The sequence below is a fragment of the Acinonyx jubatus genome, chromosome D1 (genome assembly GCF_027475565.1).
Source record: "Acinonyx jubatus isolate Ajub_Pintada_27869175 chromosome D1, VMU_Ajub_asm_v1.0, whole genome shotgun sequence".
In the NCBI taxonomy this organism is placed as follows: Eukaryota; Metazoa; Chordata; class Mammalia; order Carnivora; family Felidae; genus Acinonyx; species Acinonyx jubatus.
Window position 1 is genome coordinate 37,040,430 of NC_069390.1, and position 72,089 is coordinate 37,112,518.

The window sequence follows — 72,089 nt, forward strand, 5'->3', positions numbered from 1 at the left end:
AAATATGGTCCAACCAGCTCCATATATCAATGTAGACCACTATTCTGAAGAGTTCCTTTACTCACTCAAGACTTTCAAACTCATCCAATCCACTCATGAGCTTTTTAATCAATAAAGGCAATTTCAACATTGCTATATCTAATAAACTGTAAATACTACACAGTCTGGATTTAATTTAAAATTTTCTTCCTTTCCCACTACTATTAGTTCTGGTCCTATCTGATTCTTTCTCTTCTTTAATTGCTCAGGACCTTTCTATGTGTCGTGTCTAATGTGAGTTAACTGCTAGTACCCATTCTTCCCCTCCTTTTTAAGAGAAATTTTAGCTATATACCTGGTTACCCAGATAAAGACTACATTTTCCAGCCCTCCTTGCAGACATGCATGGCCATGTGATTAGGTTTGGGCCAATGGAATTTGATCAGAGCAATGTGTTTAACATCTGTATCATGCCTCTTCCTATACATTGACATATAAAAGTAGAGGAGGGCCATCCACGAACATGTCGTAAAGGCAGCATTCTCAGGTTTAAGAGCAATAAAATGAACAGACCTTGCCCTTCTGTACTGTCAAGTCACCCCACCAGTCTTAGACTCCTTTCTCAGGGATGAGAGAGAAATAACGTTGAACTTGTTTAAACCATTGAAGCCACTATGTTTTAGAGTCTTCTGATTACAGTAAGCAAGCCCACATTCTAACTACTGTACTCTACTCATGTTCCACCCCGTTTTTCACTTCTTGGTCGCTCCGTACACCAGGATGTCTACTATTGACTAGAGGCCTTGGTTTGTAATTGTCTGAAGTATGGGTTTTGGAATTGCCATCAGCCAAATTTAAACAAGATTTTCTTCATTCCAATGCACCCACTGTAATCTGCTATGTACACAGGAAGTCATATTTCTTTGTTTTCATAGCCCTACAGAAGAGCACCTTGTAGGTATCAAAGTTTCCTGAGTGCGCAGATGGAGATTCTCCAGGAAATATTTGTCTGGACCCCCCCTGACCTTTAAACTCTATCACCCTGTTCTTGCTCCATAACCTGTATAGCACACAAAGTCAAACCAATAAGGAAGAACAAAAAACTTTAACACTTTCCCAACATCCTTCCCATTTAGCTTGTCTTAAAACTTTGTTTACAGTAATAACATTAGTTTGTTTGTATTTTAGAAAATTGTGTTGATGCTTGGAAAAGATAATTTAAAATTGTCAATAAGCCCAGCACCCAGAGTTTACCATTCCACTGACATTTAGTATTTGGTTGATATTGCCCTATTTTATTTCTGTTATTTTTAAAAATAAGTCTCACATTTAAAAACTAACTGAATTTAAATTTCACATTTAAATTTTCACATTTAGGGGCACCTGAGTGGCTCAGTCGGTTAAGCGTCCAGCTTTGGCTCGGGTCATGATCTTGTGGGTTCGTGAGTTCAAGCCCCACATCAGGCTCTGTTGACACCTCAGAGCCTGGAGCCTGCTTCAGATTCAGTCTCCCTCTCTCGTTGCCCCCTCCTCCACTCATGCTCTGTATGTGTGTCTCTCTCTCTCAAAAATAAATGAACATTTAAAAAAAAAAAACTAACTGAACTCTACATTATATGTATTAGAGTATGCCAATTGCTATAACAACTCCAGTTGCAGTGCTTAACATAACAAAGGTGTATCTCTCACTTAAATATTAGCTGAATATGGTTCATCTGGAACATTTACTCCATTTAATCATGCAGAGACCCAAGCTTTTCCCTCTAGTGGCTATGCCATCTTTGGGTCTTCAAAGTCCTGTACTGCATTCTCTGGATCTGGCAAAGAGATAAGAGTTAGCATGGAGGCATGGAGGAGCTCATGGAAGATTTCAGGCCTTAGGCTTCTGCTTACATTCTATTAACCGAAAATCAGACATTTAAGAACATTTAAATAAAGAGACTGGGAAGTGCAATTTAGCTGTGAGCTGAGGAAGGAAAGGTCACTCTTGATGAGCATCCACTTTATCTATACAACATAGTATTTTCTCATGTGAATAAATATTCTTGGAAAATTAACTAAATGATTGCATAGATAGCTCCTGCCTACTGTAAATAGTCATATCCCTGGTTCTCAAATTGCTAACTATATACTCCAGTTTTCACTTCTGTTTGTGGAAGTATCTCATTAAAATTCCATTTTCTCTTTCTATCCATTTCTTGGTCCTGTTCTCTCTTCTTTTAACATCTCACAATGATGTTAGTGAGAAATTTTCCACTATAAATCTGAGGTCGCAGGAACCGATTAGCTCCAAAAGCTGATATGCATTTGGAAGAACAGGAAGCAAAAGGGATATTTGGAACCTATCAACTACTCACTTTTTGGGGGGCTGTTAATAGTTCCCTATTTTCTTCAGGAAATCATCCCCTCTACTGCTCTCAAATCATATACTTTAAACGAAACTGACTCCAGCCAGGAGTCAGGGATTAAACCTGTGTCTGCTTAATTAAAACATCTTATTTGCCTCTCCAAACAGTTATTTCAAGCAAAGGAAAGTCTGTGTGAGAGTGGCTGAAACTTAGGAGAAAGCAAAGCAGAAGAAATTCAAAACAATTTGGATTAGGCTTCTGTCTCTTTTGACAGAGTCCTGCCTACTAATAAATATAGAAACAAGCAGGGAGTAATTCAGTTTCATCAATTCAAGGAGACACTGCTCCAGAAAAAGAAAACAAAGCAGAATCTAGGAAACAGAACATATCAAAAATGAACAAATTTTTTTTAACGTTTATTTATTTTTGAGACAGAGACAGAGAGAGATGAACAGGGGAGGGGCAGAGAGAGAGAGGGAGACACAGAATCTAAAGCAGGCTCCAGGCTCCAAGCCATCAGCCCAGAGCCCAAAGCGGGGCTCGAACCCACAAACCACGAGATCGTGACCTGAGCTGAAGTCGGATGCTCAACCGACTGAGCCACCCAGGCGCCCCAAAAATGAACAAATTTTTATAAATAAAAGCATACTAATTGAGTAACTCAGTAAACTGAAAGAGTAAATCAAAAGAGGAAGAGTACTGGAACAAGTCTGTTGTAGAGAAGATAGTTCCAAACTTGTTCAGTAGTTAATTCCAAGATGATTATCTGCTATGGTATCCTTGTAAGTACAGCCAGGTAAGCTTCACCAGTTAAAACACAGATATATTCCTAAAGTACCAACATAGCCACTTATATTTTTGTAGACAGATTAGGTTTTCTGTCTCAGGTTACAAAAAAATCTTTAATAGAATGTTCCAGCTCAACCTGAGCAGAGGTTTAGTGTGGACTTGGCAAGAAGATCAGTTACCAATAGCCCAGGTGAAAAGCAGTGATTCCCCAGAGAAATATGTGGAAAGGCAAAATGGATTCTCCATTGCCATCAACTTACTTCTTAGATACATTCTTGGGTCATGGGCTTAGAAAGGGTTTTCTTCTTACATGGATTACCAGATGAAGGGGAACAGGTGATAGCTTACTTAAAATCTCGCTAATATTAGCCCTTAGATTGTTTAAACCTTGATAGAGAAATTGTCATATTACTTTCTGATGATACAAGAAATGGGAATTTATACTTTTGTGGTAGAACATTTCTTGGTTCTTGGAAAAATATACCAATGGGTCATGTACTTATGCAAGTGCTTTGAGGAAATTTTGTTTAATGTTTATTTATTTATTTTGAGAGAGAGAGAAAGTGCACATGAGCAGGGGCGGGGCAGAGAAAGTGGAGAGAGAGAGATCCCAAGTGGGTTCCACACTGTCAGTGCGGGCCTGACACAGGGCTTGATCTCACCAATCATGAGATCATCACCTGAGCCCAAATCAGCTCAACCAACTGAGCAACCCAGGTGCCCTATGTGGGCTTTACAGAAATTACAATCAGATATAGAGGTGTCTCAGAAGTTGTGGGATTAAGGTGCTAAACTGCCTGATGTGCTAACATGAATGTTTGTTAATGACAGGCATAGTTACATCTCTGAATGTGATGTTTCCTTAGAGACGATCTAATTTTCAAGTATGGATTTAGAAGGATGTGTTTTCAAAATATCTCATGGCATCATACATTCTTCCTTTGGACTATGGTGTCACAAGAGAACAACATTTGTCAACATCACCAACAATTTCCATGTTGTAAAATCTAAGCGTCAATTTCTGTTTTTCTTTAAATAATTCAACAGCATTTAACACAGTGGTCACTCCTTACTTCCTGAAATACTCTTCTCTTCTGAATTCTGCATCAACTAGAAGGCCTTATATTGCATTACTCAACGTTACAAAATCTGGCTTAAAAATGAAGAGGGATTGATTGGTTTATACAAATGTGAAAAGTTCAGAGGTAGCACAGGGTGGTTTCAGGTAGAGTTTAGTCCAGGTTCTGGCTCCATTTATATATAGTTCTTTCAGCTCCGCCCTTCTCCAAGAGTCAGCTTCATCCATAGCTGTGCTCTTTATGTTTATACGACAGCTTCTGGCCACATCTAGGGTTAATAGCTTCCCATTTATACCCAGGAAGAATGGATAGCTTTGCTTTAACTATGGAAAAATAAAAACCCATGTTTCATATTGATTGGAACAGACTAGAATGGAATCTTATAGTCAAAATAATGTCATGCGCTACTTGACTTAAGCCACAGCAACTAACCCAATTACTGAGTCAAGGGGAGTGAGATTATCCTGACAGATCATTACTAACTGGGGCACTTTCTACAGGTGGGGAGACACTCCCACCCAAATTCTACAACTACAGCACCATGAAAAAAGGGTGAAATTGATGACGGTTAATCAGATACAAGGTTACTCAAATACAATTTTGGTGAGATAGCCTCCTGTTGTTTCACACAAATCTATCTTAGTGTTCATTCCTGGCTCCCTTCCCCTATCCAAGCTGTAAATATTGGATGCTCCAGAACTTGACCCTGGACCTTATTCTCTTCTCTATACCCTCTCCCTGGCTGATGTCTCTTTCTCTCATAATTTTAAATATTATCTATTGGTTAAGGACTCTCAAATTTATGTCTCTAACCCTGACTGCACCTTAAACTTTAGTTTCATTTTCCCAACTATTTTATACAACACCTGCACTTGAATGTCAAATAAGTATTCATATTTAGCATATCCAAAATAGAATTATTCATTTCTCCACTTTAAACTTTTTCCATCTTCTGCCTATTCTGTTAACTCAAGGTAGTTAATAGCACTATGACCTACCCCAATGCAAAATATCTCATCCCTGATCCCATAACCTCGTAATCCAATCCATCAGAAAATTTATCAGCTTTGTCTTCAGAATATTTTGCAACTTTGACAGCTTCTCATCATATTCATGGCTACTATCCTAGTCCAAGCCCCACTGTCTATTAACTGGATACTACAGTAACCTAACTGGTCTCTTGCTTCTATTCATGCTTTCCCTATAATTTATCCTCCACAAAGGGACCTCAGACCTTATTCTGAAATTTAAGGCGTATCATGTCACTGCTCACTTAAAAACTTATAATGAGTTTACCACAGCACTTATGAAAAATTCATACGGGTTTTGGTTCCCCATCTACTCCTCCAGCTACATATCATCCATGCTCCACATTTCCCATTAAACCCCAGAAACATTGGCCAAGCTTGTTCCCATGAGCTCTTCCTTCAACCTGAAGTACACTTCCTCCAGATATTTGCATACCTTGCTGCTTCTTACTTCCAGAGCCAAACTCAAATATCGCCCCCGATAGTGAATATGGTTAGTGCTTACCCATAGCCCCATTGTTATGCTGGTGCACCCATCCCTAGCTGTTGGGTGCATTGGTTATTAACAGTTCACAGCTGCCACCTTTTCCAAAGAATTACCTTCAGCCCTGTAGCTTAAGAGGTATGCTCCACTCACAAGGGGAGTAATGGAGACAGTGACTGACTGACAGGGGAGATACAAAAGGCCAGCCCTCTTGCTTGAAGGTGGTACCAATTGTGTGGTGTAACTGATGTTCTAAAGTCCTTGGTGGGACTAGGCTTAAGGGCCCCGCATCTGAGACCACATCCCTGATTTGCTTTCTTTCTCTGGCCTCTTTTTCCCCTAGTTCCCCTCCTCGTAAGAATACACATTCAATAAATTACTAACGAATCCTCATCTCAGCTCTGCTTCTAAGAAATTCTATGTAAGGTTTCGCCTCAGAGAGACTTTCTTGACAACCAGCTGTAAGGTAGAACTATACCCTTCCACATTTGCTATCCCATTAGTCTCTTTTATTTTTCCCTAACACATTCCATTCTGAAATTACTTATTTGTTTACTTTTAAAAATCTGTCTTCTAGACATATCATAAACTACATGACAAACATGCATATGCTTGGAACAGTACCTGCCTGTGCCTGGTCACACAGTCAGTATTGGCGGAATGAATGGAATGCAGGCTTTAATGATTGAGGAGGAAAATGCTTATTTCTGTCTGCACTTACATTTCTTAAGGCGGGTCTCTGAGGGGGGTAGACGATTAGGAGCATAACCACAGGTAAAGGGGGAAAGGTGATATATGCGACTAGGACACAGGCTAAGAGCATGTCAGGGAGTTATTCCTAGATCTTGCCAGGAAGTCAGGTCTGTAATGAGTGTGAGGAATCCTATAAGAGAAGCTTGAGGAATTCCCAAGTCACACAGCCTCTAAAACTGTGGCTCAGTCATTGAGTGACTGACTTTAGCTCAGGTCATGATCTCACAATTCATGAGTTTGAGCTCTGCACTGAGCTCTATGCTGTCAGCACACAGCCCACTTCAGATCCTCTTTCCCTCCTGTTTGCCCTGCACTCCCCCTCCCCATGCGTGCGCTCATGTGCTCTCTCCCTCTGTCTCTCTGTTTCTCTTTCTCTCTCTCTCTCTCTCCCTCTCGCTCTGGCTCTCTCTCTCTCTCTCAAAAATAAAAATAAACATTAAAAAAAAGCAAAAACCTGCCAGCCTGGAGACTTCCAAGTGAAGCCTAAGGGCCAAATTGGCCTGGAGACATTCTGTTTAGTTCACATTGTTTGTTAATTTGACATTATATCTGCCAGTATTTAAAAACAAAATTCCAGGGCACCTGGGTGGCTCTCTTGGTTGAATGTCTGACTTCGGCTCAGATCATGTTCTCAGGGTTCGTGAGTTTGAGCCCCATATGGGGCTCATTGCTGTCAGTGTGGAGCCTGCTTTGGATCCACTGTCCCCTTCTCTCTTTGCCCCTTCCTTGCTTGCACTCTCTCTCAAAAATAAATAAAACATTTAAAGTAAAAAAAAAAAATTCTGTGATGCCACATAAATATCTCCATTTTCTACCTCTTGGAAAAATTCCACCATTTCCACGTGGCCATAACCAACTGGAACTGAGGGGCTGCTGCCCCTTTCTGCTGGGGTGTGAATTTTCTGTGTTACCACATCCCCCACCCCCCCAACTAGCCTTCCTTCCTTTGTGTATTATGCTTGAACCCTGTAGGCTTTTGAATTATGATCCTAAATAGTGACGAGTTGAACATCTTCTATTATTCTGGATCTTTTTTTGGATCAAACTTTGTAGAATCTTCAGCTTGTCTTGAGCTGTTGTAACTAAAGGAAAGACTGGAGTGGTAAAGGGGCAATGGGTCTGGGTGGAAGGAACCACTGAGACTGAAATGCAGCTAGAATTCTGTGCCAACAACGTACCCTGACAACTGAAAGGAAGATGTCCCGTTCAAATCTTCCTCTTTGTAATTCATTGGCAAAGAGCAGGCCACAGGTAGAAGTTATGGCTTGAGAGAGTAATACTCAGGGTAGCATTGTGGTAGCAGGAATAGCCCCAGGAAACTCCAGGTGTAACATTTCAGCAACTCATGGATGGATCAGTTCTCTGGCACCAAATTCAGCAGAAGTCCAGTAAGTGACTCAGATGGATAAGGGCAGCCCAAGGGACGCTTGCCAAAAAGGATAGTTTGACATCAAAGCCAGGAGTGACACTTCAGGTTTAACTGCTGTGTGATCTCATTAGAACCCAGAGCAACCTAAAGGGATTCTGGTTTTATTTGATTTTCAGGCAACTTTTCATTTGCACATACTCTGCAGATCTCGCAGTGAGATATATACAGTTGAATCTTGAATATTTACTCCAAATAACAGCTCTACCTTCTGCAGTGACTGACGTTGACATTGAATTTAATAGATCCACTGAATTTTCTGAGTAATGTTAAGTATTGCCTGAGATGCACTGCCAAGTGGAAAAAAATCAGACTCACGAATGATTTGGGATACCAGTCACACAGCCAAGTACACTTGTTTTATGCCCTTGTCTCCAGTGCTCATTTTATTTCTTGCCCTTTGATCTAAGACTTCTGCCATCTGATTCTTGAGGGGATCGACAACGTGTCTTATCAGACTGACTCCTTGTCAACAGAATGTCCGTGCACTGTCTCTGTGATGTCTTCCTCATTGTCCAGGATGCATGTTTACTCTCCCACTTCTGGTCATGTTAGAAAATCACATTCTTGTACATCTTGGAGAGAATGAAGGCAACCAATGCCCACAATAAGCCAAGTATTGGAATATTTTGTAAGACTTTTATTATCCATACTAAAGGGAAGAAATGGAGAGATTATTAAGAAGAGCTGCTTTGTGGTCCCTAATTGAACAAGCTCTGATAAACTAAGAGACTTTTAGGTTCTCTTAAGCCCAGAGGGATGTTGTTATAGCTTGAATTATATTCCCTCCCATAATTATGTCCCCCACAGGTTAATCCTAACTCTGAGGACTTTATTTGAGATCAGGTCTTTATAGGTATAACTAGTTGAGTCATACTAAACTAGGAAGAGTCCTTAATCCAGTACAACTGGTAGCTTAATAAAAAGAATGCCATGTGAAGAGACAAACAGACTCACAGGGAGAAGAATGTCATGTGAAGATTAAAGTTATTCTGCCATAAACCAAGAAACTAACCAAAACTAGGAGAGAGGCCTGGAACAGATCATTTCCTAGCAACTTTAGCAAGAGCATGGCCTCACTGACACCTTGATTTCACATTTCTGATCTCTAGAACTGTGATACAATAAATTTTTGTTGTTCTAAGCCATCCACCTTGTGATACTTTATCATGACACCCTAGGAAACCAACACGGAGATGTTTTGAGTTTCTCTCCACTCTATTCTGTATTAGGTGAGAGGCATAGCTTGGGGACTGTGGGAAAACATGAAGAGAATAAAACAGGGGTCGTTCCTTCAGTAAGTTTGCTGGGGAAGCACAAATAATAAAACAATAATAATAAAGGTTACCTGAAAATAAAAGTAACTTGTCAGTGAGCAAAACAAAACATGGCATACCAGCCTTCCTTTCCTTTTCTATGCCCCTTTCTCCTCATCCCACACAGGATCTTCATGGGGTCACGTGGCTGCTCCTGCCCACCCCCATCCAAGAATGTCCCTATTGAACCTACTCTGCCTAGAGAGCAGCTCTTCCCAGGATTCACTTTACTTGGACCTATCCCACCCAGAAACGGGTACCATGATATATCTGACTTAGTACTAGTCCTGGGTTCTAGCCCAACATTCAACAAATCAAAGACTACCTCTGAGTCTTAATTTTTTGTTATTTGAAAAACATGAAAAAAATGACCCTTCTCATAGCACTGGAGTGAGAATCAAATTTAGGGAGAATAACTAAAGGCATTTAAAAAAAATTTTTTTTAAATGTTTATTTATTATTGAGAAACAGAGACAGAGCATGAGCAGGGGAGGGGCAGAGAGAAGGGGAGATGCAGAATCTGAAGCAGGCTCCAGGCTCTGAGCTGTCAGCACAAGGCCTGATGCGGGGCTTGAACTCACAAACCACGAGATCATGACCTGAGCTAAAGTCAGATACTTAACCGACTGAGCCACACAGGTGCCCCGACTAAAGGCATTTTGAAAACCTATAATATATCATAAAATATTCAGAGTTGCTAATATGTTTACATGCAGTTAAATACTTCCCTTTTACTGTGAGCCTTTTGCATAGCTGCCACCTTCCCTGAAATGGAGAAACTTGAAATCCTTTCATTTGCTTAGCACTTTATTAAGATTTACAAACTCTACAAATCAAATCATCCGATTAAATTTCTGCCACAATTTGGGGTGCCTGATTGGCTCAGTTGGTTGACTGTCAGACCTTTGGTTTCAACTCAGGGCATGATCTCACGGTTCATGGGTTTGAGCCCCACATTGGGCTCTGTGCTGTTAGCACGGAGTCTTCTTGTGATTCTCTGTCTCCCTCTCTCTCTGTCCCTGACATACTTATGCTCTCTCTCTCTTTCTCTCTCAAAAATAAATAAATAAACATTTTAAAAAATTACCACAATTTAGTGAGCTCTGCATTTTTATGTCCATTTTGAAGATAAGGATACTGAGCTCAGAGAAAGGAAATTGTTTTCTCCTAAGTGGTTGGAAATATGGTGTGAAGCCAACTCAAGCATTGCTTTTGGCAACGTCTAGTAAGGGTGATATTTTGGATCACCCATTCCTTTCTATGTTTTCAAAAATAAATTCTTAAGGCAGGCAACTATAATGTCCACCATTACTGATGAAGAACTAGGATTTTGACCTTAAAAGCCCTCTGGTTACACTTCCAGTTTTTATTTATGTTTCCAGACATATCATAAAAGAACCATGCTCTATCAAGAAAAAAAATTAAGGAATACAATGATAAAAAAGCACCAAAAATGATGGAGTATGGTCAAAGATTAACTGGACTCTACCATTTGGATGAGCCTGTTGCTCCTTGAGTTGAGTGCATTCATTTCCTTGAAAAAAGAGACCAACTTGGGGTTACTTCTGAAACAAACATGCTCCTAGATATGAGAGAGAAGACAAAGCAAAATTGGAGACACTTTGTCTTGTCCTTGTGTATAACCTTGAGATCCAGACAGGATTTTTAAAGGGAAGAAAGAAAAAGAAGTATTATTTCATAAATAATGTGCTTGGTTCTTTCTGTCTAGAGTTGTGAAAGCCAGGGACAAGTGGATCACTCTGCCTTGGACTCATTATGCAAGGTGCAGAAAGCATGAATCATGTATTTGTCGATGTATTTTGATTATCCACATCCTGTTCTTGGGTTGTGAGTGGGTGTATATGCAATGAAGGAAACAAGCTTTTATCTTAACATCTGGAAAGACACTACGATCCCCAGAGCACATCATCTTCCCCCACACCATGTCTGCCTTGGCACTCTTGTACCAGCCCCTCCCCTCTCCTATGCAACATCCTGTAAGACAGAAATGCTCATCTCAGGCTCCACTAAAAATTATTTCAAATATAAAATAGCATTTGAACAATATAGTCTAGCACCAAAGACACTGCACAACCAGCCTAATCATCCTATCTAGTCTCATATCTCTTCCTAAGCACACTTGATATTATATTCTCACCACCTTCTGGCTCTTTCAAACACAACACAGTAGTAACACCTCCGTGATCTGCCAGTGATGGGTCCTCTGCTGCTATGCCTTTCCTCCACTTAGAACGTGGGCAAACATCTATTCTGCTTTCAAAGTCTAGTTCAATATCTTCTCTCTGTCTCAGACTTCCCTTCTGAAAAGAAGAATTGATTTAATGAGGAGGATAATATTCTGCTTGCATTTCAACTATGACCATGCATTCTCCCATTGATTATTTGTTGAGTTCATAATGTGTATGTTAGGCCTTGGATATAGTATGGAGAGCAAAAGATATGCCTCATAGCATTCACAGTTTAGTGGGAAAAATATGTTAATGTTATTGTTATAAACAAACAAATAAATGCCTAATTACAAATTGTGATAAATCATATGTAAAAGTGAAATTATACAGTGGTGTACCTATGTCAGGAATGATCGTAAATATTGACTGATATGCAGAATTTGCTACCCAAATGCAAGAGGTTCTACATACACGAAGTTCTTTCTTTTTTCTTTTTTTCTTTTTTTTTTTTGCTCTGATAACATTCTTTCTACAGTTATTTCTATTTCTATTTGTCTTCTCTTCTAAACCATGAGCTTCTCAAGAGCAGACAATATGCCTAATTCATTTTTCTGTCTCTATAGTTTAGTAATAGGTCTGCACATAGCTTAATAGACGTTGAAGTAATGAATGAGCAAATACTGTAACTCTTGAAAAAATGTTTTAGTATGATAGATTTAAGCTTAGCTGATTAATATTTCTTCCTTTTAAATGTTTAGTTCATTATTTTGAGAGAGAGAGAGAAAGAGAGAGAGCACACACACAAGCAGGGGAGGGGCAGAGAGATAGGAAAAGAGAGGATCCCAAGCAAATTCCACGCTGCCAGCACAGAGCCCAATGTGGGGCTCAAACCCATGAACTGTGAGATCAGGACCTGAGCTGAAGTCAAGAAGAGCTGGACATTTAACTGACTGAGCCATCCAGGTGCCCCACATTTCTATATATTAAATACATCTAACTTGTTCTGTGTGTATACTCGACATTTAGGTAGTTTGAGAAAATTTTCTTCCACCCATAGACTAGGTCAAGTCCTCCATTTGAACTTCTCAAAGCACCTATCCATCTCTTTCATAGTATCTGTCACAACCATAATTGATTTTTCTGTTCATTTCTTTATTATCTGTCACCTCCATGTATTAAGAGTTCCATGAAGGCAGGATCCTTTTAGCTCTTTTCCCCACCATATTTCTAGTACCTGCCACATAATACATTCTCAATAAATATTTATTGCTTGACACACTGCCTAACTTCCTGAGTGAAAGAGTCGTTCTTAATTAGCTCAAAAGCTCTGTTGTGAATCCTAAGATGTAGGCTAACATTACCTTCTGTTAATGACTAGCTTAAATTAAATCCTAAGTTTTGTAAGAGTCAGGAAGAGACTAGCATCACAGAAAGAAGCCCACCAGGATGAAGCGAACCTCCAGTAACCATCAGGATTTTAAAAATGTCAGATAAGAATATAGACAGAAAGATAAACTTTAGTCTTACATGTAATGGGGTTCTGAGAACAATTACACTTCTTTAAGTTGACTTGAAAAACTCAGCTATATGTCAGTGAGAATAAAGTCAGAAAACTTCAGAGCTTCAGAGCCAGGAGGATCTTTGGAAACCATCAAGGCTAACCAATTCCTTTATTTTGGCAGATTTAGGAGTTCAATCCAGATAATTCTCATTTTTATACTATCCCATTGCAACTGGAATTGAGAATTAATATTCCTTTAGATTAATGGTGATATACTAATTTCTACTCTGCATTCAAGGAGGTAGGTACACCCCCAAAGCCCTTTTTTAATCTTTGAGAAGCAGTCCAATAGACTCTGAGGAGATCTGCTAGAAAGAAGGCTTTCATCTGTGACATTTATTCTCATGCACACTTTTGTTGGCTTTGTACCCAAGAACTTCATTTGGATTCATAAACCTATTCACAAATGTGTATAATTCTACCTTTATCTTGACTTTATAAAATAAAATCATTCCCCGAAAGCTGTTGCATTAAATGCTATTTTGAAAGCTGTCAAATGCTCTGGAATATTATGACAATATCTTCACTGGAAGCCCAGAGATTTAAAAACAAACAAACAAACAAACAAACACGTGGAGAGAAATAAGACTTGTGTTCTCTCGGGAAAATATCTTTCCTGGTTTGCTTATTTTGTATTTTACAATGCAGAAAATTTTCTGAAAAATATAATAGAAAGCCATATATAAATTCCCAGAATAAACAAATATTGGAATTTTATTATATTCGCTTCAGATCATCTTTGCAAGTTAAAAAATGACAATTTGAAATTTCTCTTATGTTTTTCCCAAATCTATTCTCCTCCTTCCTTTCCAGGTGTAACCACGATGAATACTTTTATGTGCTTCCTTCCTGTCCATGTCTTTATCCTCTTACTACACAGTATATCATCTGATAACTGTATAATTTACATAAATAGCATCCTACAGTGCCTATTATCTGCACTTGTTTTCTGTCACATAAAATCTATAAGCTAGAAATAGAAAAATAATTTAGGTAATCACCCTGATCCATTTCGTTTTGGTAAAGATAAAAATATCTGAAGATAGTTTCCAAACTGAGGTCATACTTGAAGAATTAACACCTTGCATTTCCTTAGCACAATGGGGAAAGGTGCAAACAAAATGACCCTTGTTAAAAACTAGAGTGCAAGATGCTACACGCTTTATATGGTATTTTATGTCATCACAATCCCAGTTACAAGTTAGGGATTAGAGTGTCATATTATTGGTGAAAAAACAACAACAACTGAGCCTCAGAGAAATTAAGTCACTTCCCCAAATCATACAGCTATTTAGAAGCAATCAACTGTAGCGATCATGAGTACAGGATCTAAAGCCAGATGGCTTGCTCTCATGTTGTTAACTTTACTCCATTAGTTGTATGACCTTGGATAAGTTACTTCACTTCTCTGTGCCTACATCCTCTCATTTACAAAACAGAGTTGACAACAATATCTACCACAAAGGGTTATTTGGAAGATTAAATGAGTTATGTATGCATATATGAAACCCCAAGATAGTGTCTGGAATTTTATAAGCCCCATATAAATGATTCCTAGTATTAATACCATCATCATCATCATCAGATCCCTTACTCACATCCTCCTTTAAAATGTAATCAAAGGTAATAACACCTAAACAAACAATGAAAAACAGAAACTAAATGAAAATGAGGAATGAAGATAAAAACAGCACTGAGTCAAACAGCATGTCTCTAAGCTTCTGGAGAAGGAGACAAAGAAAAGGAGACATGGTGGAGCTCCATGTCTTTTCCTTTTTAATTGCCCACATGCACTAATGCATAGGAAAAGCATTCCTCAAACTCTTGGAAATGCAAGGATCTTCATCTAATGCATATTGAGCAAAGTAATAAAACGTGTCCTCCAATGTGATTTAACAAAACTGGAGAGGTTTCTTCATTTTGTTTGCTCTTGGTGAAATCTGAGGGTTTCATTCAACAAAAGTGGCTGACTTTGGACAAGGGACAGGGTAATAAGTCCAGATTATGCAGCTTTTAGCTGCCTGGCTATATTCATGGGAGAAGCTTGGAGAAGCTTGAGCATTTTAAGGGACTGTATTGCACAGAGCCACCTTCACAAATAAAGTGTTTCTGACAGCAGCTGAATGAAAATTCAGGTTTGAGGTCTTGCATGAGGATGGAGAGCAAAGGATAAAAAAACAACCCTGCTCATTATATCACCACAGTAAGAATGAAATCTCAATCGTCGTTATTTGTCATTAGGACTGACAAGGCAGTATGTGGATACAGGGGGAACAAATGGAAAGAGAAAATGTACAGGTCATTAGAAACCCAGGGGAGGAAAACAAACAGAAAGAAATGTGAAGGAGAACAGGAAAATGAACATAAGAAGTTCAGCCCATCCGTCTCTTCTGCGGAGACTCAGACCCTGGAGATGGTTGATGTGGATCTTCCTGCACAGCCTGGACCCCATGCAGCGTGGAGATCTCTAAGGCTGAGAATAGCTTCCTCACCTGTAACTTAAAAAAAAAAATTGACATGGTGCCAGGGTTGGTGGCTCTGTTGGTTAAGCATCCAACTTTGGCTCAGGTCATGATCTCAGGGTTCACGAGTTCGAGCCCCGTGTCAGACTCTGTGCAGACAGTTTAGAGCCTGGAGCCTGCTGCAGATTCTGTGTCTCCCCCTTGCGCTGCCCCTCCCCTGCTCTCATTCTCTCTCTCTCTCTCTCTCTGTCTCTCTCAAAAATAAATAAACATTTTTTAAAATGTTTAAAAAAATTGTCATGGGGAGCACCTTGAAGGCAGCCCACCTTTGGGAATTTGGGGGATTAAGAAAAATATTTTCTCAGCAAAGTCCTGGTGTGCAAAAGCCTTTCCTCTCACCTCTGTGTGGCCTGTCTGGGCATCCGGGCATGCTGCAGACACTTCAGTGAGGAGATTGGACTTAAGGATCCATGAGAGCAGGGGCTGATTTCTCACCACTCTATGGACAGTGACTTGCACAGTGTAGGTGCTAATAAACCTTTGTTAAATGAATACGTAAATTAGTAAATGAGCCACAGAAAAGCCAATTGTCTGGAGCACTGTCTGTAAACAAACACGGGAATAATAAGCTACAGATAGTAATTTAAATATCCATCACGGTTATAGAGGTTATAAGTGTGTATATGTGACTTTGCATTTCCCCAAATCATCCACACAAGCAGAAAGATAAAGGGAAAAAAGATGTAAAATTAAAATTTTCATAAATAAGATACTGGTTACGTAGACTAAATATGGCTCATGTTATGTAACAGAATATTAGACTCTAGAACTCTGTTGTTCAAATAGGAGACTATGCATGCAATATTGTTCAGTGGAAAAATTGGTTTGCAACGATAGATCAAGTATGACTTCAAATTCGAAAATTGCAAAACCTTTTTGTCCATTTTTCTTATAAAGAATCCAGAAATGTTAACAGTGCTTATCTCTGGATAGTGAGATTATCAGTTATCTTCACTTTCATTGTTTTCAATACTGTCCTTTACCTAATGAAGCTGCCCTCCCTTATACTACATTTATAATCAGAAGAGTAATAAAGTGATTTAAAGATAAAAATAAATCACTCTTTTGCTGTGGCCAAATAGTCTGTATCTCGTTCTAATACTGCCTAGGGAATCTTTAGGAAGTTAATTATGCTGTCTTACACCTGGTTCCCCTACTTGGAAAATACAAATACTAACACTGATATGTGGCCTTTCAATTTTACAAGGCAGATAGATGTGTGGATGAAATGGGGTAACACATAAGAAAGCATTTTGCAAATTACAACATACTTGAAACATAACACTCCACATGGGGATAACCATTGGGATGAGGAGGAAAAGGGGAGAATGAAGAGAAAGGGAAGATAAGAGGTAAAAGCACATGAGGGTGGCCCGTGGTAATATCTGGAGACAATAGAACGCTTCTCTTACAGAACTGTAAACTTTTGTATTACAGAATTGGGGAAATTATAGACTGTTAGGTCCAAGACACTTTCATTCCTGCCAAAGATATGCAAAGATGGCATGTCAGGCTCCATAAAAATTAGTCTGGGTGTCTGGGTGTCTGGCTGTTGTTTCTTTGTGCAGAGGATTTCAGGAAGAGACAATACATTCCTTCACTTCTCCCCGCCCCCCCCCCCACACACACTGAGCTTATGTAAGTCATGGATATGGGGTAGTGGTTGAACTGGTAAATATTCTCCAATTAATTTCTTAAATTAAGTCCTGGCTAAAAAAGAAGATAAAAATAAAAACAAAGCACAGCTTACTGTGCTACTTCTTTCCACACCCACAATATGCTCTGTGTCCCTTGATCCAGTCAGTTTCATGTATTGACCCTCAGTGTCATCATTAGTTAAACAAAGAGTGTTAACTAAATCATCCCAGAAGTCCTGTTGAGTAGTAAAGTTCTATGACTCTAAGATCCCAGTGCTATATAATTATGGTCTTCCCCTTCCACACATCTGTAACATTGGGAATCAGAGCAAAATGATCACTTTTCCAGTAACACAGACATTCCACTGGCCGCTACCTTGATAAATCTCTCTCACCGCTTGCTGGTTTGGCTGACACATTATACCCTATGATGCTGTTACTCTGTTTTACCTTGGGAAACTTATTTAACCTTTACTAGCTTCAGTTTCTTCCTTTGTAATCTGGGAATAAAAAAGAGTAACTACTGTGGGTCATTGTGGAGTTTTGTGAGATACTTTATGTAGAGTGGTTAGGACAGTGTCCAGCACAACCAACAAATGCAATCCAAATTGTATAGTATCCTTGACGTGACAACTTTTGAATTTTTTCCTAAAAATTTTTAAGCTCAGCACACATGTTATGAGAAGTCCATCACTGAAAGATAGAGTTTGACTCAGAGAACTATTCCTTGATGTAAAACTCTGTCTAGGGAACCACCTCCCATACAATCTAAAGAATGCCATGTTTTTCCATTAAATCTCAAGTAGCTAAAAAGATTATTATTCTTGAGCCTAGATTTGGCTTCATTGTAGCACACAAAAGTTAAATTTGCATTAATGTTACAAACTAAATAAGATAAACCCAAATTAATGTATTGTATTTTACAAAAGGATAAATAGAGCATTTTATTAACTTTTTTTTTTTTTTTGCAGCAACAAAATGATAGTCCACATCTTTTCATTCAACACAACAAAAGCCATGATCACATTACATCACTTTGAGACACAAAGCAAAGGATGTTTTTATTTTCTCAAGGTTCAGGGATGGTTTGCATCTTTAAAACAAATGTTATGTTTTCTATTTGCAGTAGCAGGGGTTTCCAGTCACTAGCACAGTACAATGAACCAATGAACAGATCAAATATCCAGAATAGACAATTAAATACACCAATCATATTTTGCATTGAATTGGGAAATGTGTTATTATCATTTAGAACATTATAAAGAGGTCTGATGTCAACTTTTTGAAAGAAAAAAAATCATTCCAACCACCCAGACAGCTACCACAAGCAAAATGAAGATAATATACAGACAGGAAATTGTATGCATTGCACTTATTGCTTGGAACACAAATGTTGCAATTCCTGTTGAGTTATATTAAGAAATGACAAGCAAAATGCCTCTGCCCCCATCTAAAATTCTATGACTCTATGAAAGTAGAAATTGCAGTCCCCTAACCCAACATGAGGTGTATGCTATTTTTGGTTTTTTGTGAAGATTGTTTATTATGTTTTTGTGTATGGATATGTATAAGATATACAGATATATATATAGATATAATTTTTAATATAATTTATTGTCCTATATATTTAAGACAAAGATCTTTTAAATGGGACTTTAAATAATAAAATTGTCTACTTACAGTACTCTATTAAGTTTATCTTTTCATATTATATATAGCTCTGTGGCACAAGGTTAATATAGTATTTCATTATTAAGGAAGAAGAATATCTAAACAATTTTCTATTTCTTTTGTTGTTAATATTGCATTTTAAGGGATATATCTCCGTAGTAAATTTCTTATTAGATTCTTTATGGCATGTGTATCTTTTTTTTTCTAATGCAAGTTACAACCAGTACAAAGTTGTAATAAAAAATACATTAAAGTCTATTTACTTTTTATATTTTTTTGCAAAAAAGTTATGTGATATGCTACATGAAACGTCAGATTTTGTTGAAGTGTGAAGTGTTTTATACTGTTAGGTAAATGAATGGAAGAACATGAAGCATACCCCCCACTTTACAAGTTCTCTTTCACAGATATAAGTATATGTGCACAAGCATTTCATATAAAACACTGCAAGATATTTCTTTTCAGAACCAACAAAATATTCCTCATTATGTAATAACAATAATTATTTAGTACACCTTGCTAGTTGCTAGCCCACAATATTCTTCTCTAATTGAGAGATATATCAACTCTATAATTTATATTCAATAAATGTTGCCAACACCTGATGCAGCCAACGTGACATCTTTAGTTTTCTTAACAGGACTTCTGCATGATACCTTGCAATACAGTGTAACAAATATATAAGTGCATTTTGCATGATCAAGTAGCTTTGGCTTCCTAACCTTTGTAGGATGGGATGTGCCAACTGTTTTAGTTGTGCTTTATTAAATGGTGATGAGTTTTAGCTCACATGAATCCAAAGAGTAACTACTTGCTTCTACAATTTTGACCAGTCAACCATTAAATCACAAACGCAAAAATGGATGACCTGAATGGGAATGATGGCATTTCACAACTTCTACAGATTGCGCTTGATGGAAACTTCATGAGTTTTTTTCTTTGTTTGTTTTTTTGATTCGTTTTTATAGCAAGAGTTGCCTGGTTGATATGTTTATGTGTTTACATCACTTTTTTTTTTTTTAATTTTTGTGCAATCACAATTAATGTAATCACAAACACTAAAAATAAATCCAGCAATTAGCTTTGTTATGAATAATCATCTCGGTCCTTATAGGTGTATGAGTCTTGTACTTCTTCTTGTACGAATTCCTCTTTCTTTTCCCAACCATTTGGCCAACCTCCATTGGCCTGTGTTGTGGCACCATAAGACTTGGTGGTACCATAATTTATATAATTTTGAGTAATGTCCCCTGTCTCTTCATCAAGCTCATCTTCATGGATAAATCCACATTTTTCTTCACTTGTTTCTTCAGGGTCTGCCCAGGGTTGCTTCTCTCCTGAGGCAAATATTGCGTAAAATATAACTCCGCCATAGTGGACCAGGGCAGCAATCAGGAAAACATACTGCCACTCTTCACGTGACTGTAGTGACAAAAATTGGCATTGTGAGAACAAACTCCCTGTGTTTAAAAAAGCATAACATCTTCTTTGAATGCACCACCATCAAGCTTTTCATACAATGCTATCTTTAGGGGAAACCCCTCTTCTGAGTATATAAAGCAAATACTGTGATAGAAATTTTCCATAATCCTATGACTTTTCATTAATTAACATTTTTTGTAAATCTCAGGATCTGAAATAAAACTCCAAATATATCTGTGGTCTGCTAATTTTTAAAATACCCATAATCTCTCTTTTAATTTCCATTCATGTACTTATATTTTTTTCCTCCTAATTCTTTTGTTTATTTCTTTTTGGTGAACCATAATTTTGAAGCTCTACATATAAGGACAAATACCTGATAATAATATTCTTCCATTGATACCTGTGGATTCTGAATTGACATTTCCAAATAAAGCTCAGAAGACTTCTATTTTCATGTTCTAATAAGCTAAGAGAAAAAAGTTTTTTTGTTGTTTCGCCAAACGAGAAATATAAGAAATATTAAAAGGTGTTGGAAACCATATTGTTTATTGGTTGGGAAAGAAACCTTCCTCAGAGTTCCTCGAGAGAGATTTTCTTCTGAGCCTCATTTATCTCCCTTACTCAGAGGTCTGGTGACGGGACCACAAAGAGAATGTCAAACAGAACACAAGAACTTTTTTTTACCATGAGAGAGAATCTTCTAAAACTAACACTTCCATCTTACCTTATTCTTTGTCATTGCACCAACAATGATAGGGCAAACCATTCCTGACAATGTGCCAACACCATTTGAAATGCCCATTAAGATACTTGCATATCTCGGAGCAATATCCAAGTGGTTAACATTGAAACCTGAAACATACACACAAGCTTAAACTCAGAGAATCCTAAACCTCTTAGAAGTGGGTGACTGTAGAATATTCTCTACCACACTCATCGCCCTCTTTAGAAGATACTAGGGATACAGCCTGTGCTCAATAAGTATTTTTTGATAATCTAGCTCAGGGATATAATGGGAGTATGAGGTATGATTTCTTACACAATACTTAAAATGTGATGCTCACACTACAGAGAGATTTTCTCTGAAGGAGAAGAAGGAGAAGAAGAAGAAGAAGGACAAGAAGAAGGAGAGGAAGAAGGAGGAGGAGGAGGGTAAGCAGGAGAGAAATTGGTAGTAACAAATCCAAATAATTATTTCTAAATGTTTATTCTTTTTATTTTCTAGTGGAAATATTATGAGTAACTTTTCAACAGTCAGAATATTAAAGAGGAAAGGAAAGTGTGTGTGTGTGTGTGTGTGTATTAACAGCAAAAATCAGGGTGTTACATTTATAAATTTAAAAACATATCTTACCGGAAATAGCAAATCCACTGAATCCCACTGCAAGTACCAAGAATGAGATAGCTACACCTCTAGTATGAGAATAGCCAACAACCAGAAGCAGTGTTGCTTCCATGCCAAAACCTTCAGAAACAAACACATAGAAACACTTCACAAATTTGTGTAAATTTTTCCAATGAGCTAAAACTGCTAAAAACGTTCATGCCTATCTGACATAGCAAACCATTTCAGGAAGTCTATTTTAAAAATAATAAGAACAGTATATGCACAGGGATTACTGAAGCCTTTCAATTTAATAAAAACATTGAAGACAATCTTCAGTTTCAGTGGTGGGCAGGGAAAGTTGGTTATGTGGTTACTTAAAACTAGAAATTATGAAAATTTGAAGATAGAGAAATGACTATAAATGAACAACGAAGACACAAATTGTGCTGCATATTTGATACGCACAGAAAAATTTACTCACTCCTGTAGATCAGCAGTTTGTGAGCCAAATCATGTCCTTAACATCACTTATGTACTTACCACCACAATTCATGATCTTTCTTACTGTAGTTGTTGAAAGAATTTGCTTGCTTCTTAGAAAATCTGCAATCTGCCCTCCAATAGGTACAATAATTGTCATTACCAAGTGTGGCACAGCAGATAGCATGCCAACCTGAAGGGGAAAAAAAAGAAGAGACATATATGTGACCATAAGTAATATGGGCAACTTAATGGTCTTGGTTTTCTGAATCCATCATACTCTTTATGGAAAAAGAAAGGAAATAAAATACTGTCTCCAAATGACCACTTAGTCCTAGAATAAGCAATAACTTCCACAGAATAAATGAGAAAAGCTAAGTAAATTTACTTTTTGTCTTTTGGAAGAGAATGCTTTTTTTCTGTGTGATGAATCAGTAAAATTTGAGTTTATGAATAAATTATCTTGAATCTTATCACAGACTGATTCACATTTATGTGCCCATATTATATTCTTTTTTTTAAATTTTTTTTAACGTTTTATTTATTTTTGAGACAGAGACAGAGCATGAACGGGGGAGGGGCAGAGAGAGACAGAGACACAGAATCGGAAGCAGGCTCCAGGCTCTGAGCCATCAGCCCAGAGCCCGACGGGGGGCTCGAACTCACGGACTGTGAGATCGTGACCTGAGCTGAAGTCGGATGCTTAACCGACTGAGCCACCCAGGCACCCCATTATATTCTTAAATGTATTTGGAAAACTTCATCATTAGTGAGTGAGAGAGAGATAGAGACAGAGACAGACTCAGAGGCACAAGAAACATATTGGATAAGGCTGGAAAAGGCTACATTAAAAAATTTTTTTTTAAATTCTTAATAAGGCTAAAAACCTTAAGTGCAATTTAAATGTGTATCTCTTATGAGTTTCATAGTTAGTTTCTAAGCTAAATTTAGCCCGGAAAATGAAAATAAGTTCTTTAATTTTAGGTATTTTCTATGTCAAATGTCAATCTTTTGGTCACATTGTCCTGCAGTGGTATATAGTTTCTGTATTAATTTCATACGAAATAGCTCGTATCTAACCTAGAAGCATCAATTCAACACACATTTTTTGGCCAGTAATTATGTGCAAGGTACTCTTCTCTAGGCATCATGAAGGCAGGAAGTATGAAGAAAATGCATTTTAATTGTATACATGGACTTAGTAAATTTTGAATATAAACATATAAGGAAGTGTTTTCCCTAAGTATAATTTGAAGTACAGTTCTTGGCAAATTATAAGTACTGGGAAAAAGCCTATTATTTGTGTATAAAAACGTCTTCCATGTTAGATCATTGAAAGTTTGAGACAAAGATTGCTGTATTTTACAATGGCATAAGTATAGTACCACAACCACAGAGTCAGGCTGTTACAATAATTAATTGAGATAGTGAATAACTCCTAAATAGCTTAAATATATGAGTTATTTAATTCTATCTCTTTTATCCAGATGAAAGTTTATTATATTCTCTCGTATTGATGAAGAGAGTGTAATTTAAAAGGGCTAAGTGATTTCCAGAACCAAATATTGAGCCATTTTCACCTGAGTCAAAAAACTGGGCTTTTAACAATTTATGGTTAGTACTATTAACCATCTGAGAAAGAAAAATCAAATAAAACCAGTTAACATGTGTGAATACTTTTAGTTCAGTTCAAAACCTGGCATTTAGGATGGCCAACAGGCACATGAAAAGATACTCCACGTCACTCCTCATCAGGGAAACACAAATAAAAGCCACACTGAGATATCACCTCATGCCAGTCAGAGTGGCTAAAATGAACAAATCAGGAGCCTATAGATGCTGGAGAGGATGTGGAGAAACGGGAACCCTCTTGCACTGTTGGGAATGCAAACTGGTGCAGACACTCTGGAAAACAGTACGGAGGTTCCTCAAAAAATTAAAAATAGATCTACCCTATAACCCAGCAATAGCACTGCTAGGAATTTACCCAAGGGATGCAAGAGTGCTGATGCATACGGGCACTTGGTACCCCAATGTTTATAGCAGCACTTTCAACAATAGCCAAATTATGGAAAGAGCCTAAATGTCCATCAACTGATGAATGGATAAAGAAGTTGTGGTTTATATATACAATGGAATACTACTTGGCAATGAGAAAGAATGAAATATGGCCTTTTGTAGCAATGTGGGTAGAACAGGACAATGTTATGCTAAGTGAAATAAGTCATACAGAGAAAGACAGGTACCATATGTTTTCACTCTTATGTAGATCCTGAGAAATGTAAGAGAAGACCAGGGGGGAGGGGAAGGGGGAAAAAAAGTTACAGAGAGGGAAGAAGGCAAACCACAAGAGACTCTTAAAAACTGAGAATAAACTGAGGGTTGATGGGGGGTGGGAGGGAGGCGAAAGTGGGTGATGGGCATTGAGGAGGGCACCTGTTGGGATGAGCACTGGGTGTTGTATGGAAACCATTTGACAATAAATTTCATATTTAAAAAAAATTGGCATTTAGTAGAGGCTCCACAAATGTGAACGAAGTAAAAGTATAAGCTAAATTGACATTAAAGCAAACATTGCTTTTCAGAACAGCACCTTGAAAAAAGCAGAGTGTTCTTTATTCTTAACTACAGTAGATATATTTAAAACAACCACTGTGTAGAGAGAAACCATCAGACAAGAAAACATTCTGAAATACACCATGCTGGATTTGTGTAGAGTTGTATGTCGTGTGTCTGATATTCAGAGGCAGACAAAGCCTAAGAGTGACCTGCATTTCTGAAGTCCACACAACTGGCCTGCATCTTGACCAGTGTTTGAGACATCTGAAAAGTTCTCAAATTGAACACCCTTTGCTATTTACTATCTACTCAATAAACATTTTATTCCTTTGGATAAACAAAGAATAAAGCTATGATTATTACTTATTCTTTCAGGAAAACACTGTGGGAAGTACAAGAAGCTAACAATCTCAAGGTTAATGAGACAGAAGTTGAGAATATTTTAGCATGCTGACTTAATATTTGAAGGTACTGAATCTCCAAGTTCCTTAGACAATGTTTATATATTCTGTATGCGACCTCATCAGGGCCAAGTTGCAGAACTTTGAGTAACTTATTCAACTATCTTCTCAGCTTTTGGTGACTTATCATAATCATTTGCGATCACATGTTATCAGAATGATCAAGACTTTTTGGGAGTATCATTATTTATGATAAACACACAGTACTTTGCTCATTATTTTAAGGCTAAATGTTTTTACATCTAAATATAATTAGATATATATACTTAGATAGATAGATAGATAGATAGATAGATAGAGTTTAGATAGCTATATCTATATATAGATATAGTTTTTTATCAGTATATATAGACTATAACTGATTGGTTCTTCATAGAAACTCCAGGTCATTAGACTTTGTGCACCCTCCTCTTTGTGCTTCTCCTCTTTGTGCTTCACAGTCTGGATTTCCTCTCTCCCGACCTGTGTCACAGTCCTTGTAGAAATTGGCAGGTTACCACGCCACAAAGAGCAACCACTCAACACTTCTTCTCTGCCCCTAAATGTGAAACTCAAAAGGAATCAATGTCTCCTGTCACTTGTTATCTCTTGTAACCTGACCTCTCAAAGGACTGGTTGATCCAAGTACTGGCCTTCCCTTGATATACCATTTTCAACATACATATGTGTATATGTGTGTGTGTGTGTGTGTGTGTGTGTGTGTGTGTGTGTGTATGTTTCTGCTTTACCTGAGTCAGTCTACCTGAATATCAAGCTATTATACTTGTCATTGAGTCTGCAAGATACTCAGTTTAACTAAGGTTGTAGAAAACTATCCTCCTTTTAAATATATTTTAATGTTTATTTATTTATTTATTTTAAGAGAGAGAGAGAGAGAGAGAGAGAGAGAGAGAGAGAATACCAATCAGGCTCCATGCTGTGAGCACAGAGTCTGACACGGGGTTTGATCTCCCCAACCATGAGATTACAACCTGAACCGAAATCAAAAGCCAGAGCATAACCAACTGAGCCCTCTCCATTTAAATATTTTAGTTTGCTTACATTTTGCTGAGTTCTGAGAGAGGATATTAATGGAATTATTTGTACAAGAGAAAATTGGGGCTGGCAAGCATTCAAACATCAGCACTAGGTTATGTATCAATTGTTTATTGTACAGCTTGGATTCAGAGCCATGCCAGCCTGGATCCAAAACCCATGTTCTATTTATTTTACTACCTCCTTTACACATTTTTCAAGGAAGTCTGTGACTTATTTTAAGCCAGTATAATGAAAATTTTCAAGCCAATCTGTGTGTGTAGAATTTACCTACAATTTTAGTTAAAAATACAGTAAGTGAATCAAATCAACTCATCTGGTTATTGTATTTAGGTTTTGCAAAATATCATTGCTTTTACTCAAGCATTTTCAATTAGGTGGAGCTACAGGGCCAGAATGACCACACAGTTTCATTAACATCAGCTGGCTCCTTCAATTTTTCCCCATGAGACCTGACTTTATTAATAGCGTCTCAGTGTCATATTTGTCCTAGATTATGAAAATGGACTCACACCTCCAGCAGCCTTTGTTGAGAAGTATAACACCTCTCAGAGCTTCCAAAGGCTACCCTGCAATGTTTGATCAGCTCTAGAGAGAAGAGGCCTATCTAAAGCAGCCATTCTTCTCAGGAATGGAGGAAACAGTTTCCTTAGAAACAGGGATTACAAAAGAGCTCTTAGAATAGCTTCTCCTAAACTCAGGTTTTCTTCAATTCCAGGCCTCTGATAGTCTTTCAAGTAGAGACATAATATGAATAGCGAGCCCAGCTGGACGTATGTAATGACATGAAGAGAAATGGCAAGTCCATTGCCAGCACAGACAAGTGTATTCAGTACTCGGCAAAGGGCTTGGCAGAGATGGTATTCAACAGATACTTTGCTAAGTGCTTAAATGAACATAGGGTCTACCTGAATTTGAATAACATAGTAAAGGGAAATGAAACATAAATTAAAGGATCAGGGCTTCAACTCGATCCTGGCATATATTACCAGCTTGGCCGTAGGCAATTTAAATACCTTCCTTAGTTTGTTTCCTCATCAATAGAAATGATGATAGTTATCCAGCTGGTCAACCAAACAAGGTTGTTTATGAATATGAAAGGACCTTGTAAATTTCAAATCCTTCTATAAATATGAGGTTGTATTTTCATTTTCATTTTATCTTTATGGAATATCTCAAAATGATTACATTTTCACAGCTACGAACGAATGTCTGTAGCATTTAGCATACTGTGCTGTAACTGGTAACTAACTGCTTTCGTCTATACCACCAAGCTGTGAACTCTTGAGGACAGGAACCATGTTTTTATTTCTGAATCCTACACATCTCATGTTCAACAAAAGCTTGTTAAATGAATAAATTGAATAAATGGCACATAAGATTGTTTTCAGCTTTTTTTTTTTGCTATCTCAAATCTTTTAGCCAGATTTTTTTAAGTTTATAGGAATTTTTTTAAATTTTTTTCTTTTACTTGAGTGTAGTTAACACACAATGTTACATTAATTTCAGATGTATGACAAAGTGCTTCCACAAGTCTATATATTTTGCTACAGTCACCACAAGTGTGGCTACCATCTGTCACCACACAATGGCATTACAATATCATTGACCTGTGTTCCTTATGTTGTGTCATTTAATCCAATGACTTATTTATTCCATAACTGGAAGCCTGTATCTCCTGCTCCCCTTCACTCATTTTGCCCATCCCTTATTTCCCACCCCTCTGGTAACCCTCAATTTGTTCTCTATATTTACACATCTGATTCTGCTTTTTGTTTGTTTCTTCATTTAGGTTTTTTTAGATTACACATATGAGTGAAATCATAAGGTATTTGTTTTTCTCAAAGTCTGACTTATTTCATCTCATATAATACCCCCTAGGTCCATCTATGTTGTCACAAATGGCACAATCTCATCCTTTTTGTGGCCACATAATATTCCACTGTGTGTGCACATGTGCACGTATGCGTGTGTGTTATGTATGACATCTTCATTATCCATTTGTCTATCAATCAGGACCAAATCAAAATAAACTTTTACATGGAAAAGAGAGCCAGACAGATTTTTGAAAGCATTGAAGAAGAGATTGGTAATTGTATAAATACAATTCCATTTTTTGTTCACTGTAACACTATCTCTGATCTGAGACTTAAAGAAAGTTATGTTTCTTTATAGGGGAAAGGCTCCAGAGCTGCCCACCCCACCTGAGATATAAGCTCCATGAGGGCAGAGACCAGGCTGATTTTGCCTGTATTTCCATCAACAAAGAGCAGTTTCTAGCAGACAGCTGAATGAAGCAGACATTCAAACACCTTACTCAGTCTGTTTCCCAGAAGTTATTTGTTAAATAGATGACACATAAATGAGTAACTTATAAAATTTAGAAGATAGAATGTTGGCAAAGAAACTTAATATTCAGCTGAACACAAAAATAATGCACTAGTTAAACAGGATAATTTTTACATACCTTGCTGATTTCAAATCCAAAGACTTCCTCAAAATATGCCGGCTGACTAATAAGCAATAAGTAAAAAGTCCAGCTTCTGCAGAAGTTTGCAACAATTATTGCATAGACAGGCATAGATGTAAAAAATTTCCTCCATGGAGTCTTGAATTTCTGAAATCCCAAACAGAGAGCCATTCTGACCATTTAAAATATGTTCTAACTTAAATGGGAATAATAAGTGCTTCGCATTTTCAGGATGTATATGTTGGGGCATGAGTAGGAGGTAATGAACAGTTCATTGCAAGTCTAATCTTTGCTGCATGAATAATCATTGGAATAAAAAAAAAGATATCAGCCTCTTCTGATTAGATAGTTCACATTTTAGGAATATGTAAGATCCTATGTTTATAGAAAACAATTCCAAAAGCACAGATCCTAGTTGCTAAGACGTTTTTTTGCAATGACAGATCATGACTTAGCTAAAGATCATTGCCATATCAGTGACCTTGTTAGTATCCAAAATATCTTATCTAAAACATTGAAAATCCAATATAGTTAGAAGAAAAATAAGAAAAATTAAGAGTGCAATATTCTAGACCCTATCTAAAGTCAATAATGCGACTACAGATCTATAAATTCTCTTGAAAGACAATGGATTTCAATATAAATTCTGTGATGCTAAAGTGCAAGGTTCTGTAAAACTCATATGGTATACAGCTGGATTAAAGTGGCCACCCATCACACCATGGGCACATGATAATTAGTTATTTGTGATATTGAAAACATTTCAAAATTCACAACCTAAACATGATTGGTTTTGCTTATGATAACCGTTAAAAATTATACCTAATATTCCTAAAGATCCTCTATATGCCCAAACATAAAGCAATTATCTTCTCCCCCTCAAGACTAATATTTTCAGACCTGAAAATGTCTCTCCTATTCTCAAGCACTTTCTCAATGACCTTATTTTGAATGTCAAAATAGAGTTTGGTGAAGAAACAATAGCCTAAAATAACTCTGTTTAATGCGAGGTTGGGATCCTTGAACCGACCAAATTAGTAAAAGAAGAGACAACCATTTTTTCCACAGATTTGGTAATTATTCCTGGATATAGAACCTTAGAATTGCTAGTCTTGATTGTGACTCTAACTAAACCTTTCAAGATCACTTTAAAAGTAATATAGTAAGAAATTATATTTTGTGATCACAAATATATATAAGACAAAAAGAAAAACAAACAAAAACAAAAACACAGCCTAATAACATATAATGAGTGCTGTGGCTTTGAATAAAAATATCCAGTGACAACATCATAGATGAATTTCTTAAAATTCAGTATGCTCTGGGAAAACAATGCCAGATAAATATGCTTATTTCACAGGTAATAAAAATGGTCAAATACAGGGATGTCAGCATTGTATTATTATGTTTGTATGAGAAATAACTTCAGAATATTATTAAAAGTAAATAACTTTTTCCTGCTGGGAAAGTGTTTCTATTATTCAGACCTAGTGGAACATCTCTGCTAAGAACTTTTTTCTTCAGGTTGTAAAATATTTCATCAAATGTAAGATATATCTAATTTTATACCTTAAAAATTGTTAGGGGTCGTAGGAGGGCTTATACCATTTTGATAACAGTGTACTTACTGACCTGGCTGTTTGCTTCATAAGTGTGTTTATAAAAATTAAGCAAGTTGTTTGCTTAAGATTTATGCATTTTTCTGTATGCATGTTATATTTAATTTTTTAAGGAAAAAAAGATTTAAAAGACAATACAGTCAGCTGCAATGTGTGATCCTTAATTGGATGCAGATTCCAAAGAAATAGCTGCACAGGGCATATGAATATAGACCAGGTATTCATATTGGGACTGGGTATTAGAAATTTGAATACGATCTAGGTATTAGGCACTATCAGGGAATTATTTTTAATTGTTTTAGGTATAATAATGGCCCTTAAATTGTGAAAGAGGATTTTTTTTTTTAGAGAGGCATATGAAGTATTTGTGGGTCAAGTGTTTTAATACATTTACTTTGAAATCATTCAGAAATAAGAAAAGTGAAATAGATAAGGCAAGATGATAACAACTGTTGCATCTATGCCGTGGAGACATGGATGTTTCTGTTACTGTTCTTTCTGCTTTGCTATATATTAAATTTGTTCACAATAAAAAGCTAAAAATAACTAAAGTCCAAGTACAATAACTGGAATATAATCTCATTTTTAATTTTCTTTTGGAGCTTCAGGAAAGTATAAAACATCAGTAAGAAGTAAATACTATGTTCAGAAAAGCAGTAAGGTAAGGAAATTGGGAGTTTGAGATTATCTATGCTGTTTTATCAAGCTACTAGCTGCTCTTTTTAATGTCATTTCCAGAAATTGGTTTTCACTTAGACTAAATTTTTAACTGTTTAAAAGCATATGTTTGATTTAGACACACAATCTCTCAAGCACTGTAAGTAAAAGAGGTATATTAAACAATGAAAATATAGGCTGATCAGATCATTTTTGGGCTAGAAATTGAGGCTAAATTCTGAACTCACCATGGATCAGCCTATATTTAGCTTCTGTGCACAGCGACCACTGCTGGTGGGCACCAGAGTGCACTGCCAACACCCACGCCATCCCCACATCACCACTTGTTTCCTAAGTAGCCACCATTAGAAACCATCAGGCCATTTACAGAAGGAAACAGGAAGGGGAAAGTTCTAATGCCAGTCTGTCCCATTCATGGGACTACCATAAGAATACTGTTTTTAAGTACTGAAGTTTCACTTCTGTATGATATCCAATATGGGATTATTCATTAAAGGCCTCAACACTAGTGGCTGATAGACCTTTGAACCTAGGATGAGGTGTCAAAGACAGGCCTTCTCTAACAAATGAAGTAGAGAATCTGCTGGAATAAAATACAATTCGAATGAGGAGAGGAGCCTTTAAAAGAAAGAGAAGCATAATGTTAAGAGACACTGGTTCTTCAGCCATGCATGGTGCCTTCTATCTCTCAGCATAAGGAAATTGAGTTTCTGTTCAGGTGCTGAATTATTGCACCTATCTAAATACGTGAGTTTTGTTCCCCAGTTTTTAATAGTACCAGATGGCTATTTACCAATTAATATTTATGATATATTAATGTCACGGGGACTAAAATATTTGCATTATTGACACAGAATGCATTTCTGTCTCCATAGATTCCATTCAAGAAAGCAAATCAGAATAAGGAAAGGGGTTCATGTTATATGAATACTTTATCTTCATAACAATAATCCTGAAAATTGTAAGATTTTATCAATAACAAGATTGTATTATGCTAAGAATATTTTCATGTCAGCTATTATTGACATTCTAATGATTTAAGATTTCTTAAACCACATGTAGCATAAATAGATATGTGTAAAACCTACATTTAGACAATTCAATACACTAATAATAGTCCTTTTCATGATTGTGTTAGCTGATCTGGCATTTCCTGTGATCTGAAATTAACAAATATTTGTTGAATTTGTTTAAATTATGGATCATATTGAACTGTTTATAAAAGCTTATTTAGGTTTATAGTCCTAGCTACAGCCAAGGGAAAATTTGATGATTGAGAAAAGATAAAGAAAAAAAGAAGTTATAGGTAAAGGAAGTAGTGACCATTCCTAACTCAGAAAATATGGATGGAGGAAAGAAAACAATCATGATTGACACCAAATTGGTTTTGTTGAATTGGGACTCAGAAAGTAGTTTGGTTGGTCAAAGGGAGGTGAGATGAAGAATAAGAACAGGAATATACACCATAATAAAATTCTTACTTCCATTGCACCTAAAAGATTTGCACTCTCTCCAATGCTTTCTTCAATGTACCTACGTTCTTCATCTGTAATGGTAGGATGCTTTGCAGGACTCTCATAAGACACCAAAAGCCAAAACATGTACCAGATCATTCCAAAGCTTCCTGCAAGCAAAAGTTCAAAAGAAAAAGGCAAAAATCTATCATAAATGTCCTTAGTTAACCATCATTTGCTGGAATAAAATGATAGGAATCTCATGACAGACACATTCTATAGAATGTGATTTGGAGTTTATGCTTCTCCAACTGACTTCAGCCATCTATGCTTGTGTTATGCCACTAGACTTCAACCTGTCTGAAGGCTGGTCCTGTAGTTTTATCTCTTTATTAAATAACGGTGATACACGGGAAACTCACAATGAACAATTATTGAATGGCATGGTTTGGAAGATGTTCATACATCCAACAAACATTTACTGAGCACTTACTATTCCAGGCACTCTGCTAAGTGAGAGGTATTTGGTGCACAAGACAAAATTCCTGTCTTCAAAGAGGTTGAGTTCTTTTCTGATTTGCCTTCCATATGAATATGTGAGTATATTTCCACACACACAAAAATACTCCTTTCACTCTCCTACTAGCACCTCCAGATCTAGTAAACAGACTATTAAATAAAATCTAGATTATTTTAGCCTAAGTGGCTATCGTTCATTTAAAAAATTCTCTAATTAACGTAGTAACATTTAACACTTTATATGACTATATACCATGTCATTTTCAGTACCACACTGCTGCCTATGGATCACTCTTTGGGCAGATGAAAGTTAAATACAATAAACTGTTTGCAAGTTCTTCTCCATCCCTTTCTTTAGCACTTTCACTATTAAATCATGCCCTTTTTGTGCAATGTAAACCTAAAGAATTAATAAAAGAAAAAATTTCAAGTGGTTTATTCTGGTTTCCCAGAGGATGGTCATTTATTTTTGCCTCTTACCGTTCTTTATCCCTTGGGTAACAATCTAAATACTCCTGATCTCTCTAATACTTTTTTCCTGCTTGTTCAATCTCTAAGAATTGTTTCTTAATACCACAGATTTTGATATGCCGTGCTTTTTTTTTTCATTACCAAACATGACAGAGAACACAACTGGGGGTTAGATAGTATGTGAACATTTGGTAGAGTGTAGTCGTTGTGGCATATGGGTCTCCCAGATTCAAATCCTGGCTGTGTCACTCATTAGATATATGCTCTAATCAATGATGAAATCTCCGTAAACCTCCACTATAAAATGAGATGACTCTTTTTTTTTATAAGACTGTGGCAAAGAAGGGTTAAAGGAGATAATGCAACTAGTAACTAGCACAGTGGATGGCACAAAAAAAAAGCACTCAATAAATGAAAGCTCGTGTAATTCAGTAGTAATTACCATTACCACTAACTGAATGCATCTGCAGTGCCAGACATTTAGCTAATTGCTATATATGCATTATCTGTTTTAATGTAAGCCATTATTCAGTTCATATCATATTAATTTTTAAATTATTAATAGTGAATGTGTGGCTGGCTCAAAGACCTAATTTTTGTTACACACAGTAGGCAAGTGCTATAATGTGATATTTTCAGAGTATCTAATATCTAAATTTTGTACCATTCAATGATAAATATTAAATGAGATACAACTTACATAATGGGATTGATTTTCATGAGTGCTTTGTGGAAATTAATATTCTTCCTTTACTGTCACATCATATTTTCAATTAAGTAATGGGTTAAATGAAGGCACAAATCAGAGGATTTAATGGCTGGCCATCCTAACTTGTACTACATTTGCTTTAAACTATACACACGTGCTTTAAATTTCTTAGAATTATGGACTCTTGAAAATCTAATGAAAGATATGGATTAAAATCTGATAAAAATATCTCCCCAGGAAAAAATGTACAAATGCATGTATGGCTGATAATTTTGGGCATTCATGAATCTAAAACCCATCCATGGCTTTTGAACCAGAATAAGAGCTCCTGCTATATAAAGCATATTAAATAATATTCTGCAAATATAAGAATTTGCTCTAACGAGAACATTCTGAAATGGAAATGGATCATGCCAAATTTGGAAGCAGCCAGATACTGTCCGGTTCTACCTCATGACTTCATTAATATTTCACATTCTCGGCCCACATCCAAAGATGGTATTAATCAGTGACATCAGTTGGAATCCAGCTCTCTTATATTTCTCTTTTTCTGATTGTTACAAAAAAAAAAAAGAATCTAGAGAGAGACATGAGGGGTCTCTCTAAGGACTTCAGACTTAGAGTTTCGGGTCCTTTTTTATTTCCATTTGAAGGTTTCATCGCACTTAATTCTGGAATAATGAAGACGAAAATGTCTGTTGCTGCAGCTGACAGTTAATATTTCATCACAAAACTGCACTGCTGCATTAACCCCACTATTGTTTTCCAGCTTTCTACCCCTATTCAGCCTTGATAAGGCAGGGTCAGGGGAATAACTAAGAAAGCAGTAGCAAAGAAAGAAAAGTGGGTGCTGCCTAGCTCTTTCCTCTTAATTGGCTATGAATCAAGAGCTAACTTTTTTTCATATTCAAGGACAATATATGTCATACCATGTCAACGTTGCCACCAGCAATGTAATTGCTTTTAAAAACAATAAATACCAAGGTAGGGAGAATCATAAAGATAAGACATTTTCCTTGATCTTCCCAAAATATGAAAAAAGGATTATTAATGGGCAAAATGTGAGTAAATGCAGGAGTCTATTCAGTGATCTATCACTTTGTTTTAGTTCACATACATTTCTTTTAACTTTATTGTAGAGAAATGCAACATACCATAGACATAGAATACTGAGGACCAACCAGTATACTGTACAAGAATGCCAGCTAAAGGCATTGCAATCACAGCTCCAGCATATGAACCTAAAGTAGAAGGGAGAATGGGAGGAAGGTAAATGAAATAAATACAAATTCTGACTTCATCTCACATTTATTGGTTGGCTCCCACTAACACATAGTTGCACACTAGGTACATGCACACTTCTACCCCTGTACCTACAAATACATGTATATGTCTACATACACAGCCAGTGATACAGGACTACACAAGTGTATCTGACCTACTTCCCTAAGACACAAAAGAGGTATAAAAATAATAAGACTATAATAAAAAAATAAAGTAAAAAGACTATGATAAAATTATGTATGAATATATTTGAAAACTTAGATGAAATGGATCATCAACTCCTAGAAAAATAAAAAACGCAGAAGAAATAGAGGATTTAAGGAGACCGATAAGAATTAAAGAAATTGAACTGGTGGTCAAAAACCTTTCCTCATGTACACACACACACACACACACACACACCCCAAATGGTTTTAGACATGTGCTTTATCAACTTTCAGTTCTTAGCCAAGCTGTTCCTAAACTTTTACCTACCATAATTCCATCTGCATGTGGTACTCACCACAAAAGGAGGTGGTTGCCAATCTACTCCTCTCTAGAGGAGGAGCCCATTTGCTCCATATCCCATGACATGCTGGGTAGGTGACGCCCTGTGATGGGGGAAGATATATATATCACCATTTAGGAGGCAGGGTAACTGAAAAATAAGCTCATTCCCTTCTCTGAGGCTATCTCCTTCAAATGGGCCCAAGGTATTAGAGAAAGCTGCTACTCATAGCTCTTTGCTAATTCCCTGAAATTTCACCTTAAAAACTTTCAGCCCAGATCAAGTAAGACATGGCTTTTTAGTGACCTGTCCAAATTCTCCCCAACCCTCAAGTATTACTCCATTCATCTGCAACTCTGAACAGCTCGAGAAATGTGGGAGGCCTTTTCATGAGGCATTAAATACAGTGATTCCCAAATATAAGGAATCCATACAGAAGAAGGTAAAGCTTAGATCCTTGAAGCTCACACTTCCTAAAAGTAGTATCTAGAACGTAAGACCTTTAAAATAATTATCCATTTTGTGTTATTTTGATCCTATCAAGTTTTTCTTTCTTTTTTGGAGAGAAGGGCTTTAATACTTATCTGATTTACCTACTCTCACTATACTTCAGGAGAATTCTGAATTCCCAAAGAATATAGTCAATGAAACATCTTAGTGAAAACTCAGATCATGATTCGAGTCCTACGGGGACTTGGTATAAAACTCCCAAAAGGTATTAATTCAGGTTATCACCAGGAAAGGACGGACTCAAAAATTCTTATCATAGCACATTAACAAAAGTGTTTGTCCTTTTTATTTTTTTAAGTTAAATAGTCATTAAACATTTCTTTAATACCACTCAATTCTCGAGAAGAGGAGACGAGCAGTCACAGTTGTACTTTAGCATTATTTAAACACAAAATATCTGATTGCCCAATTTTCCAATTTTTAAGCATACTGTGTAGACACAACCTTATAAAATGTTTATTTGTAGATCAAGACAAAGATAGCCTGCTGGTTCTGATTAACATGCCAACCTTAAGATGATGTCATCCTGTGGTTCCATACCTCAACAAGTCCCTGCAATATCCTAACAAAGATGACACACCCATAATGCACTCTGGCTGCTGATGGGATTAGCATATTCAGAGTAGAGGTAAGAAGTATGGCAGCTCCAAAAACCCTGAAAAAGAAAAGGAGTTAGCAGATCTAAATATCTCAGGTCAAGTTAATTAAAATCAATTTTAAGGTACATTGCTTTTTCCAAAAGAATAAAATGTGTTCTGGACTTGATTGACTAGCCACTACAAATAAAGACCTTGACCATCTTGAAATGTTGTATTATTAAAGCACAAGAAATAAAAGAAAGACTCAAGAAATCCAGTTATATTTACTTGTATTTATTTTCTTCATAGATCTAAGCGCAAATTGCAAATATTTGACAAATCATTGTACATGTTTTTGGTTTATATCTCAGTCTACAATGTAAGCTGCTTACGGGCAAGAGGATTTTTTTTTTTCAGGTATACTGTTATATCCCCAATACAGCACAGTGCCTGACACATAGTAGATATTCACTGAAAAGTTGTCAAAAAAATCATAAATGCCTAAATAGGCTTATGTCTCACATTATACAACTATTTTCAACTTTCTTAAAAGCTGCATATACATAAAAATGTTATGAATGGAATTATATTTTAAATTTTTTTCAACGTTTATTTATTTTTGGGACAAAGAGAGACAGAGCATGAACGGGGGAGAGGCAGAATCGGAAACAGGCTCTAGGCTCTGAGCCATCAGCCCAGAGCCTGACACGGGGCTCGAACTCACGGACTGCGAGATCGTTACCTGGCTGAAGTCGGACGCTTAACCGACTGCGCCACCCAGGCACCCCAGGAATTATATTTTAAATACCCCGAGAAATCTCATGATCGGATCCAGCAGCACATGTATTTATAGTGAAAGTAACTATTACTTAATACGTATTTTTTTCTTTCTTTTTTGTGTGAGTGGGGATAGTGTCTGAGGCACACCTCTAGCTGTGTGCATACACACAATACGTCAGAAAAGAATTGCTTTAGCTATGGTACTCACACCTTCATCTATCTATAAGCAAAAATTCCACTTTGTTTTCAAAATATCTTCCACAATGTTCATACTAAGTAAGAAAGATATTCCCTTAACTGGGTAGCTTTAGAAATATTCCTTGCAGAGAAGTATGGGAACACACTATCTCTAATGAGCTAATTTGTGCATCCTGTGCAAGTTTTCTCAAGTCGACCACTGAGCCTTGAATTCAGTGAAGATTGTTGCCTCATAGAAGCTCTGATTCTTCCATGGGGCACATTTAAGTGTAAGAGTTAAAGCCTGGAGTTTCTGAAAGGGACCTTGGTCATTATTAATCAGCTACTGAAATTTGAGAAATGACTTTATGAAAGGCTAAAGTGGATCAGCTGTTTTTCTATGAATCATAGATCAGGTCAAATACTTTTGTTTACTTCATGTAACCTAATATCTGCCTGTCCTCAGTGGCTTCTCAGGAGGTAAATATCCTGTTCCATTCTTCCTCTCTGCTGTTTGCTGAATAGGTATCTTTAGGTTTGAGTCAAAGAATGACTTATTTCCTAAATGTCTGTCACAAAAGAGGAACTTTCTATTTCTAAAAATGATTACCCTCATTAAGATGCCACCCATCCAGTGACATTAAACTTCTGCCAAACATGGATTTATTTTTTCAGAAAAGAAATGCAAAATCCCAATGACCTGCCTTTATAAAATAAGAGTCCAAAATTGGTATAAAAATTGATTTAAAATGTATTGTCATTGATTATTACCTTCCAGCTGAAAGAATTTCAACCTCTCTTAAAAATGCAATCCGAACGTGGCTGTGTGCAAACCCCAGGACATTTTGGAGGCTTCCTTTAAGGCTGATAGGAAGCAAGAGAAAAGGTATAGGGCATGTTTCCTGGACCTAGTGGTAAATGGTGCCTGTTTCCAAAGGCCAGTGTGATGCACATGTTTCTACTGCTCTGGAAGTATGAATGTTTTACCTGTGTAACAGGATGAAGGCAGGAAGGGCAAAAGACACTGAAGTTTTGGTCATGTGGGTAGGCTGTCTAGGTCCTGCCAAACTCACTCTGCTGTATCCTGTATTTCACTTTGCTTATGATCCTCCATACTAAAGAGACTGACCCTGCTGTAGGCTTTAAGGATAATGAGAACCAGAGCTACATAATGCGATGGCACTTTTGAAGGTGTTTGTATGAGTTATGCATCTACCCCATTCAGCCCTTCAAAAGAATCCCTTCAAACTGTTGTCCATGAACCAGCTGCCGATTTAAAAATGCAGATTATTAAAATGCTTATTAAAAATGCAGATTTTTCACACCAGAGTTTCCAAATCAGACTATGCTGGGAGTGAAGCCTGAAAATCTGTGTTTTAATAAGAAATCCAGGTGATAATTTTGCATGCTAAGGTTTGCCAAAAAACAAACAAACAAACAAACAAACAAACAAAAACCACCATAAGGTGTATATCCAGGCTTATCTAATATGTGTGTCTTCTTTTCCAATAATTTTTTGAAAGTATGATGCATGAAGTTTACTTTTTATGAATATAACTTTCAACCATCACTTTCTCCCCATTTGAAGTGTTTTTTTTTTTCACATTTATTTATTTTTGAAAGACAGAGTGAGACAGAATGCAAGCGGGGGAGGGACAGAGAGAGAAGGAGACACAGAATCTGAAGCAGCCTCCAGGCTCTAAGCAAGCAGTCAGCACAGAGCCTGACACAGGGCTCGAACCCACAAACCATGAGATCATGGCCTGAGCTGAAGTTGGACGCTCAACCAACTGAGCCACTCAGGAGCCCCATGAAGTGTTTTAAAATATGGCTGTCTCTAGACATGTCAGGAGAGGTGACTTTTACCCATTCTATAGCTCAGGATTTCTCAACCTCCACACTATTGATATTTCAGGATGGATGCTTCTTTGTTGTGGGACACTGTCTGTGCATTGTATCATGTTTAGCAGCACCTATGGCCTTTATGCACTAGGTGCAGTAGCATTTGTCCCCAAGTTGTAGCAACCAAAAATGTCTACAAAAATTGCAAAATGTCCCTTGGGGGACAAAATCACCCACTAGTAGAACTGAATCAATTATGAACTGTTCATTAAGCATCCATTATAGTTAGACCTAAATCTAATAAATGCCTCTTCACCTTGCTAAACCCCAGGCTAACACTTCACATGCCATAAAATCCATAGCCACTTAACAACCCAATGACATGGATATTATTAATATACCCATTTTATAGATGACGAAACTAAGCCTCAGATAAATGAGATCATTTGCACAAGTCACTAATCAGTTCCAAGTAGAAGAACCCTGGTTCAAATCTAGTCTGTCTGATTCCAAAGCCAGTAGGTTTTACCACTAGGGTTTTCATCTGATTATGCATACATGTAGTCAGTAATGTGTTTCAGGATTCTAAGTGTAAATTTAAGTAGTAATCTTCACAAACCTACTTGAACTCACGCTACTATTCCTGAAATAAAACACCAATAGATCATTTTCAAAGTTTACTTCTCACTCTCACCCTGAAGAGTGTTTGTAATAATATAATCATGTGGCATGTTTAAATGCTTCCCACTTGCAAGTTCCCATACTATTCCTTTTTCATTATAGTTGCTATTGGATCATGAAAACACATTGACTTTTTTTCTATTTAAAAATGAAATCCATCAGACTTTTCAGAACCTCATCTTCTTTTTAAAATTTTATATAGTTGTTATCCAAATCAACATCCAAGTACTTACAAATCTATCAAAATTCTTGCCCAGTATGAGAAGCTTTCACACCTTCTCTTCCTGTGCTACACACAGCCAAAATTAAAGCAGCCACTTCACTCCACATTCATTTATGCATTCACACTCCAATTCTTTGTGAGACTGTATTTAGAGTAGGGTACTGTGCTGAGGAGGAAAAGGAAGCTAAACCTTACAGAACAATTACTATACTCTCCACCTACATTAATTCATGTAATCCTTACCTCTCTGAGTCACACTTTCTTCTCATTTTACAAATAAGAAAATGGAGACCAGAATTGTGTAAGATAAAAGCAAGCAGTAGAGTGGAGATTGGAATCTAGGGCTCTCTGACATGAAAAGCAATGCTCTTTCACCATTATGGTGCTACTACGCACTCAGGAGAAAACATAAGAATGGCCCTTGGTGTAGTAAGAGAAAGAACGAGACAAGTAGCAAGAAACAGCTTAAGCCAAAGTTCATAACAGGTGTACAAATGAAAAGCAAAAGAGGGAAAATACCATTCCAGCTGGGGTGACCAAGAAGCAAGCCCTTCATAGGGATACTCTCAGGTTGGGCCTTGGAAGATGAATTGTTGAAGGAAGAAGGAAGAAGGAAAAAGGAAGAAAGGAGAAAGGACAAGGAAAAGGAGAAGGAGAGGAAGAAGAAGAGGAAGAAGGTGGAGGAGGAGGGAGAAATTCCAAAAAGAGGAAATGGAGCAGCAAAGGTTCAAAAACATGGAAGAGATTTCATTATATATCAGAAACTAGAAACTATTTAAAATGGCTGGACATGGTGGTACCCTATAGCCTGAGTAAGAGAAGTAAGAACATCAAGGGTGAGATTATGAACAAGGAATTAGTAGAGGGTGTGAGGAAATGCAGATTGAACAAGGAGGGGAAGAGCAGAGTCTGTAAGTCCATGACATCTTGGACATAATGTAGCTTAGAGTGATTAGAGAAGATAATTGATGATCAAGCCCTTAAAGTGAAGTAAACACAAAAGCTGATCAGAATTAAGGGGCAAGGGATTGTTAAGGCCAGGGAGACATAAAGTGATCAGGATCCATGTAAATTTAGGCAAGATGATGGATTGCAGAGGAGCAAGGTGCCAAAGTCACTAATGGTGATAGGAGAAATAGTGACATAAACATGGTACAGAAATTTTTATGACTCCAGCTTTGTCATTTAATAACTATGTAACTGGAAAGTTATGTAACTTCTCTGGGTGTCTGATTCCTTGTCTATAAAAAAGGGCAGAGCTGTGTAATGGTCAAGAGCACAGATTCTAAGGCCTGGGTTTGAAGTTTATTTCTGTCATTTATTACTTGAGTGATCTTGAGCTGTTTACTTAACTGACTATGCTTCATTCCTGGTCTACAAAATGGGGACATTATCAGAACCTATGTATTATTACAAGTAAAGCACCCAGAAGAATGTCTGGCATATCATAAGCATTTAAGGGGTGTTAAGATCTGTACAAAGAACTATTAATAAATTACATGTCATAGGACTGCTGTCAGACTAAAAATAATGCACTTAAAAGGCTTAGGCTGGTGCCTGGCACATAATAATAAATCCATAAATGTGAGTCAGTCAGGTAGAAATAATAAGTAGCCAATGGTTATTGAATTGTTAGTGTATGTCAGTCAGTGTTCTAGATTCTCATTTTAAGCTAACAATAATATCAGAAAGCTGCCACCGCTATCCTTATTTCACAATAGAATAACTACATGCAAGTGAGTTTAAATAACTTGCTACAGGGGCGCCTGGGTGGCGCAGTCGGTTAAGCGTCCGACTTCAGCCAGGTCACGATCTCGCGGTCCGTGAGTTCGAGCCCCGCGTCAGGCTCCGGGCTGATGGCTCAGAGCCTGGCGCCTGTTTCCGATTCTGTGTCTCCCTCTCTCTCTGGCCCTCCCCCGTTCATGCTCTGTCTCTCTCTGTCCCAAAAATAAATAAACGTTGAAAAAAAAATTAAAAAAAAAAAATAAATAACTTGCTACAGTCACATAGATATAAGCGGAGAATTATGGTTTGTATTTACTCAGTCTGGTTGTAGATCCTAGATACTTAACTGCTAAGTTCTACGTACTCTAACAGCAGCATAACTAATACTTACACTGTTCTGGCAGCACCAGATAGAATAACAACAACTTTGAAGGACAAAAACTTGCTGAATAACGGATGATAGCAGCAGTGAGGAGGAAAAAAGGATTCTACTCCTGTCCTATTTTCCAAAGTCATTAAATTGAGAAGCTTATTTAGAGAGGGTTTTGTCTTCCTATGAGCAAAGTCTAGGTTTTAACAGAGAAATGGAAGAAATAGAAGTAAGTATGGAATACAAGTTCCAGAGTATAAAATAGTGATTTTCAGATTTCATCATTCATGATCATCACCTTAGATGGCTTGTTAAAACACAGATTACTGGGTGCCACAGCTTCTGGTTCAGTAGGTATATGCGGGTCCTGAGAATTTGCATTTCTAACTAGTTCCCAGGTGATGTTGATATTACTTTTCCTGTCTTGAGAATCTTTGGTTTAGCAGGACTATGCTAGCTATTCCCCGAAGACATCACAAAAAGGACACATCTGGGGCAGAGGTGGGGGGACAGGCTTAAAATGGACAGAGGTAGACATAGGTAGAAAAGGGGGGGGTTGCCTTTGACGACAGAGGGGAGTGGCAAGAATGGAATGGAAACACCTGCTGATAGAAATGATATCACTTACAAAATATAAATTGTAATTTGATGGTGGGATCAAGACCAAAAGTGAGGTTCTCTGGCCTAATTTTGACTGCCCTCACTGACCAAATTGACTGAGCAACTGCCATATTTTTCTTGGGGACATAAAAACAGCACAACATAATACTAAGAATAAAAGCTGCAGTTACGGTGTGTGATTTCAAATTCCAACTCTAATTTCTTTCTAGTTATAACTTTGGACAAGTTATTACTTAAATTCTCTAAGCCTTACTTTTTCCATTTGTAAAATGGAAATAATAAGTTTTCACACTTCAAAGGACTATCATGGAGAGTAGATAAGTCAATTATGAAAGAGGACAGTGCCTGGTTCATAGCGTGTGTACGGTTTATAAATATCATCTATCATTACACAGGAATTTCCCAACATTCAATAGAGTTTCCAGAGAATTGTTATTCTTTGCCTTTTTTTTCCAGAATGTTTTTGCCCTAGTTAAATAGTATTATTTCTATAACAACGGACCCAGAGTTGTTCCGTGTCATCTTGAAATTCTAGCAGCTTAAAGTGTATGAAGACATATACTGAAAATTCCCTCTCCCCTTCTGAAGACATACAGAATTGATTGAACTGCATCAGCCTCTCATTCTGTGCCTCAGTAGTCCATCTAAAATATCTGTCAGGAAACAAAACATTTTTTTAATGTACAGCATTGTCTAAATGAATTACCTGTCTTAGTATCCCTCCACCCTATCCCTAGTAACCACCGAACGCGCGCGCGCACGCACACACACACACACACGCACACACACCTCTTTTTTCAGCTAATCTCCTCTCAGATATTTCTCAAGCACTGTAGATTGCTTTTATAAGACTTAACTCAAGAGATCACATGTTCCTTTACCCCCTGCATTATTTGTGTCTCTTGGGGAACACAGTCAGGGTCCTTATCTCACTTCTTCAACCCCTATGATGCTAGCAGAATGCTTTGTAGATAACATGCTCTTAAGTAACAATTCAGTTACTTTTGTAGAAAGACTGTAAAGAGAAGGCAATGATAACTTCCCTTCCTGAGATGTGTGTGATAACAGATTCTTCTTTGAACCTTTGTTATCCCAATATCCTTTTCAATCAATTGACCATTTGTATGTTCTTGAGCTTTTAGTAGGAATGAACTGCTGTTCTTGGTATCTTAATAATCCTAGGAAGCTGAGTTACTCTCACAGAATAACTGTAGGATGGCAGCTATGGACTAGAATTTAGAGTATTCCTGTGGATAAATCCTCACTTGAGATAGTTGCTGAGTTCAAGTATGTGGCCCAGCCTGGCCTCATCCTTAAGTCTTCTAAACAACACTGTAGAATCTCCTGAAACCAACTGCAATTATACTTTATTTATTACAGCATCCTCATCAGCCTTTGAAACCACTCTTTCTAAAGCTCTGCTTTCATAACTAAATTAGATGGTGATGTTTCAGAGATGACATATTGTCCTCCTGAAGAATCCTACCATTTTTCAATATTTAATATAGTCGTGTATATTGTATGGTGCTTGATAATCATTGGTTTGTTTGGCTTGATGTTCCAAGAACAAACATAAGCATTGAATATATTTTTGGTATCTCAACAGAAGGAAATCTATACACGTAATATTCATGTGAGTTTCATGATCTCTAGCACTGGTTTCAACTTTGACACATAATTGCATCTCATAGTACTGCTGCCCTGAAGGCAGTTTCCACCATAATAGGCTTTCCAGATTTACCCTCTGATTAGAAGACTGTGTAAAAACCAAACTCATGCAAAAAAAAAAAAAAAAAAAAAGCTTTAAATTATTCCACAGCCATGTTCTTTCCTATGGACCTAGCCCAGCACTAAGTAATACAGTGAAAATTTTTAAGACACTGTTAAAAAAATGTTTTAAGGAACACACGGCAAAGGTATTTAACAGGAGAAATGTGTTTAGAAAAGCAGCACATCCTTTGAAATTAGACATACTGGGGTTGATACCCCAGCTCTTCCTCTTACCAGCTAGTAATATTTGAGGAAATAATAGCTATTTTCAGTCCTCTCACCCGTAAAACAAGTGTTAAGAATGTCTGCCTTCCAGAGTCTCTATGAGGAAGAAAGATCATGTATATAAAAAGTTTAGTGACACATGTATTTAGTATTCTATTCAATTTCAATTTCATCTGCCTCCTGAAATGGGGAACTAAGGCAATTACAAAAACAATTAATAACTCATATCCTCTCTCTTCCTACCCCAATACAAATGTACTATTTAGGGAGAGGTTGAAACTTTATCCCTGAATGATCTACTTCACATTGATGGAAAAGCTTTTCTGATATTCACTCAGGCTTGTCCATTGTACATGGTTAGAGTGTCTCTTCCATATTTCCATTCAGTTGGGCTGGTTTTATTTTTCCCCACATTAATCTAAAAGCTAGATTTCTAGACTGTCTTTACAGGGAAGGAGAAGGCTGTCCTCTACTCCATCATATAAATTAAGCAATTGTGTTACTGCTTGACCTCAGTAGGCCTATGCTGCTTTCCAGGTTCATTTTTACAATTTTTTTTGCCTTTTGAAATTTCATTGTGGGTTTTTTCAGGGACATTTTCAATGTTTCTCAATAGGTTAAGTGCTACATTTAATGACATCGAATAGTAATGTAGTTTATTTGAGAATGTTTTAACGAATGGCAGTTATAGAATAGAAATGTAAGACTCTATTCAATATAGGTAACCAATTACACATTTGTAAAAGTAAGCTGATTTCTCATTTATATTGTCAGGTTTGTTTTGTTTTGTTGTTTGCTTTATAATCCATGTCAGTCAAGAAATTCACTTAAGGTCTGATGCACCATTTATTCCAAGTAAAGGTGAATAATGTATAGGCAAGTAAATATTATACTTCACATCAAAAAAACAATTTATAGAAATAAATTTCCCCAAATAAACATTTTCCATGTTTAATATATTATTTTACTTTCTGAATTATAAATCTAGGTTCTATAGAATATCACGTAGTATCTATATCAATATATATAATCTCAGGCAATATATTCATGTCAGTACTACACCTAAAAACTAAATCATCATTGAAAATTCTGGCAAATTACAAAAAAATTTTATGCAATAAACTAAACCATTTATTTCACTTAACAAATAATCAAGCCATAGAGTTATTAAGTAGATAAGTATTGCCGAACTTTAAATTCCTAACAGTAGGCTGAATCTCAACTAGCGTATTTCATTTTGCCTAAAGTCCTTCTCCTTATAATGGACAGTTAAAGTCCTACCTGAAAAACCCACTCAAGTGTGAATATAAGTCAGAGATGGGCATCAGTAACTGGGCCAAGAAAAAAAAGGCAAAGAAATGAAAAACCTGAACATTTCAATGCCTTAAGAACAGGATTAGAAACTGATGGGTGCTCTCCATTTCTCACAGAACATCTTTATAACCTCTGTGAAATAAAATAAGGGCCATTTGCTTAGTAACATTGTTTTTAGGGGCGTCTGGGTGGCTCAGTCGGTTGAGCGTCCAGCTTCGGCTCAGGTCATGATCTCATGGTTTGTGAGTTGGAGCCCCGCATTGGGCTCTGTGCTGACAGCTCAGAGCCTGGAGCCTGTTTGGCATTCTGTGTCTTCCTCTCTCTCTGCTCCTCCCCCACTCGTGCTCTGCCTCTCTCTCTGTCTCTCTCTTTCAAAAATAAATAAACATTAAAAAAATAAGATTGCTTTTAAAAATGATAAACTACTTGAAAGCTACTTAAAATTGTTGTTTTCCTCACGATTTCCCCTGCAGCAAATGACACACTAAAATGAATTTAATTTGCCTATTTTCAAGTTAAAACCTAATTTCTACTTGTTTTTCCTCTACTTGTTACAACACACACACACACACACACACACACACACATTTCTTTGTCTTCCAGTGTGAAATGATCATATTCTCTTACACAGAATAATTTTAAGAACACTGGTGTGTGTGCAAACATGTGTGTGCACAAGTGAGCACATACATGTGTGTATGTATGTGTGGTAGGAGGCTCTGCATTACTAAACAGATTCCCCAAATTGAAAAGCATATAGTACCCCGATACAGAAATGTTTGGAAAAGCAAATGCATTTGCTGAAAACGTGCATCACCCGCTGTCTGATGATTAACATTCAGTGTGGTCCAGAGTAAGTTAGCTGTGAAATCCTCAGTCATATTATTCTCTCTGCCCTCCAGCCACAAACACCCTCACCTACCGAGCCCACCCCACAAGGAGTTTCCTGGAAGAGATGACAGGAACACTGGTGACCTGTCACTCCTACAGATGCTATCCATTTTCCCGGAATCAATCAATCCATTTCCATTTGGGCAGTGGCTTGTCTCTTAACAGGGAACTAGTGTTCCTCACCCCAGGTGTGGCACTAATCCTTTACTAGAGGGTCTGTAAGAATAGACTGATTCAGGCTGTTTAATCTATTTAATATAATCAAATCAGGGCTCAGGCGCCTCCCTTTGTCACATCTGATGCCCCGGTCCCATATTTAAAAAGGAATACACAAGCACAAGCCAGCCCTCTGGGTCCCTTGGTACATCATTAAGTTGTAAAAATGACTTCATCACTCATGACAGAGAAATGAGACAGCCCCAACAGTGGCATATGGCAGCGGGAGAATCATTCTACCAGCTGCCCACCTGACTCTCTCCTCCCTCAAAATCACGTCCCTCCCCTCTAGAGGCTGCCTCTGCACTGCAGTAGGTTGGATGTGGCAGCCGCAGGGGAAGCCAGAGCTAGAAAGGGTGAGAGGAGAGAATAGAAGGAAAGAGAAGCTCAAGCCAGCAAACCACGTGCAAGCCCTTAGGGACCCCTCCCCCTCTCAATCCGTCTATTTGTCTTGTGCAAAGGGTATTTTCTTTTGTCAGAAAAAGGAAGGTCTCTTCCGTGTTGTCCCAGACACATAACCTAGAGAACCCACAATAGGAAGGTGGCGAGATGCTTGATAGGCTGCTAAATGAGTGAAATAGAGTCACCTCTGGCCCTAAAGGACTGGATGATGATAAACCATTTCCACCGCAGTAGGATGGTGGTTTCTTGCAGCAGCTTTATGTTCATAGTCTGAATTATTTTCTTACACAAAAGGAATTTGCAAATGTTTCTCACTGGAAGGGTTCATGAACCCCTGCTTGCAATAGAGGTAGCAATGGACAGGTAAGTAGAGAAGGAAAAATGGTGATGGATGATAGGTAGACAGAGAACGTTTGTATATGTGCTTGGTAATGATGCTTAAGAATTCATTTCCAATGCTTATTCCAGTAAATAAAGTACATGTTCAGTGTTTTATTTCTGTGAAAGAAAAAGAATAACACCTGTAAATTGTTCCTTTCTGGGCTTAAAACATGAAGATGTTGAGTTTAAAATATCTTCACTCCTCTTTTTCTGAAAATCCCTCCCACATGAGAATTTTTCAGAATCAGGCCAGTCAGAATATTTACCTAAAGTATACCAGATTTCATTTTTATAATTGCAAATTCAACATTAGGTAACAGTTTTTAAATCCATGCATTTGAATTTGTAGATTTTTTCAGTATAAACCACTCTCTCTTTTGGTATGAATTAAGTTGTATCAGTCAAAATCCCAAGGAAAAATCCCTTCTTTTTTGCAGACAAAAGGTCTAAAGTACCCCACCTCTCCCCCCACCCCCAGTCATGCTCAAACCTCTATAATCTTGCAGGAGCCCACACTGCCAAAGGGCTAGGTAGGGAGAAAAAGTTCTAAATACTGCTTTCTCCTATAGACAATCACAAGTCGTTTTTTTAAGTCGTTACCAAGTTTGGGTTTTGTCTTTTGCAAAGAAAAGAACAGAATCATTCATATGGATTCGGGAATCCGTACACACACACACACACATACACACACACACACACACAAATACAGTATGTTTTTCCTACCACCAAAATCTAAGGATCCCTTGGGCTTGCTAAAGACTTCTCCTTCTAATTCTTGGATTTCTGTCCTGGATTTGGGGCATTATAGATTGTAGGCACTCACTGAGAGAGCAGATGGCTCAGCTTGCTGCTGAAAGTGAACTTTGTGGTGAAGCACAAGGTATCAGGCAGAGATGTTAAATTTCAGTGTAAAGATAGACTGAGGTCATGCATTCCTGGACACCTGAGTTTTAGTCCCAAACTCTTGGTGATCTTGTGATCCCTGATTCTCTGTTTCCTTTCCTGGTCTCTAAATGAGAAGATTGGATTAGATGACCCTTATTCTGCTTTACTATGGGCTCTTTCTGTTAGCCGAAGTCCACTGTTCAATCTCTTAATTCAACTAAAGAGCTTTTTTTTTTTTTTTCCTTAGCAAAAGTCAGGCTAGAAACCCAGGATATACCTGAAAAGACAGTGTTGCACCAGAATCAGACACTATTTAAATAAAGGATAGGCGTAGGGGAAATAAATTGTAACTATCAACAGAGAAGTCTACCCTAAAACTTAAATGGATTTCTCTAAGTGTATTGATAATGCCTGACTAGAATTCAAAGACTGAATGTGCTGAATTACTAGCACTGTCTATACCATTGGCCGAAAAGCTCTTTTAAGAGAGTCCTTCAAATGAGATGTAAGGCATTTTCAGTGAACAATAATTTTAGCTGTAAATAATGTGTATGGAAAAATAATTTTAAAGGTAGAACCTAACAGGTGAAAAGATACATTGTATCACAATAGAAATAATCCTTTTGCATTACTAATGCTTAAAACAGATTTAAACACGAGTAATACTGAATGGCCATAAGACATTATTTATTCTTTCATTTTCTTCTGAAGTCAGGACGTTATTAATAATAAATGGTAACAGCCAACAATTACCTCGGGCCAGGCACTTCTAAGAACATTACACGGATTCTCTTACTTAGCGGTCATGAAACTCATATCAGGTAAGTAGTTTGATTAATCCCCTTTTACAGAAATATAAGCTGAAGCTCAGAGTTGTTGAATAATGTTTGATGTCATTCAGTTATTAAATAGTACATTCAGGAGTCTAAACTCACATGGTTTGTGCTTAGAACCTGTATCTTAACCACTATACCATACTGCCTTTAAAAACTTTTTAATCCCAAACACTTTTATTCAACAAGTGTCTGTCATGGGCCAGGCACTCTTGAAATGCTAGGGATATAGCAGGAAGAACTACATGGACACAACAGCCTGCTGTCATGGAGCTTACATTTTAATGGAGAAAACAGATAAGTAAAATACCTGTATGACCGCTGGCAATAAGTGCTCTGTAAAGAACCAAATCAGCATTGGAAGATCAAGAGGACAGGAGCAGGAGAGGGAAAATTTTTAAATAAGCTTAAATAATATTGCCCCTAGACAGAAAGGATAGCCTTTGTGAAGACAATTTCGGCCATGAAAAACATAACATTGACCAAATATTCTTTGGTAAATCTGGCCATCTTTGGTTATGTCTTTGGTCAAAATTCTGTTGTTTCTCCTGTTAAGTACTTGACTAGGTTCCTCACCAGTCCATATGCAAGATAAAAAATAATCCTTAGCAATTCCACATTTGTAATTATCCGGATTACTGCAAGACCATGTCGTGGACTGTTTAAAGGTAAAATGAATTTGTCCCCGATCCATTTTTATCCGTGTAGTAAGTATGTTCTCATCTAAAAACACCACAGATTTTGTAAGGATTCCTCCTTGGCTTCCTCACCCCAAAGCCCTCCATGGAGGTGACTAAATTTTCCTGCCCACAATGTGCAATAGCCCTTTAAGACAAAGACAAAGGAAAACATGATGCAAGAGTCCTTTCTCTCCCCTTGACTCCCCTGGCTTTGTCTCTCAATGAGGAGGAAAACAGGAATACTTGAAATTTGACCAGAAAGGGACCAAGTATCTGTATTCTGACCAAGGGTGTTGCTGCTTTTGTTTAAAGCACAAAATGGAGAGGCAAAATCACTGCTGTGGGTTTTTCATTGAGAAATTTGCCAGGGGGAGTAGCCAGGAGCTCTTCTCTCTAGAGGAGCAGTCTCCACACACCTCAGTTCCTCTACTCTAGTCCTGCCCATGACTGTGATGACAAACACTTTCCAAAGGGAGCTTCTTTTATACCTAGACAGACAGGACTCTATCCCTGTACCCACCCCCCCAAGGGAAATCTTGTTCTACTATTAGATGATCTATAGGGAGAGGCTTATTTGAATGGGCACATGACATCTGTAGGTGGAAAACTGGTCTTGCTGGGTTGTTTTTACTGTTTTTGAAAAGGTAACATCATAGGAAATGTACATCTTTCAAAACAATTATAAAAGTCTTTCAGATTTTATGTTTAAAAAAAAATTTTCCAAAATAAAATTCCATGTAGCATATATAGGTCTACGTGGACATTTACCAACATATTAACAATAGGGTCTTGGTGTGATTAAATTATTTATGATTTTTATTACATTTTATTTTTTACATATTTTTATTACCTATTATACAGTAGTTTTCTCATCAGAAAAGAAAATGTTATATATCTTTTAGACCTGTTTTCACAGAAAATTTCCACTGTATTTGTAATGTTTTGTTATATTTTTTAAATGAAGCAAATATGTCAAAATCCTAAGGTCTGATAAGGAAGTTACTCTATATTTTCCATATGTTTGTAGTATTTTACAATAAATTTTAACTTAGTTTTCTCAGCCTTGGGGGACATAAGACATTGAAAATATTAAGTTTCTCTTCCTTGAATATCCATTTCAGATCCAAATAGGACTTCTAAAGTTCACAATTGTTTCCCTTAAGGAAAATCTACCAAGTCAATTAGAACCTCAGTTAGCATTAGTCTTTAATAAACATAACACAAATGATAGCGATGAGCTTGTTTTTTTGTTTTTTTGTTTTGTTTTGTTTTGTTTGTTAACCAGAAAAACCTGTTTACTGACCTCCCAGTGTTACAAGGAGGGAAAGCTGGGGCATCCCTGGTGTTTTTTCCTGGCAGGGAAATGTTAGCATTTTAACAATTGGCAAGCTGAAGGTTTTGACTCTAAAAAAAACCTTAAAGGCACAGTCATAATATAGTTTCACTTCACATTACATTGAGTTTGCTGTATCATTTGTGTGTGTGTGTGTGTGTGTGTGTGTGTGTGTGTGTGAATTTTCGGTTGTTTTTTCCCTGAAGTGAAAATACTTATATATGTATGTTTGAATTATCTTTCTGGGAAGTTTATATTGTTTAAAAAAAAAATTTAGGGGGAAAGAAAAAGATTCAAGACATTATACATTAGGGATATGAAAGCCAAAAATGTAACATGCTCATTACTACATTACCAGTACTATTTAATGACATATTTTCTTCAATTTGATTTATCTCATCTATAGAACTGGGTTTTGTAAATAGTTAATGATTTTAATTTTACACTGATCCCTTTTTAAAAGACTGGTTTGTCTCCTGTTGGGTCTGAGTGCTAACCATCGTGGTGTCAAGGTAAAGATGATATTCAAAAGGTACTATTCCTAATCTTTTGCCCTCTTCTTTTGACATTTTGAAAAAATGTTCAAAAATTCTGCTCCAAGGATTGCTAAACCTAAAATGAATTTCCAAGAATTCTTCCCTAGGCTCTGGAGCAGACTGAAAAGTCTTGGGCAGGAAGTCACAGCTGGTGAATGGAATTGGAGGTGACAAAAGCCACTAGAAGAGGCGTGGGACATTTTACTGAGAAATGAGGAGGGACCAGTTTACAAAAGCAAAGAAGAGATCAAGATTGGAGAGGTGCCCCGTTCAAGATTTCTTCCTCAGAAAATCTGAGTTTGGAGGGGAGGGAGAAAGGTGAAGTCATAGATACAAGGTCTGAAGAAAGACCGGAAGTCTTTACTTGGAGTCTTCACGAAGCGATACCTGAAAACGTGAGTGCTTGCGTTGTCAGTTTTCCAGTTCAGACTTAGGGAGCACTTGGTTTTATTTATCTTAATATACACAAGGAAGCAAATAAAGCTGCCTTTCACCCTCCAGTGGCCAGGCTGTGCTCCTTGGTATCCCAAACCTTATCAGTCCTTACGCCCCATATTTTGGGGTGTCTCTGCAGCTGACCCCGACGGCATTCCCAGAGCTGGCGCTAGGAGCTCGACTGCAGCCACCGCTGCATTGCTGGAGGCCGCGGGACTCAGCTGAGCGCCCTCCCCACCCCCGCCCCTATTCGCTGGAGCTCATTAACAGGTGGAATCGCACCCCCGGCGCCTGAAATCCCGCCTGCCTCCATAGAAACAAATCCTTCAGACCCAGAGCACCATCTGGGCGGGCTCGGTGGCCCGGCGTTCGATGCGCCCTGCCGGGAGGTCAGCACCACAGGGAGCCGGGGCACCCGAGGGACGCCCTGCCGAGAGCGCAGCACGTGACGCCCCCCAACACACTCGCCTTTGTGCACCCAGCCGCTCAGTCCCGGCCCGGCCACACCCCGCCTGGCCTCAGCTCTTACCAGGCCTTAAGGCACGTAGACCATTTGGCGAAAAGCTGGCTCAGCCAGGGCAGAGAGAAAGCGGCAACCAGGGCCCTGCCTGGCGATCCCAAATCCTCTTGGGTGCCTAATTCTGGAACGGGGCACGAACAGTTCCAGCCCGGAGAGATGGGGTGCCAGCGGACCAGAAGACCTCGCCCAAGAGTTCCAATCCCCGCGGGGCTGTGGTCCCTGCCCCCAGCCTCTGATGCCCCTTGTGAGGGTACCAGCCCCATTACCCCCCGCCCTGAGGACGCGTTACCTGTTGGCTGCCAGCCGAGACGCGATGTAGCCGCCCGGAATCTGGGTGATGATGTAGCCCCAAAAGAAGGAACCGTGGATCATCCCCACGGTTTCTGGGTCCCAGTTGAATTTGGCCTTCTATGGGGGGTACAGGGGAAACGGGGTGGAGGGAAAGAGGAGAGTCAGTGTTTGGGCTGCAGACTCACGCTCAGGAGCCCTCAATCCCCGGGGTGCTCCCTGCATTCTGGGGTTGGAGGTGGCTGAATTTTCGTTTTCTAATAAAATTGAATCTATACCATCTTATAGAGAAGAAATGCTTCTTTTAACTGAAAAACTGTGTTCGTTTGAAATGTATTGCAGTTAATGGCGAAGCTGGACGCCCTGGCTTTGCTCCCAACTACTGTCAGCCAGATCTGATCACCTCGATGAATGAGGAGTCCTCCGGGCTCCAGTTTTGAAAATTAGAACTCCCCAGGAAGAGATTCCATTTGCTGGCTGGGGACAGAGACCCCTGACCGGGGTCGGTTCAGCCGATGCCAGCCAGTACTAAAGCAGTAGTGGGGTCTCTTCCAGAATGAAATCCAACCAGGGAAATTCTGAGGAAGGAAGGTGGGGAATTTGGGATGGAAGGTGAGGAGGCAGAGGAGCTAGAGGAAAGGATCCTCCAGGCAAAATGGGGATGGGCGTAGGCGGGCAAGATTTGGAGTAGCCTGGGGAATGGGTGGGGGTGGTCAGTGGAGAGGAGGATTTCCTCAGGGGTGTTCAGAAAAGCTGGAGAGGGGTGTGTGTGAAGGTCAAGGCCTAACTCCGCCCTTGCCAGCCTGGGTGAACCTTTAAGTATCTGCATCGGAAAGGCGGAGGAGGGCTTATGCCTCCTGAGGAACTGAGGATCCTTTTCGTCTCTTTGAGTAGTATTTTGAAACTAAATCTGCTTTGCGGGGTCTCTGGGAATAACCGGGGACCAGCGGCGCTCACAGCTTCGCATCCACAGTGAGTTCCCGAATTTCTCTCCCCCCCTACCCCCCCCCCCCCCCCCCCCCCCCCCCGCTCTGCCTTGTTAATGGTCGCTCAGATCCCTGAACTGGACGTCTAGACCCACAGGTTTCAGTGACTTTGACATTGATCTTCCTCTCCCTATCCATCACCCCAACACACCCTTCAGGAGATTACCGGACTGGATGACTGGTGACCTCAAGGCACTGCTGAGCTTGGCTTTTCTCTCCACCAGTTAAGTGGACAACTCCTAAAGCCCCTTCGGTGGAAACTGCCCATATGCTCACAGTTGATCTGATTTCGGTTTTGTTTCATTTTTATTATTAAGACTGTTTGGCAGGAATTGGAGGAAATCAGGGAGACATTATCACCGATATGCTGCCTTACTCCTTCCTCCGAGTGAAAGAAAAATATTTCGATTTAAATTTAGCATACATTAGTAAGCACCAACTTCTGGTATGGAGCCACTCTTGACAAGAAGCTAGTGAGCTACAATGCTATTTTCCACTTTGCAGGTGAGAAAAGGAAGGCCCAGAGAGCGGAAGCGAAAAGGGAGGCCTTAACGGCTATCGCGGTCTATTCCTATTCTAGAAGCGCTAGCAGGGGGCTGGCGAGCATTCAGGCCTTCCTCTTTCAGGGGGGAAATGGAGCTCAAACAGGTGAGGCGGCTTTGCGAACCCACACGGCCAGCGGCTGCCCACCTCCTTGATGACCTTGCCCCCTCGGTGGATGGTGCTGTTGTTGACCATGTCCACGATGGCCACGCCCAGGTTGCAGCGGATGCCGAAGGAGATGCAGAAGCCCAGGCCGCTCATGATGGCGATGATGTAGCGGCGCGGCAGGCCGAAGCAGGTGCAATCGCACAGTGGAGCCTTTTTCTCGGGCACCTCCAGGGGCTTCCCATCCTCCGTCAGCTCGATGGTCTCCCCAGTGTCTTGCTTCTTCTCCAGCACCCTGCGTGGCAGAGTGGGGGAAAGGCAAGGACGCGGCGGGTTAGGCACCCCCGACGCCGACCCATCCCAGTTCCCAGGACCCGTCAGGGCTGGGGGCGGGGAGGGGCGCTGCCTCGCTCGACTCCTTCAGGAGTTAGGGTGCTAGGGCGCCACCAGGCTTCGGGACCTCCCCGGCTCTCCAGCCTCCTGCTAGCCCCCCCCTGCCGCAGCATCTCTTCAACTTTAATGCCGTCTGGCCCGTGGCACCCAGCCCGCATTCCCTCGGGATCCACCCCGCAGCGGGTTGGATTAACAGACACAGGCAATTGGGGCCTAACTTTCTCCGAGGGTCTGTGGTTTGGGAGGGAGTGGGTTACTGGAGCGGCGCCTCGTCAGCAACCGTGTAGACTTCTCCCACCTGCAGTGCTTTACCCCCGGCGACGGTCGGTTTTATCCAGCCACTAGCTTCCCGAGGGTCGGTGCTCTGCAGGCCAGCCCAGCTCAGACCTGCACCCGCGCTACCCCTTCCTTCCCAGCTAAGTTGAACCTTCTGGGTTAAAGACACGCGATCCTGCCTCTTAGCTGAGCGCGGGGACCCCCAGGGACTAAGGCCGCTCCTGACCGGCGCCCACGCGGAGAAGGTCTTGTGAGCGCTCTCTGAGAGTGTCACGCACGCATTCTATTGCCCATTCCTCCAGTCCCAGGGTGCCTCTTCACCGTTTACTCTCCCGTTACACATCTTACTTTCTTCTCCTTGTTACTCGAGTTTGAAACAAAGGCCTCCGCAGCATATGGCCGACACCTAAGCTTCCTACTGCCAGAACATGAATAATTAATTATTCACAATCTTGCGTCATTACTATCTCGGTTACAAACACCGAAAAATGACTTGGGCACATTTCCAAAGACGTAAAATGCGACTTCCAGATACACAGACGTGCCCCAAATCAACTCTGGTAAGATGTCCCACACCACAGTTGATCTCAAATTTTTGCTTTGTTTTGTGTTTTTTAATCTGCATAGTATTTCACAAGATTTCACCCTTAAAATTCAGTTCCTTTTAGGTTTTCGTCCTTGAGGGGAGGAGGAAGGGAGAAGGGGAATGGGGAGTGATGGAATGGTTTTGCTAAAAGCTGAGGGTGTTATGCTAGTCCACGATATATCTGTGAAATGTCTATTAAAAAGAGAGAGAGAGAATGAATGTGAACAGTACAATTACTGTGGACTCTTGGGATGGATACTTTCGATATTTAAACAAAGAACCTCTCCATTTACAGTTTGCAGATGTTTTTCAATCCACTGTATAGTTCATGTTTCTGTGTGCCCTTTTAAGTGATATATTCACACACAATTATTTTCATACATGGGAGTAAAGCAAATGAAATTTTAAGATCAATTCCAAGAATGCACAGGTTGGGAGCTGACTGCCAAACAATTTGAGGCTACCAGAAAAAAAAAATGTCAGACTTCCAAATTTTACAAAATACCACCTGGGGAATAAGTCATAAAGGTTTTTTGCAGCTATGTTAATTCGTATTTTTAAAGTTCAATCCCAAAGTCAGAACACATGGCAATTTATTCTGGGAGAAAAAATTCAACTAATGTGATTTCTTTCTTTCTTTCTTTCTTTCTTTCTTTCTTTCTTTTCTTTTCTTTTCAATTTTTTTTTGTTTACATTGGCTTCCTAGGCTGTTATATGCAAAGTTGGACTATGCACCTGAACTCCCCACCTGATGGCAATTGAGCTGGGAAAGAAGAGCTTTTTTCCAGGGCAGCTGCGGGACTGCAGGGCCCTTGCGGTATCTATTGCCGCATAGGTGCATGATGGGGTGCCTACATGAAGCCCACCAGATCCAAAGAGATTTGGAAAATCAGGAAGTGCATTGGTCATTTTGTGTACATTTTCTCTACACTTCTAAGGGCTTTATTTTCCTAAATGTGAAAATTAGCGCTCTCTTGGAATCGTTTATCCTTCTGTTTCTGCCCTCTCTTATTGATTTTGCTCATATTATTAAGGAAAGTGTACTCATATAATATTCTTAAAATAATTTAAAGTTGCAAAATTTTCAGCATAATTAGTACATTGACTACAGGGACGATAAAAAATTAAATCATTGCCAGTACTTTCAAAGTCATTATGCTTTTTCTTATAAACACTGACATTTGCCATGCAAGACATAGACTTCTCAGAAAAGTCAAATAATTAAAGCACATATATATTGTTTTGGATTTGGGTAGAGGAAATGCTTCAGCTATTAATTATTGATATATTTTGATTCTTCCTCCTTCAGCACAGAAGGAAGATTCCACTGGGAGATTATCTACTTGAGTTGTTTTAAAGCTGAGGTCTAAATTTCTTTCTGCCATTACTCTTTGGAATTTCTTGGTTGATTTCTTTGAGGGTTGTATTTTCTAAATTCATGTGTCTGCATTAAAGGAATTTGTTATCACTATGAGCACCAAAAGAAAGATTCTTTGAACAGGTGCTGGTCATTTCTCACTTGTAAAGAGGGTAAATCCCGGGTAGGAAAGGATGAGAATCTGCAGGTACCAAAACAAAAACCACACACACACACACACACACACACACACACACACAGACACACACAGCACACAGGTTCATTTAGTGCAACATTCCTGAATTAATAAGCAGGTTTCCAGAGCAGCCCCGCTTGAGCAGTAGCAGCAACCAACAAAAAAAGACTTTCTGATCATATTACAACCTCTCAAAGCAAGCAGGGTTTACGGAAATAGCCCTGCAGATTTTTTCATGCTGAGCCCCAGGCAAATATGGGTTTGCCCAGGCAAATATGGGTTTCTCTTACCTGTAGATCTGGCCAAGGGATTTTCCAGCAAAATTCTTTAGCCCCTCTTTTCCTGGGGTCAAAATCCTTTGTTTTACCGACTCCATTCTTGCAAAGACTGGTGTTGGTTCTTGCCAGATTTGTATAGTGATCGCTATGAAAGGCGAGAGTTGCGCATATTGTCTTAATCGCTTAAGGTAGTTGTGGGCTTTTTCTTCTCAGCAGAACGGTATTGGTGTGCCTCCAGCAAGAGTGTGAGTGAGAGAGGGGAGGGAGTGAGAAAGAGAATACAACAGAATAGCTGCATGCAACCCACGGGTTTCCTAATAGGAGAGTTGGTAGACACAATCAGAAAGTCTCATTGGAAGGGGAGGATCCGGTGGCAAAGGGCGCACGCAGTGCCATGGTATTTGGGCGGGTGCAGATGAGTCCTTGTCCTGGAAGTCAGTCCACTGAAAAACAATGCAAATTCCCGATTTTGAAAACCTTATTGCTGCCAAATCTTCTGGCTTTTAAACGAAAGGCGGAAATACCACAGAACCTTTGTGTAAAAGCAAAGTCGGAAGAATAGTATTTTTTTTTAATGGTGTCTTTGCTGTAGGGAGCAGAGCACTTCCAAACTCATGGGAGCATCTGAGGTCTCAGGTGAGCAATGCTGATGTTAGTTTTTCCTCCTTGCCTATGATCTCCTCCTATCACGCCGGCGCAACTCTGCTCTGCGGTAGTGTCGAATTAAGATGGAGAAAGCTTGCTGCTCTTTGAGGACGTGAGTAAATAACAGATACACAGTTCTGATTTGGGCAGCGTCAGGGAAGATTTTTTCAGCGCGGCTGACAGCGCTCCTCAGGGCGCGTCTCGGCACAATTGTTCAGCACCACGGACAGAGTAAGTTTCCGGAAAAGGGAAAGCTGCTTTTGGCTGGCCAGGTTGCCAACTTTTCTTGGGGAGCTGGGTGGTCGCCCTGACCAAAGACCATTCTGGGGATCTTCAGGAATGGATGCTATGGAAACCAAGTGGAAATATGTCATCATCTCCAGAGTTTTCAGGGAGAATGGTGCATTTGACTCTTCAAGGGAGGAAGACTTAATTAAAAATTGACAAGTTACTTCTAGTTTCCTACGTTTTGCCCAGCACACTACCGCCAGCTCTGACAATGTTGCAGGGAAGGAAGAGTACATGTTTCATTTATGTTTGTGGAATTCTGGGGCATTTGGGCTCCCTTGGATATAAAACATATGCACACAGAATGCATAATTACATTGTTCATGTGTTGTGTTTTGTTTTAATTCCTGATAAGAAGGAAAGAAGGAAGGAAAGAAGGAAGGAAGGAAGGAAGGAAGGAAGGAAGGAAGGAAGGAAGGAAGGAAAAGAGAAAGAAAAACAGAAAGAAAAGAAAGGAAAGAAGAAGAGAGGAGGAAAGCAGAAAGGGAAGGAGGAGGGGAGAGGAAGAAAGAAAAGACAAGCTGCAACCTCATTGCCCTTGGTTAAATAAAATATAGGCAGTTTAATATAAATTCCTTGGAATTTTTTGATTCTTTGCTTAACTAATTTGCAGCACACGATGGAAATATCAATATACTAACAAAATTTGTGGCTGTATCTTGTGCTTGTCAACAAATTATCATTAATATTTTCATGATTTATTTGAAATTGCTTACATTTCTTTAAAATGTGATTTTTTTCCTTGTACTATCTTCCCCTAAAACAGAATTATAGAGAGACATTCATGTAAGACATTTGTTTTCACATACATAGGTACAGCATCAATGAATCTATTTCATTAAGCAAAGCCAAAAAGCTATGCTAGCTTAATGTTAATAATTAATGCATTTAACATGAATCACAAACCTCTTAGATGCAATTCAGCCAAGTGATTACAAAACTGATTGCCCTTGAGTCACATTGCCAAGGTCAAAATCCTTGGATTTTATTTAGGCCAACAGGGGGAGTAGATTTTTCTTAGGGATTTTGGGACCAAATCTCAAAAGTATGGATCTAAATAGAGAATCATGTAAGAATGTTCCCTGAATAGGACAAATTATACTATGGATGTGTATACACTGAATGGATAGCCAAAAAAAAAAAAAAAAGATTATCAAAAGTAGCTAAAACCATCTGTCATTATTAAATTTGATAGTTGTCATATTATATTTCATTATGAATTATAATGATGAAAAGAATATTAGAGGCATCTTTCTCTCATTTTTATAAACATGTATTAAAATATATATCCCTATAAAACAGTGGACCAGATTTTTCTTAAACTCCAGAATGCCTCAAGATAGTATCTATCCCCAAAGATGATCAAATATAAGAAGGGGGAAAAACCCCACTAATCTACCTCCTTCCAAATAAAAGATTCAAGTTAATTAGGACCTTACTCATCTAGGGTGCTTTTCAAAATATGTATGTTTTTCAAATATTTAGTGAACAAGTTCAATAGACCAAATTCATTTAGGGATATCCATGATTTTGAAATTCTGGGAAGTGATGCAAAAAATAGAAGTTAAATAAATATCTGTGAAGCTAGGAAGGTGATATAAAACTGATTCTCCTCAGCACTCCTGCTTACATTTCACCTCAAATAACTAGAGATCTAAACCACCAATAAACTTAATTGCTAACTCTGCACTATAGATTATCTGTGGGGCACCAAGCAATATAAATCCAACATGAAAACATTGTTTCTAGAGTAAAATAATTACATTCACCTTATTGAAATTAATGTCATCTGGCTCCTCCATTCTCTTGATAACAGGGCAAGTACTTGAATCAGAATTATTGCTAATATTGATTTATTCATTCTAAAAATACTCATTTAGTGCCAAGAATTGTACTAGATTCTGAGAATATTCCCAGAAAGATCTCACAAGCTATGGGAAATAGACACATAAATACAATTACAAATAATTATGGATGAAATTGGACAAGAAGATGACCCAGCCTGGGAGTGAAAGTATATGGAAGAGAAACCAGGAAATGATGTTTCCTTGTCTGTCTTAATACTTTAAGAGAAACTTAGCTCCAAGAAGGTGATGATAGCCTAGTGGAATTGGGTGAGGAGGGGTGGTGATACTTGGAGAGCATCCCAGCCAGAGGGGACATCTTGAGCAAAGTCATAAACAAGGGAAAAATATTGTATGTGGAAAATTACAAGAATTGTTACTAGGCCACCTGAGACCAAAGAATGCCATGTAGGCTTTTCTTGAATTAATAGCTCCCAATATAAGAGACAAATATTCAGGCACTATTTACATATCTAATAGATTCTCTTCATGTGTGATCCCCAAATTCAAACACTGAACATGTACTTTTGTGACCTTAAGATCACCAGATTTCTCTTTATGCAAAAATAGTAGTAGTTACACATATGGTATTAATTTAGTCATATGGAAAAGACTTCCTTTTTGTAGACACCTCCCTTACCTCCTTACTCCCTTACCTCCCTTACCTCTTCCATCTTCTTCCAGCCAATTTTAACAGTGCTTTAAATGGAATTATTAGACAAGTCTTCTTATAGAGGAATTGTCCCCTCTACCCAAGCACTCTTAAAAATAAAAGCTTTCGGGGTGCCTGGGTGGCTCAGTCGGTTAAGCATCCAACTCTTGGTTTTTGGCTCAGGTCATGATCTCACAGTTCCTGAGTTTGAGCCCCACATTGTGTTCTGTGCTGACAGTGCACAGCTTGCTTGGGATTCTCTCTCTCTCTCCTTCTTTCTGATCCTACCTCCCCCTCAAAATATATAAGCTATGAAATATTATTAAAAATAAAAGATTTCTTTGAATTTATTTAATGTGTGTAGCATATTACAAATTATGAATGACTTTGATTTACCTGATCTCATTTATTCCTTGTATTCTTCATACTAATTTTATTCCCATTTATTGAGAAGAAAAATTAGATTTAATGAATTGCCTGAGGACATGCAAACAGTGATGAAGAAGGAGCATGAGTTAGTGTAGTTTCTTGCAATTTAAGAAAACACAGATTCTGATTCAATAGGTCTAAAGTGGAGCCCAAGATTCAGCAGTTTTAACAAGTTTTCAAGACTACTTGCTCATAAATCACACTTTGACTATTGACAGTGTAGAGTATGAAAGGTGAAATGTGCTGACCTGGGTTTGGGTCTTGATTCTGTGGATTATCATCCTTGTAACTTTTTTTTTAATGTTTATTTTTGAGAGAGAGAAAGAGAGAGAGAGAGGGAGAGAGAGAGAGAGAGAGAGAGAGAGAGAGAGAGAGAGAGAAAGCAAATGCACAAGCAGGGGAGGGGCAGACACACACACACACACACACACACACACACACACACAATCTAAAGCAGGCTCCAGGCTCTGAGCACAGAGCCCGACGTGGGGCTCCAACTCACAAACCACGAGATCATGACCTGAGCTGAAGTCAAACACTTAACCGACTGAGCCAGCCAGGTGCCCCTTATCCTTATAATTTTTAATCAATAATTTAATTCATTTAATTCAATAAATTTTGGTTCCTTAATTGTGTAAATGAAGGTTTATAGTAAGTGGTTTCTATTATACCTTCTACTTGTAAAATTTTATGACTTTTTTTGTTAATTTACTCATTGATGTAAAGCCACAATTCCCTTGTTTATTCCACCATAAGATTGTTCTATTGTATTTGAGCTAAATGGTTAATAATGAAAAGAGAAAAATGCCAATACTATAGAAAACTCTACTTCTTTCTGAAAGTTTTATCTTCTTACATATTGAAAGAAGAATAAATTTATTGCTTGTTTTACTATGACTGGTTATTGAGTTTTATATGCAATTGTTTAAATAATTGTCTTTATAGTATTCTTTAAAATTTATAGAAGATATTACCCAATAACAATGTGATAGGTTTGCATTTGTTTATATCCTTGTGAGGAAATACATTTGAGAGATCCTTTAAATGACTTGCAAATGTTGCCCTCTGGTGGAAGGATATACAATTATTTTAGAAGCAATTGTCCTTAATTATGTCATTAAAACTACTGTTTCCTTTCTTTCTCTCAATCTCTTTTTCTCTCAATTCCCTCTCTCTCCCTCTCTTTTCAGTACTTGTTAAATTAATATCTACAACTAAAAATATGAAGTCACTTTTGTGCCCAATATACTTGCAATTGCCTGAGCAAGTATACATGTCTTTAGAAATAAGTTGATTATGTAAGAAGAATCAGTTAACCAAAGAGTTATTATAAGGAAATTTAACTCTATTAAGATTTATATATGGTATGGTAATCACACAGGGGGTAAATGAGTTAAAATTCTAATCCCTAGAATTAATTGTGATAATCTTATAAATATTTTGGAATAGTAATATAAGTTTGATAAGTTTCCTTCCCCATTACCAAAAAAATATATTTTAGAGGCATCATATTTAATGCTATTCATAAATTTTGCTAGAGCACTTTCAAGACAATTTTATTTCAAAAAATTCTTCAAGGTGTCTAATTCTGAGGCTATTTTAAATACAACATTTTGTATTTATTTTTTTACAAATACTCATTTAACAGATAATTTGCATGTCTGGTGGGCTAGGCCCTTTTCTGCAATATGTAACCCAATGAAGTAAGTATTATGGTTTTTATGATAGACATAGGGAGTATATATGAAGAAAAAAGGTGCTTTGAAAAGCTTTTTTCTTTTTTTTTTTTACAGTATCACTTATTATTTGACTTGAATTCCTAAATCAACATTCATTCTAATAATTACACACATCTTTCAGGTTGAGGTTATACAAATAAGCTCTAGGATTCATCTGTGACTTGTTTCTTATCAAGGCTTCGTAAGTGGACAGTGTTTTGTTCAGCTTTATTTGACTTTACTTTGCAGTGTTAGCCTCAAAGATATTTCCAAGAAATTATGATTATACAATTTCTTGAGTGCCAGAGATAGAAGATATAATTTAGTTTGTCTTATCCACATCTGTGTACATAACCCAATATGTTGCACTGCTATATTTAGTGGCCTAGTATAAAACATCTTTTGATTTCCCTGTGATCTGTTTGATTAAAAAACTAGAAGCTGTAAGTTTTAAATAAAACAACTTGTAATCTTAAATATAGATTTTAACTACCAAAAATGTATGTGTATAATCATTGATGCAATGTGTTCTTCTTTTTGTGTGCATTTTACCCTGTATAGTCTACCATTAGAAAGATTTATACATCTTTTCCAGTCCTTTCTTTCTGTACTCAGAGAAAACAATTCTTATTCACTACACATCATTATGTCTTAGGGAAATCCAAGCTTAAAGTAATTGGAGACCAAGTACTATTAGTCTAATGCCCCAAAAGTATTTCTAATTTTGAATCCCATACTCTAGATCTAGAGTAATGTGATAAATTATAGAAGGGCTTTTAACTCTCTTTAAACTCTCAAAAATATTTTCTTAAAGTAAAAGTGTGATTGTATAAAGGAATATTGGGAGAAATTAGGACAGAAAATAAATGCAACTTGTAAAGAGAATAAAGGAAATAAGCACTTCAATATAAAGAAGACCAAGGCAGAGATCACCATGACTCAAGATATTTTACAGATAAATAAAGAGATTAAGTGATGAGTGATATGTAACATTCTTAGAGTCTGATGAAATCTTACCTAATTGAAATGTCTTTCTCTCTCTTTGGATCCTATAGGGATCATCAGCCTAGGTTACTGATTCCCTCCCTTTGAATACCATATGTTTGTCATTCTAGATTGTGGAATATTATATTCCTTCAAGGAAAGCATCTAACATTATTGATATCTTCCACGTGGCTTCAAACATCTAGATATTTTGTTTTTAAATTATTCATATTTTCTAAGTTACTTAAGCTAGCAGAGGCATAAGGTAGGGGAATTTCACTTCTAGAATATGTAGAGTGACATTTTCCAAAATAAGGATATGAGTACATAGTTTTTAATAGGACAGAATATTTAAAATACAGAATATTTCAGTGTTGTAAGCATACCCTATCACAAGTTTGGAGAAGTAAAAACAACAGCAATAACAATAGCAACAGAAATGTAAAGAAATACAGTGGGGGCTATTTTTCTAAGCTCTGCCCTCTAGTGGTGAAAAAGAAAAAGATTTCTTTGAGTTAAAAAGGCTAACCTAAAGCATGCTGATTTAAATTATTTTAAAATCAGCCAGTAAACATGTCTTAAATAACAGTAATAGTATTTGTGTGGGGGTTTTCCCTAGTACAAAGAGTAAAATGGCACCGATTAGCTAGCACTGAAAAATTGTGTCACAACTTAAACAACATTTTTATGTCAGCCTATGGAAATATGGTAATGGTAAAGACACCATTATGCTGTGGTGAGGACGGTGGTGAGTAGATCTTATTGTGTAAAAAGAAGAGGCTACAGTCATTTGCTGACACTTTGGATATCGAGTGCTGATCCCTTTGCTCATTCATTGTGGAGAAACAGAGTCAGAGATCTGATCAAACCACACCTGAAGCCTACTCTCTATGTAGACCGACTTTCCAAAATTTGGAGCCACTGAGTTCCTTTTAATTAATATTTAAGCCAGTTTGAATTGGAGTTTTCATTACTTGTAACTGAGAGAATACAGTTTAAGATTTATCACCTTAAAAGTACTTCATAGATAGATAAATAGATGAATAGGAAAAAAAAAGGATGAATAGATAGATTTGAGGTCTAGAGTATAAATTAAAAACACTGGAATGAGAAAGGGGTCATATAAAACTAATTATAGAACAACATATTAGAAAGGCAGAAGAGGGTCGGCTTTAGCTCAAGCGGTTACTTCGCATGTGGTTACTAGAAAGGCAGAATAGGATAAGACAAAAAAGTCTCGCGTTTCAAGTTAATTCCATTACATTTTTATTCAATATTTCTAAGTTATGATTATGTGCTAGGTCTTTTGCTGGATACCAGGGAAGTGGAAAAATAATACACAGATCTTGCTCTCAGAGAACTCAGATTTTAATTTAAAAATTTGTGGGTTTTTTTCTTATAAATAACCAGGGTAACATTCTTAGAAGTTTAATCAGGCAATGATGTGGTAAGCTGTGGAGGGAAGATGCAGGTAGCATTCTCAGTTCAGAAAACAATATTGCAATAGTGTATCTGGTGAAATATTCTAAAAATTAGTCTTTTTTCCCCCATAGCATGATCCAGCTGTTACTAAAAATAATAGCAGCCAATATTAATACTTTCAGAAGGCTGTTACTATTTTTAGTTTTCTCTTTGTCCTTGTTTTTCTGTTAATTTCCTCTTTTTCACTCTGTTTTAGACTCTTTTAGACTCTTTCCTTAAACAGCTAAGGGTCACCAGTGGTCCACTTGTATCCAAAAGTAAGGCACTGTGGGTATGGGGCTTACCAACTGAGTTCACACAAAAACTCCCCCCTTCAGTTGTGGGTTCTGGATAGCAACAATATGCCTTTTTTCTTGCTTCCATGAGCTTCTCTATATAGGAGTCCTCCAATATTTTTCCTAAAGAAGATTACACATCTGGCAACCAGTATTCTAGAAGCTGAGTAGACAAAGGAGACAGATATAGAGTTTTGTTATTCAGTATGCAAACTTTCATCTTCCTCCTGATTTTTGTAAGACATTTCACCTCAGATCTCAGCTGTGCCTGCCTTCACTGAGGCACAATTCATACTGCAGAGATAAATTTCCATATTCTGAACAGGTGAGGTATATTTGCCTATCTGTACAGGCTGCGGTAGGTCTAAATCCTCTTTATATGGAATTGCAGCAAACCATCTATTTTTAACCCTAGGCCCAAAATCCTTCTTTCAGAGTTACCTGGTCACTCCAATTCCCAAGTTTTTTCCAGGGTTTGCCTCCTGTTGGCTTCCCAGGGAAAGGTATTTAAACTTCATCTTTCCCCACTATTTGGACCACTTTCCAATTGTCCGTCAGCTTTCCATCTTCTAAAATCTTGTTAATATCCCCTAACTATCAGAATTTCATGTTTCCTTCTCCTTCTCCTTGGACACCTTTAAAAAAAAATGCTTTACTATCATTTCAGAGAAATCCTAGGAAAAAGTGGACATAAGCTATATGTTCAACCATCTAGACTTAAATGGAAATCAGTGTCTATTTTATAGTTTTTAAAAACTCAATTGGAAACTTATGTCCACACAAAAACCTACACATGGATGTTTATTGCAGCGCAATTTATAATTGCCCAAACTTGGAAGCAACTGAGATGCCTATAGTGGGTGAATGGATCACCAAACTGTGATACATTCAGACAACAGAGTATTATTCAGAACTTACAAAAGAAATGAACTATCAAGCTGTGAAAAGACATGGGGGAACTTTAAGTGCATATTACTAAGTGAAAGAAGCCAGTCTGGAAAAACCACATGCTGTATGATTCCAATCATATGACATTCTGGAAAAGGCCAAATTATGAAGAGAGTGAAAAGATCAGTGGTTGCCAGGGGTTGTGGGGGGTGCAGGGCAGGGAGGGGAGGGATGAATAGGTGGGTCGTGGAAGATTTTTCAGGCAGTGGAAATATGATACCACACTGATGGGTACATGTCATTATACATTTGTCTAAACGCACAGAATGTGCAAGGGCAAGAGTCAACTCTAACATCAACTACAGACTTTGGGTGATTATGAGGTGTCCACGTAGGTCAGTTATAACAAATGCACTCCTCTAGTTGGGGTTGTTGGTATCCGCTGCGGGGAATGGGGGCATACACAAGATCTCTGTATTTTTCCTCAATTTTGCTATGAACCTTAAACTTCTCTTAAAAAAATAGGTCTTAATTTTTTTTAGAGACTATAGCGTAAACCTTGAAGCAGGTCTCATGTTTCTCTTGTTCAGGAATAGAAAAAACATAACATATTTATCATGGAAAAAACTCTAATATTTCAACTTATACCATTCTGATAAAGATTAGCTGAATCTTCCCCAGTGAAGCCTGTCTCTCAACCTTCATCTTAACTAATCTCATTCTTGTTCTATATGCACCATGAACACAGTGTAACACAAGTTACATAAGTGCGTTTTTGTCTTAGGGACTATTCACTGGCTTACTATCATATTATCTTTTTTTAAAATTCTCTTCATTCCTGATCATATCACTACCAAAAGCTATCTTACTTAATTTTCTGCTTACTCTCTGTGTTTTGTTTAGTTCCCTATTACCACTGTAACAAGTGACCATAAGCTTAGTGGCTTACAACAGCACACATTTATTATCTTAGAGATCTGTAGCTGGAAGTCTGACACAGGTTTCACTAAGCCAAACTCAAGGTGTTAGGAGAGCGGCATTCTTCTGGACACTTTAGGGGAGAAGGCATTCCTTGTCTTCTCTAGCTTCTAAAAGAAAACATATTAACAAGTTCTGTGGATTTTGACACAAACATCTTTCAATTGGCCTGTCATAGTATCCACTGGTTCTTTGTTTTGTGTTTTGTTGTACCTTTCTAAGCCAGCTAGAGAAAACTCCTAAATGGCAGAAACTGTGCCTATTTTATTTTCAATTCTATTCCTGGCAACCAAAATACTCCTGCCACAAAGAAGGTCCTCAATAGGTTTTTTTGTTGTTCTTGTTATCCATTGTTTTTAAAAAACATGTTTAGTTGGCGAGGATGCGGAGAAAGAGGATCTCTTTTGCATTGTTGGTGGGAATGCAAGCTGGTGCAGCCACTCTGGAAAACAGTATGGAGGTTCCTGAAAAAACTAAAAACAGAACCACCCTACGACCCAGCAATTGCACTACAGGCATTTATCCAAGGGATACAGGAATGCTGTTTTGAAAGGGCACATGCACACCAATGTTTATAGCAGCACTGTCAACAATAGCCAAAGTATGGAAAGACCCCACATGTCCATCGATGGATGGAATGGATAAAGATGTGGTATATATATGAGTAATACACACACATATATATATATATATATATATATATATATATGAGTAATACTCCATTGTGTATTATGTGTATATATGTGTATAATATAATATATATGTGTGTATATGTGTATATATATGTGTGTATAATATATGTGTATAATATAATGTGCATAATATAATAATATATATATTATGTGTATACACACACACACACACACAATGGAGTAATACTCGGCAATCAAAAAGAATGAAATCTTGCCATGTGCAGCTACGTGGATGGAACTAGAGGGTATTATGCTAAATGAAATTAGTCAGAGAAAGACAAATATCATATGACTTCACTCATCTGAGGACTTTAAGATGCAAAACAGATGAACACAAGGGAAGGGAAACAAAAATAATACAAAAACAGGGAGGGGGGACAGAATATAAGAGACTCTTAAATATGGAGAACAAACAGAGGGTTACTGGAGGGGTTGGGGAGGTGAGATGGGCTAAATGGGTAAGGGGCATTAAGGAATCTATTCCTGAAATCATTGTTGCACTATATGCTAACTAACTTGGATGTAAATTTAAAACAATAAATAAAGAGAAAGGAAAAAAACAACAGTATTTATATTCAGTCAACCACATTTTTATTTTTCTGCATTAGAGTCTATGGAAGAACAGCTTAAGACCACACAGTGCTGTCCATATCCATTCAGTGGCCTACAGACCAGTCCCCAGTGGCAGGCTGAACACTCCAGTCCTCACCAGGGAACTGCTTGATAGGCACAGAGGGCACATGGATGCCTTTAGACCTTGGGTTGAATAGCAGTAAACTCAGGAGCTGGAGAAGCACATTCACCCTGAACTTCCTCCTTGGGCATAGCCTTTTTAGCAACAACTTGATCTTCCTTTTCAATCTCTTCAGGATACATGTAGAAGTAGGGATTAGGCATGACCTCCCATGGGTTCTCACAGGGCACTACATGTACTTGGAATTTCCTGGGTCAGCATTCACCACATCAGAACTTCTGTTGTTGCACAGAATGGCATGTCCACATAGTGCAGAGGGTCGTCTATGTTGCATAGAGTGATGTAGACAGGTTGGCATACACATGTCTTTGAGAAGGTGGTGGTCATCCCTGGGATCAGTAACCATCAAGACGACTTATCTCCTGGGAGGCTGCCTAGATCTGGTTTGTGAGGTTCCAGAAGCCAAGCAGCCAACAGTAGAGTGGCTGCGGTAGCAGCAGCAAACTTCAGCCCATCCCCCTGACCAGTATTCCTGGAGGATGTGACACCAACATCAGCCGGATTTTCAATGGCAACAATGGCATGAGCCATCAGCAGACCTGTTTCCAGGTCCTCTTCAGATTTATGATATAGATACCATCACATCATGAATTTCTTTCCATAGATGTATGGTTATTGGAAGTCAACATTGGTGCCACTGGAGTGGGCTCCTGCTGCAAGAAATTTGAGGACATCCTTCTTCACTCATAAGCTATCTGGGCTCCACACATTGTGAACATTTCCCTTTAAGTGGGGACGGAAACCCAGGACATTGCCATATAGACAGAGTGCTGTTTGGATAGCACAGAAAGATTCAGCCAGTATTTTTGAATAAGTGAGTAAATGGTGTTTGAACTTAGAGTTGTTTTCTGAGGAATGTTAATGGATTCTGCCCTCTCTTATAACATGGCTCCTAAATGGATCCTTGGTCACTATTCTTTCTCGGTCTCCACTCCATTTTTCACACTCTTATGGGACTTACCTGCCTGAAGCAACACTCAGAGCTTTCCACCTGTTTTAGCAAAATCTTTCAGAACTTTAATTTCTTTTAAAAATCATTTCATAGTTCCTCCTGAAATTTGCTCATTAGTCAATAGCTGGTCTGAATCTGCCTTTCCAAACCGATTTCCCACTTTTCCTTTTTAGCGTTCTACACACTCCAACAAATTGAAGCACACTCCAACAAATTGAAGCCCGCTATTACCCACAAGAGCCCCACTGCCTGCTCTTCTGGCTATATGCTCACTCCCACTCATTCATAATGCCATTTCCCTTGTCTCCATTCACCAGTTGCCCAGCATGGTTCATCATTCCACACGCAGATCAAATGCATGCTTTTTAATGAAGTTCTTCCTTTCTCCCCTAACTGGAAAGTGAGATCCAGCCCTGTCATTGGAAGAAATGAACAACCTCGGAGAAGGCAATTAAAACTCATCAAGCCTTGGGGTGCCTGGGTGACTCAGTCAGTTAAGCATCCGACTTTGGCTTAGGTCATGATCTCTAACTCTGTGAGATCGAGCCCCACATTGGGCGATCTCGCAGTCTGTGAGTTTGAGCCCCACATTGGGCTCTGTGCTGACAGCTAGGAGCCTGGAACCTGCTTCAGATTTTGTGTCTTCCTCTCTCTCTGCCCCTCCCCCGCTTGCACTCTGTCTCTCTCTCTCAAAAATAAATAAATACTAAAAAAAAAAAAAAACTCATCAAGCCTCGGTTTCGTTATCTTTCAAATGGAATGAGCTATACCTGCCTTTTGTAAGTGAAATTAAATAATTCATGTAAGCCATC

General features: G+C 38.1%; 1 protein-coding gene across 1 annotated transcript; it reads right to left on the reverse strand.

Moving 5' to 3' along the window:
- Window positions 1–18,044: 18,044 nt before the first annotated feature.
- On the reverse strand, window positions 18,045–59,442 carry SLC17A6 (solute carrier family 17 member 6). The gene is made up of 12 exons (XM_027072984.2): window positions 58,709–59,442; window positions 55,653–55,905; window positions 53,978–54,096; window positions 36,811–36,925; window positions 35,776–35,863; window positions 35,144–35,230; window positions 32,318–32,460; window positions 28,537–28,686; window positions 22,075–22,207; window positions 21,562–21,672; window positions 20,932–21,059; window positions 18,045–20,204 (listed from the first exon to the last, which is right to left on the reverse strand). The coding sequence occupies exons 1-12, from the start codon at window positions 58,792–58,794 to the stop codon at window positions 19,869–19,871; spliced, it is 1,749 nt and encodes a 582-aa protein (XP_026928785.1). The 5' UTR covers window positions 58,795–59,442; the 3' UTR covers window positions 18,045–19,868.
- Window positions 59,443–72,089: the final 12,647 nt, after the last annotated feature.

Excerpts from the sequence above, each read along its gene's own strand:
- SLC17A6 (XM_027072984.2), bottom strand. The coding sequence starts at position 58,794 with ATGGAGTCGGTAAAACAAAGGATTTTGACCCCAGGAAAAGAGGGGCTA. Across the intron at positions 35,864-36,810 it reads TATTGCAGGGACTTGTTGAG|GGCGTCACCTACCCAGCATG; the intron begins GTATGGAACCAC and ends CCCCCATCACAG. Across the intron at positions 20,205-20,931 it reads GTGCAATGACAAAGAATAAG|TCACGTGAAGAGTGGCAGTA; the intron begins GTAAGATGGAAG and ends TTGTCACTACAG.